Source organism: Benincasa hispida, chromosome 10, assembly GCF_027475165.1.
Source record: "Benincasa hispida cultivar pf3 chromosome 10, pf3_genome.v1.1, whole genome shotgun sequence".
Lineage (NCBI taxonomy): Eukaryota > Viridiplantae > Streptophyta > Magnoliopsida > Cucurbitales > Cucurbitaceae > Benincasa > Benincasa hispida.
In genome coordinates, this window is record NC_143487.1 from 22232851 (window position 1) to 22299021 (window position 66171).

Below are 66171 nucleotides of genomic sequence, written 5' to 3' on the forward strand. Positions count from 1 at the left end.
CATTCTAAAATAGAATTTAAAGGCTTGTAATGAATTACAAGACGAGACACTTCTTGTTCAATTTCTACTTGATTATTAACACAAAAAGTTGCACAGTTCCAGGGTGATTTACTAGGTCATATGAGTCCTTTTTCTAAAAGTTCTTCAATTTATTTAAATAGTTCAACATTCATCTATATAGGTCTTGCTTTGGTAGGATTTTTTATGCATGAAAACTTCTAATACATGGTAGACTAACAATGTGTTGCTTTCTTTCCAGAAGGCATTAGGAATAGAAGCACATATTTCCTTCTCAAATAATTCATTGAGTTGATTAATTTGTTTTTTAATAAGGATCATCTAGTTGTTTTTCATTTTTTTATTATTTATGTCTTCTTTTAAAAATTGTATTTATTGTGTCTTTCTTTTAATAGAATTAACTGTTTTAAATATTGAAGAATTTTGAATAGAATGTATTTGTTCGCACGAGATTTCAAGAGAAATTTATTTCGTGGAACTTGAACTTTGTATTTGTACTAATTTTGTGGAAAGTGAGTACAATCTCTAATACATAATATTTTGATGCTTTCAAAATAAACTATAGTCTTTAAGCTGGTTGATCTTCTTGAATGAACGGCCTTTGGACTTGTCGATCTTCTTGGATGATCGACCTTTGGGTTTGATGATCTTCTTGGACGATCGGCCTTTGGGCTTGATGATCTTCTTGGATGATTGGCCTTTGGGCTTGAACGATCGACCTTTGGGTTTGTTGATCTTCTTGGAGGATTGGTCTTTGGGCTTGTTGATCTTCTTGGAGGATCAGCCTTTGAGCTTGTTGATCTTCTTGGATGATTGGCCTATGGGCTTGATGATCTTCTTGGATGATCAACCTTTGGGCTTGTTGATCTTTTTGAATGATCGACCTTTGGGCTTGTCGATCTTCTTGGAGGATTAGTGTTCGCACGAGGCTTCCAGAGAAACATGTTTTGTGGAGTTGAACTTGAGTTTGTGTTGATGTTGATGTTGATTTGATGCGATGTGGTTCAATCTCTAGTACTTGATTCTTTGATTCTCTCTCAATCGAATGCGTACGCTTAATTTGAGGAAGTGAAACGCGTGATGATTTTGGAGTTGAAGTCTTGGAAGAATGCTTGTATCTCCAAAGGATTTTGATCTTCAGAATGCTTGTATCTCCAAAGGACTCTAGTCTTCAGAACTTAAAATATGTCATCTGATCTTCAGAGCTTCAGTGTCTTCTGATCTTCAGAGCTTTGATATGTCTTCTGATCTTCGGAGCTTTAGTGTCTTCTGATCTTCAAAGTTTTGGAGGAGTTATGTTCTTCAGATCCTTGGAGCTTCAGACTTCAGATCTTTAGAGAGATTTTGCCTTCAATTCCCTCAACCTCCCTCTTTCCAAATGAAGAGATAAGTGAAGGAAATCAAACACGGGGATTTCCATGAGCAGCAGAATAAATCATTCCAAATTACAATAATGTATGAACATTACAATTACGGTCGTGAATAGAAACATACGATTATGCAATTTAATACAGAAATTACAATATGAAACTACAAATGAACAAGGAAAATGCTACGGACATTTGTAGACTAGTCTCCATGCTTCTTCCTCACGAACGCTCGAACTTAGCAACCTCGAACGCTCAAACAACACGACCGCTCCGCAGCACGAACACCGCGCACTGGCACTCCGTGATTGCCTCAGTCACGAACACTTCAGCAAGAACACGAACGGCCTCCACAGAACCTCAACAATGTCGAGTTGTGTATGACACCACCAAGAAGGCTACCTTGGTATTCTCGGTGTGAGAATCCAGAGGGTGGGCTCTATTTGGACTTGGTTTGAGGCAGAAGAAGGAGGAAATAACAATCGTGTACACGATTGGGCAAGTGGGAGATGGCTGAAATCTATCGTATAGGTCGATGCCCAATCGCTTAGCAAAAGCTAAGCGATCGTTTAGCTCATCGTTTAGCTGCATGTCTGTCACTTACAAACACTACATGATCGTTTACTAAAACAAGTTGTCGCTTAGTAAATCTGTATTTACTTGACAACTTTCGTGAGTTTTCTTTTTCCGAGAGAGAAAATCTCAAAACAATTTTAACAAAAAACTTACTAAAATTAGGAAAAACAATTTTTCTTTTAACTCACGGTTACCATGAACCACCAATAACCTCCCACTTAATTGGTTATTAGAGAAAAAGATTTAATTATCCAATAATTAATATTATTATTAATATAAATGATAACCAACTTATCATACTATATTTATAACCTATAGTTTTAATATTTCATCTCATGAAACATATAAACCATAGCTCTTTTTCTATTACATGGTACTTAATGTAAATCTCATTTACATTAATCCTCCACTAGATGTATCTCAGACATCATACCGATTATATCGCATATAATCAAAATACCTCTTGTCAATTTGAACATTTCAAATAAACACCAAGAACCGATCCTCAACAGAATCCATTGAGCTACCAAGGAGACCTTATAGACCTGTAGCTCGAAGCCCCAACGGTACGTGAATAACTCACTAAACTCTTTAGTCATGGGATCCACCATCCGTTAACTACCAGGCACTCCACTAAAGACCGACAACTGAACTCTTCTTACCATAAATATATTGTATGTCCATCTTAACCAATCAGAAGTGTGACAACCCTTCACAGATCGCTCATAAGTACAGGTGGGCCAATAAATGTTATGCTCCTGTAGTTACATCTAACTCCTTAAGTACCACTGATCCCTCTAATGAACATAAGTCATAGTCTTACTATAACTGAGTTCTCTCTTTCAAAGAGAAGTTGTGGCCATTATGTTTAAGCCCTGGAATCAGTCCTTAAGGGAGCAATCTCTCTACTTATCATTGCTTCGGGAAAGGAATGGATTCTATCTTGTGGATTGAGTTTCCAGCTCCCAGGTCAGACAAGTCCCCAAAAAGGTAGGCATGTTGAGTTGGCAATCTGGCCACTCTCACCCATACTAATCAAAGGATCGCCCTCAAAGGCAGGAGTTCTCAAAACACTCAAGATTAAGGTCGTGTCACCTATGGTCGTTTAGGTGAGATGTAAATCTCTAGAATCAAAGACGTTATATACAGAGTCTAGTCATCTCGTGGTCTGAGTCTTATACAAACTCTTTATATAGGACACCTCCGCTCTCACATCTCCACATGAATGGTTAGGATCTACCATCTGTAGTAGTTTACAATACTTGCAAACCTCTACAAAGAGGACCGTATCCGAGTGTCACCAGGATTAGGTATCCCACCTTAATCCTTATACTACAGACCTATTTAGTTTATCACTTAAGGCATGATCCACTTGTATATCACATATACATGCTTAAGTTCACATAAGATAACCAAGGAGCTTTGTTTATTGGATATGAGTAAATGCCAAAATTAAATAACAATTATTTTATTCATCAAACAATATGTATCTTTACAAAACAACGAGACTCCGAGAGAATTAAGACACCAATCCCAACAAAAAGACCTCTATTTACAGAGGTTTCTCATGGGCCTTACATGGGCTTGGGCCTAATTACTTTATCGGGCCCAAATTGGGTTTGGGCTAAAGTTGGCTTGGGCCCATTTGTTGTTGGGCCGAAATACTGGGCTTGAGCTTAATCTTTAATTCTAACCCAAAATTTCACCATGTGTTTGAATTGGGTTGGGCTCGAACGACTTTAATTATTCGGCCCAATCCAACTTATAATTTTTCTGATAGGCTCGAGCTTTCATTGATGATGTGGCAACTCGTGATCCGCCGAAATTTCTCATTCAACAAATACCCCCTTTTTGAGATTTATGCACATCTATACAATGGATGAATCTCGAAAAAGATAATTTGAAATCAAAGTATGATTTTGACTTATTTAATTTGATGCATCATATTGATCAAGATATGAGAATTTAGCTCAAAATTTTGATTTGACGTTTGCTTGACACATTTTAGACCATGTAAATAAAAAGATGAACTTTAGTTTCTAGCTTTCTTGTTTAAGAATAAGCTTTTATTTGAACTTGAGTATAAAATTTATGTTTCACCTTAATTGTAATTGAATTTTGAGTAATATCCCAAATACTACCATTTTCTTTAGATTTCAGAATATACTTTATTCTTGATGTAAATTTGAAGTAGAATTTTGACTTCGTCTTTCTCTTTCCTTCAACTTTGATTTGGTGAAGCTTGAAGTACAACATATTTTGATTTGAGGCATGTAACACCCCCGGAGTTTTTGTTTTTCAAGAATGAACTTTCGAGGACGAAAGTTCTTTGAGGAGGGAAGAATGTAACACCCCGCACATTTTTTTAGTAATAATGTAATTTCAGTAACTTTATTATTTGGAATTTCAGTAATTGGTATTAGTTGGAGGGATTTTTTGGAATTTTGGACTTCAAATGTAAGTGCGGGAATTTAATTGTTGGCGTGAAATTATTCAATTTGAAATTCAAATTGAAAATTAATGGCAGGAATTAATTTTCTTTTGAAACGGAAAGGAATTTAATAATATAAAACTGAAAGGAATTAAATGTAATTATATTTACTTCCTTTTTTGTTTTATTATTATTATTAATATTGTTGTTGTTTTTTTTATAAAAAGTCAAACCCCACCCCCCTTTTCTTCCTCACATTCGTAAGCCCGTCCAACGCCGCCCAAAGTTGTCGCATCAGTTTCTTCTTCATGACCTCCGTCCACCACTGCTCAAGCATCGTTCGCTTTTGCCGTCACTGGATTTATCGATTTGGGTAAGATTTCTGTCGTTTTCGGTTGATTCTTGAATACTCATTTACTTTTGGCATCAATTGGTTAATACCCATTGTGTTTCAACTTTGGATTCAAGTTTGTGAAGATATTGAGGTGTAGCTCAGTGAAGTTGGAGTTTATTTTAGCAAGTTTTGGTAAGTTTTATGCTTTGATTACCCTCTTGTGGATTAATTTTGATTGTTGAGAAATTTTGGTAAAGTCATTTGGAAGTGATTTTTTTTACGAAGCTACATATGGATAATTTATTTGAGACATTGGTAGTGAAGTATGTATTTGATTCAAGCTTTATTCATGTAAGCCTAATTTCAAATTATGATTAGGGGGTTGATTCAAGAATTTCATTCAAGATGAAGAAGAGTTTGGTTTGATAATTATTTGGGTTTAAAATTGGAGGTTTGGAAGGTGAATTCGAATTGGACCACACCTTAGGCTTGATTAAGGATTCAAGAATTTCACAAAGATTCAAGTGCTTTTTGGTTCGACCTAATATCAAAGTAAGTAATCTTACTACTGGAACTGCCCACAGGTCAGGCATTAGATGTATGCTAGCATGTTAAATGAAGGTTATGGCAGAATGACAACATGAAAGATTGATAGTATAACATGATTTAAGTATGTTCTGTTACGAAATCCGAATTATTTATTTATGCACATAGACACTTGAATGCTAGTATGAGATGGTATGTGCTTCCATGGTTGTATTTGATCTGATGATGTTGAGGTATACATGTATGTTGTAGAACCATGATGTTGAGGTATATGTGTACATTGTAGAGCCATGATGTTGAGGTTTATATGTATGTCGTAGATTCGTACAGTGATGATTATGATGTTGAGACTGTTCAAATGTCCTTACTGATTAGTTAGATGCCTATTAGATTTTGTGTTTCCTTTGGGATTCACCAGTTTGTGTCTTATTCGGGATTCACCAGTTTGTGTCTCCTTCGGAATTCACCAGTTTGTGCCTCCTTCGGGATTCACAATGGTGATGGGCATACTTAACTACAGTAGAATAGGACTCAACCTTCTTCTTGTTTCATGTGCATATGTGTCCCATGAGGACTAGAGCAATTTATATGTTTCACCAGAGGTGGGTATCTAAAGGACATAGATGCCCAACCTGACTCCAGTAGTAGGGTTACTTACTGAGTATTTTATACTCATTCTTTCTCATGTTTTTGTTTCAGGTAAGGGTAGAGATGCACCGGCGATGGACAAGCGGAATTCATGATCGAGCCACTGGGACTAGTTTTTACGCTTCCGCTCATGAGATTTAAAGTTCTTTTCATGTTTCTCTCAACTTTTAGTTTTGATGTTTAAAACTTATTTTTAAGAATCGTTTTTTAGACTTATTTATTATCCTTTATGATTTATGGGTACCCTACTGTTGTTTTAATATTTGAATTTAATGAAAGTCTTTTGAACTTACCTTATTTAATTAGCATTTATTTCGCCATAATAGAGTGTCGTTTTGAGTTCCATGCATGCATGTATTTAGTAACGACCTAACTTAAGTCCTACGGGGTCGGATCGTTACAAGGCAACACTTAAGTTATACCAAAGTTTTGACATTGGGGTAAAATTTGGTTAGTACGCCAAATCTTGGTTTGAATTTGAAACATGATTTTAATTTTATTCCAATTTTGATTTGGCATCAAATTTGGAGTGATTTTGAATATAATTTGAATTCACTCCAAAAATATGGTTTAGACTGGAATCCAACCGTCCACTTATACAAAAATTGGAATATACCAAACTTTGAGGGAAGAATTCTACGCCCAATTTCGATCTTTAATTTAATGTGATTTTTACTCAAATTTTGATAACTTGGAGGGAATTTCTGGCCTACCAAAATCTGAGTGAGCTAAAATGAAGTCTTAAAAAAGAAATCTAACCAAGTAAATCTTTGAATTTTAGGTTGCACTTAACTTATGATGGAATCACAACTTCCAACAATTTCTCAAAATTTTCAAGTGGTTGAGAAAAATGGGTTTTTTTCTATTTGAATTTGAGATCTTTGGTGGTTGTGATTTGATTCCTTTTTTTATATAAATAGGGAAGAAGTGTGGGAAAATTCATAACCTTCCATTCTATTGCCTCATTCTTCTATTTTTTTTTTTTTTTAATCAAAATCAAGCCTACTTCTTTTTCTATTTTTTATTTTTTTTATTCTTCCTTCTTTTTAAGATTTTTTTTCTGCATCTTTTTCAAATACTTTTTTTTTCAAGTTATCATTCCTTGGCTGTAGGTAGTAGGATGTCACCGTCGTTGCTTTGGTGCTTGATACATTATCGCCATGTTGTTGGATGGCCGATGGTTGCCTTCTTCTACATCTTCTGCCTCTTTTTTCCCTTTCTTCTTCTTTTTTTTTTCTTCTCTTCTTTTGTGTTTTTCTAGCGTCGTTGATGGAGGCTATGTTGGCTGTCACCACCTGGCCGAAACTTCAGTCGACGAAGATGATGCATTAATGCGCAATGGCGCGACCTACAAATTGATTGGCCGATAAGAGTTGGACAGAGCACAACACAAACTCCAAGCGACAATGATGATTTTAAGAAAGAGATTTTAGCCAAAAGATAAAAGATGGGGGAATTAGGGGTTTTCCTGTAAATTTTTTAACTTCTTTTTCTTTTTCTTTTTTTGTTTTCTTTTTTATTTTATTTTCTTCTTTTTGTTTTCTTTTTTTGTTTTCCTTTTTTTCCTTTTTTTTTACTCTTTTTTTATTTACATTTTTTTAATTCTTTTTAAGGGTATTTTTTCATTTTTTTTATGTTTCTTTTATATTTTCCCTTTCTTTTTCTTTCTTTCTTTCTTTATTATTGTTTTTTTTAACTTTTCGTTTCTTTACTTTTTTTTCAAACTCTTCTCCTTTTTTTTTTTGTAAATTTTATTTTCACCATTTTTTCTTTCAATTTATTTTTTTCTTTAAATTTTCTACCATATTTCAACCATTTTTTAGTATTTTTCAGTCTTTCTTTTTTATTTGTTATTCTTTCAAAAAAAATTTTAATTTCTCTTTTTCTTTTTCTTTTTTCTTCTCTTTTTACGCTTTTTTTAGGATTTTTTTGGTGCACTTTTTTTTTTTACATTTTTTTAATAACTTTCTCCCTATAATTTTTAACAATAATTTTTTTCAAATTCCTTTTTTTACAGGAGTTCATAACTTGTGTTCCAATTTCATTATCAACTTCTCAAGTGTTGACAAAGACTTCTTCCTTATTCACAGCAAAGTAAAGCCATCAACTTTGGAGGTGAAGAAGTGCAGTCGCACGCAGCCGCACGATCATTTTGGAGATGAAGCGCAGCCGCACAATCATTTTGGAGATGAAGCAAAGTCGCACCATCATTCGACTTTGGAGGTGAAGCGAACCATGCCAGACTTTGGAGGTGAAGCGAACCACGCCAGACTTTGGAGGTGAAGCGAGCCACGCCAGACTTTGGAGGTGAAGCGAGCCACGCCAGACTTTGGAGGTGAAGCGAGCCACACCAGACTTTGGAGGTGAAGCCTCTAAGCGAGCCACGCAAGACTTTAGAGATGAAGCGAGCCACGCAAGACTTTGGAGATGAAGCGAGCCACGCCAGACTTTGGAGATGAAGCGAGCCACGCCAGACTTTGGAGATGAAGCGAGTCACGCCAGACTTTGAAGATGAAGCGAGTCACGCCAAACTTTGGAGATGAAGCCATGCACACCAATCTTAAACTTGAAGATGGAAGCAGAGCCATGCACATCAATCTTAAACTTGAAGATGGAAGCAAAGCCATGCACACCGATCTTGAACTTAAAGATGGAAGTGGGGTCATTCATGCCGATTTTGAACTTGAAGATGGAGCAGCATTGATGGAGCCTTTGAACTTGAAGATGAAGAAGCAACGACGAGACCTTCGCGTTTGAGTTTGACAAAGCATCGGCGTATCCTCTACACTTGAGCTTGAAGAATCGGCGAATCCTCTACATTTGAGCTTGAAGCATTGGCGAATCCTCCGCACTTGAGTTTGATGAAGCACCGATGAATCTTCACATTGAGCTTGACTTCACGACTTTGAGCATGAAGTTAGAATTGCAAAGCCTCCAGACTTGATCATGAAGATCAAGTATCGATGAAACCTCTGAACTTGAAGATGGAGGAGCATCGATGAAGCCTCTGAACTTGAAGATTGAAGAGCATCGCGAAGCCTCTGAACTTGAAGATGGAGAAGCATTCAAGTTTGATTTTAAAGATGAAAGGAAGCACATTCCAAGTGTGTTTTATTTACTGTGCTAGCTCCTTACGAGGGTTGAACATCTTCAATCCATTATGTTGTCCCTAATAGAGATGAACATCTTCAATCTAGAGTGTCATTCTTTAATAGGGATGATCAACATCAATCTTGTAGTATCATACTTAGGTGGTTGTGGTACCCTTTCTAATGGACTAAACTTAAATTTCTTTAAGTTTTCTTCGTACCCTTAAAAAAAGGGATCAAATCATGACATAGTTCAAGTTTTTTTTTTTAACTGGACTGAACTTGAAGTTTCTTTCAAGCTGCCTATGTACCCTTCATAATGATAGGGATCAAATCATAACATAGTTCAAATTTTTTTAACTAGACTAAACTTGGAGTTTCTTTCAAGTTGCCTATGTACCCTTCATAATGATAGGGATCAAGTCATAACGTAGTTCAAAAAGAATATTTTTTTTATGCGCGATTGGACTTAAATTTCTCTAAGTTTCCTACGTACCCTTTATAATGACAGGGATCAAGTCGTAACGTAGTTCGTACAAAAAAAAAATTTGGGGAGGGGGGAGGGGGGCGTTCACATTTTAAGCCCATGCGGGCCAAGAGCATCATGCAGTTTAGGCTCTTGCAATGAGAAGCTTCTTCCTTTAAACTTTAGAAGCTCTTATTTCATCATGGTTTTGATCATCTTCTTCATTTTTAGGATTCGTCAATATAATGAGTTTTGGCTTCACTATCAAGGAACCTTTGTACTTATGTCAACAGAAAATTTCCTCTTCATGTGTGAAGGGACACGACTGTGAATCTTTTCATTGTTATTTTCTTCATGGAATGAAGTTGCCTTCAAGATTTTCATCCTTCCTTTATGTTGATCTCTTGTTGTCTTGAGACGATCAAAAGCAGATGTTGAAGGTCGATCTTTCTTTGATGTGGATATACTTATCATTTTGAAGGATGAAGTTCGAATAGAAGTAGTCGTCGGACATTGCTCTTCTTCTCCTATCTTGGCCATACTCAATCTTTGAAAGACTGAAGATTGGGCACTTGAAGGCTTAATACGATCGAATACATAAGTTCTTTGCTTCATTTCTTCTGAGTCGTTAACTTCTTCGGTAGTTATATGATTGTTGTCGACTTCCACTATGCCGATAATGTGACATGAGAAATTCTGAAACTTTCTCTAGATGATTATTGAGAAAGCTTCTTATGAGAAATTCTACCAAAGTTTCTGGCTGTCGGAATTGAGGGAAGTCCTTGTCTTCTTTCTTTGTAGGCTTAGGCTTCCATGTTATCTTTTTGCCTTTCTTTTTATGAATCTTGTTTCTTCCTTTATAGCTTCGATAGGAATACAACTCTTTTTGGGTGGAGTTTGGTTTTCTTCTTTTTCGACGAATCACAACTATCCACTCTTCGTTGTCATCTTTAACTGGCTCATCTTTCTTTTTGGAATTTGTTGTTTGAATCTCTTGCTGGAACCGAACAACTATAGGCTCGAAGGTTCCGAACTAGATCAGGCTTTATCTTTAAGCATGGGACACAGATAGTGTTGGAACATTTGAAGTCGCCGCTACTGTAGCGTGATTTGTCTGAGCTACTTCATCCAAATCTAGCTCAATCTTTTTTTCACGAGCCAACTTTAGAATTCGTTCCTTCAGCATGAAGCACCTTTCAACTAGCTGACTAACGACTCGATGATATTTGCAATAGTTAGGATCATCTAATTTTCCTGTTTGTTCCAGCCGCTTGCATTCCGGCAGCTGAATAAGTTGCTTCTCTAGAAGTTGCTCCAACATATCTGCCACATCAGAGTCAAGGAATGGATAAACCTCCTCTTGTCTTTCTTTAAGAGTTGGACGATGCTTTTCGCCCTCATTGTGCCATCTTTCAAAAATTATTTGTTTTCCTTTGGAGGAAAATTTCAGCAGGGTCACATGAACGACCATAGATTCTTTTATGGCACTATCCACGATATTTTTAGTACCATTGGCTTCATTCTTGTATTTTTCTCCCTTTAAGGACTAGAAAATCTTTAGTTCCCTTATTGGTGGTGCTCAGCTCTATATCATGAACGCGTGTTGCCAACTCCTTAAACGTACGAGGTTTTATCACTTGTAGAATATAGAGAAGCTCCCAGTGCATGCCTTGAGTGCACTTCTCCACTGCAGATAATTCAGTGAGTCTATCTTTGCAATCCAAACTCAATGCTCTCCATCGGTTGAAGTAACGGATGACTATCTCTTCCTTCTACTGTTTGGTGTCCGTTAGCTTCATCATGCTAACAATGCACCTTGTACTGTAGAAGCGGTTCAAGAACTCCATTTCTAGTTGTTTTCAACTGTCAATCACTTCTGGCTCCAAATTAGTATACCAATCGAAAGCATTTCTTTTCAAGGTACAGACGAACTGCTTGATTAGCTAGTCTCCTCTGGTTCCTGCATTTTCGCAGGATTTAATGAAGTTAATGAAGTGTTGTACATGTTGTTTTGGATCGCCCTTTCCATCAAACTTCTGGAACTTTTAAGGTTGATACCCAACTGGCATTCTTAGGTTGTGGATTCTCTTGGTTTGGATCATATAAAGGAGAACTGTGATGGTCCTCCATACTGAGCCCTTATGGAGTTTGTAATCATATCCTGCAGCTGTTGAATTGACAGGGTGGCAACAGAGGTAGATTGTTGCGGCTAGTCTTCCTATAAGACAGTCTTTCCTTTGTCATTGGCTTTTGTAGCTGGAGATTGACTCGACTCAACAGTTTTTCGAGCCTGTATTTCATCTCTTAAAGCAGCGATTTCATGATCTCACTCTTCTACAGCTTTCATTAGGAGATTTATCTTTATCTCCATCTCTTCCATGGTCGACTCAGTTGTTACGTCAGTCATTATGACAGACATTACATCAAAATGTGATTCTTTCTCAGATAGATCAATAGCAGAAGCATAGTTGTTGAACAAGGGATTTTTTCTAATAATGATCCCGCCTTTAGAAGATTCCATCAGCTAGTCCCAGACTTCCTCCGTGATGACAGAGCTTATGTAAGTGTTGCTTGCGACCGTAGCTTTGGATGTAGCTTTCTTTGGTGCAATTTGTAGATTTGTTGACTCGGATGACGAGAAAGATGAGAGGTAGAGATGTCCCACCGGGCATGCCAATTTGTTCGCACGAGATTTCAAGAGAAATTTACTTCATGGAACTTAAACTTTGTATTTGTATTAATTTTGTGGAAAGTGAGTACAATCTCTAATACATAATATTTTGATGCTTTCAAAATAAACTATAGTATTTAAGTTGGTTGATATTCTTGAATGATCGACCTTTGGGCTTATCGATCTTCTTGGATGATCGGCCTTTGGGCTTGATGATCTTCTTGGACGATCGACCTTTGGGCTTGATAATCTTCTTAGACGATCGACTTTTGGGCTTGTTAATCTTCTTGGATGATCAACCTTTGGACTTGAACGATAGACCTTTGGGCTTGTTGATCTTCTTGGAGGATTGGCCTTTGGGCTTTTTGATCTTCTTGGATGATTGGCCTTTGGGCTTGTTGATCTTCTTGGATGATCGGTTTTTGGGCTTGATAATCTTCTTGGACGATTGGCCTTTGGGCTTGTTGATCTTCTTGGATGATCGACCTTTGGGCTTGTTGTTCTTCTTGAAGGATTAGTGTTCGCACGAGGCTTCCAGAGAAACTTGTTTCGTTGTTTCTCTCTCAGTCGAATGCATATGCTTGATTTGAGGAAGTTGAAATATTGGAAGAATGCTTGTATCTCCAAAGGACTTCGATCTTCAGAATGCTTGTATTTCCAAAGGACTTCAGTCTTCAAAACTTTAATATGTCTTCTGATCTTCAGAGCTTTGATATATTTTCTGATCTTCAGAGTTTTAGTGTCTTCTGATCTTCAAAGCTTTGGAGGAGTTATGTTCTTCAAATCCTTAGAGTTTCAGATTTTAGATCTTCAGAGAGATTTTGCCTTCAATTCCTCCAACCTCCCCCTTTCCAAATGAAGAGATAAGACCTCTATTTATAGAGGGCCTTACATGGGTTTTGGCCTAATTACTTTATTGGGCCCAAATTGGGTTTGGGCTAAAGTTGGGCTTGGGCCCATTTGTTGTTGGGCCAAAATATTGGGCTTGATTTTAATCTTTAATTTTAACCCAAAATTTCACCATGGGTTTGAATTGGGTTGGGCTCGAGCGACTTTAATTATTCAGCCCGATCCAACTTATAATTTTTCTCATAGGTTCGAGCTTTCATTGATGATGTGGCAACTTGTGATTCGCCGAAATTTCTGATTCAACATTATTGTCTTAGTAGATATGAGATTTACAAATTTAAAGGTAATATTTTGATCTAAAATCTTAGATATGAGATTTACAAATTTAAAGGTAATATTTTGATCTAAAATCTTTGAGATTATTCCTTGCTCATTTACCGAGAATGGATAAAGTTGGGATAGGAATGAAGTTCCTAATATTATTTCTTCATCTAAGTCCTTAACTAATATAAAGGTATTTTTAAAATAATATCATTAATTGCAAATATGTGCATTTGAGAGTTTGTAGCAAATTTTTAATCTTTGATCATTGACACTATGTAATTTTTCTGAGGTTTTTTTTAAAAGTATTTGGTAAGTATTAAACCTTCTTGTATAAAGTTTTGATCAGCTCCTGAGTCAATTAAAACTTTTAAAGCTAAATGATATTCTATATTTATGACAAGACTAATAATAGACTATCATTTTTGTAATTGAATTTTATTGATAAGATTGATAAAATATTCATGAGAAATTTTGTTGGCTTTGTTATTAATTTCAATGTTTTTAGGATTTTCATAAATGGATGGTCGATCAATTATTTGTTGAGTTGGAAGTGATAAGAGTTCAAATTTAATTTGAGAATTTTCTTTTCTAATGTTAGATATTTCTTCTTTTATTGTATTTATTTCTCTTTGAAGGTCGAGAATAGGTACTGGTTTTGTTTTAGGTTCAAAGCGAGAAAATATGTCTTTAAGATTGTAACGTTGGAAACTTTATTGTTTAGGTTCTTCTATAATAAGATCTTTTAAGTTTTTCAATTTTTGGATTTTCAATTTGACTAATAGCTTCAAAAAGATTTTTTTGGTCTCTTGAAATGACATTGTAGTTTTATTGCATATACATGTTTCTATTTGATTATCACTAGAAGATAACGATGTTTTAGAATCAGAATTATCAGTATTTTCTTAGATTTCAAAAATTTGGTCATAAAAGGATTCTTCATTGTTGTCTGACAAAGAGGAAGAATCTGAAGATGTTAATAAATTTAATAATTAAATTTTAAGTCTTCTTCTATTTCTAATTTATTAATTTTCCCTTTCATATGACAATTGGGAGCTATGTGTTCTTTTCGCCTACATTTATAACAAGTAATTTCTTTTCTTTTCTTAGTAGTCTAATAATTTTTAAATCTTCTTTTTTGTTTTGATTTATAATTTTGCTTGTTTTGGTTATTTTGAAAATATCTTTAGTTCTATAAAAAAAAATTCTAAATTTCTTGGGTCATTTTTCTCATAACCATATTGAGCACAACAAAATCCAAGTTCTTGCTTTTGCTTATGAAATTCAATTTTCATTTTTGCCTTTAATTTAAGGTCTATGCATAAGGCTAATCCTTAATTGTTGATAGAGTTAATTAGTTCGCCATAGGTTAGATTATCAAAAGGAACTGTATCTTGGTAAGTCTGTCTTGTTGTTTGGCTGTACCTTTTTAGCAAATAATTTCGATAATCCTAAGAGGATTTTTTCTTTCCAATATTGATTATTGCAGTCTGTTCGGGTGTAAACTTTACTCAATAAAACATCTTTATACCATCTGAAATCTTGAAGTTTTGGACAAGTAAGGTTGAAAAGTATTTCAGAACTTCGTTCTTGGAATTGGACGGGTTCTCCAATAAAGTTTTTGGTAAGGATGTAAATCAAAGTTGCAACAACATCTTGTGTTTGATTTATTCCTAAGCCACTTTGATCAACTTTAATAACAATTAATATTCTTGTTTTATCACTTGAGGAAACACAATTATCCCACCATCTTTTTAAATTTCCAATGAATCCGGAAATTAGCATTTGAGCAATTTGGTGGTTTGTATTTTGGAGTATCTTATAAGTAGTGGTGCCTCTCATACATTAAATTTAGAATTTGATATTCAGTCATGTCATCTATATTTCATTCATAGATGTCATTTCCTGTATATTGAGCTTGGGTTAATTGATGTCTTTCTTTATATTACATGTCAGCAACAAATAGTCTGGAATAATAATTTCTTAATTTTGGATATCTAGGATTTGTTATCTTTTGAAGAGTAAGGTTTTGAAATTGTTCTTCCAGGTTATTATCAAAATTCTCTTCTAGTTCATGTAAGTCATAATGATTTTTATCCGGAGTTTCATTATGGTATTAACTTTGGATGTTGATATATTTAATATTTTTGATGAATTTAGGTTTAAGTTTTGTAATTGAAGGTTAATTTTGTCTAAAATATTATTAGATTCTTTACTTGAAAAATTAATTAATTTTAAATCATTATCCGAAATTTCAAAAGGTCTAAATAAAAGTTTTGTCTTATCAATTAGTTGAGGTTGTGATTTTATAGGATAATGTTGGGGTTCAAGTTTAGATTTTATTCTTTCTACTTGGTTGGATATTGTATGTAAAATTTTATTGGAATAATTATAATGTAATTGTATATTTTTAATATCTTTTAATATTAGTATTTTTGTTTCGTTTTCAGGTACATAAATCATTTTGAAAGGAGAAGTTATCACTTCTTGATCATTGTTATTTTGAAACTTATTTCTTCTAAACGAGGATATTTAGAGGTAATGTATCTTTTAGGATTTGTAATCTCTCATGTTGGATTTTTGCATTAATATTTTGATATGAAGGAGATGTAATGTTTTGTAGTAAGTCCTATATTTCATCTAATTGAAGAAATATCTATTTATTTTGAGTTTTTCCATTGTTTGTAATATTCGTCATGCTCACTTTGTTTAGTTTTGTTAAAGGTTTAAAAAATATATTTCTTAAGAGTTTATTTTTGTCAAACCAAAATTCTATGTCTTGATCTATTTTGTTAATTATATAGGGTTTAGAAATAATATTTAATTGATTAATATTTTGCATATCGGAATGGGTTAGAGACAGTCGGGTTTGATAATACTATACTACAACCTTTTTTTCAAACTCGTTCTGGTATGTAAAATATTAATCAATTAAATGTTATTTCCAAACTCTTTACAATTAACAAAATAGAACTAAATACAGAATTTTGGTTGGGCAAAATAAACTCCTAAGAAATATATTTTTTTAATCCTTTAACAAAATTGAACAATGTGAGATAGATGAGAGAGAGGACTCCCTAGAGAGAACAAAGGTTCTATATTCAAAATAAATAATCAAAAGCTTCCCATTATAGACCCTAAAGGGGGCGTTTGGTGCGCAAGTTTGGAATGTAAAGCCTAAGAATGTTAAGCCTGGCTGGAGGTTTAGGTAGTCAGGGTTTAAGAAAACTGTATTTGGAATGCATGAATATTACAAAAGAATGGAAAAACTCAAAATAAATACATATTTCTTCCACGGGATGAAATATAGGGCTTATTATCAAAACGTTACATTTCCTTCATATCAAACTATTAACACAAATACCTCTTCTTCAACATGGGAGACTACAAATCTTAAAAGATACATAATCTCTACATATCTTTCTTTAGAAGAAATTAAGTTTCAAAATAACAATGATCAAGAAGTGGTAGCTTTTTCTTTCTATTATAGTAATAGACAAATCCTACACACTTGTAATATCGAAAGTAATAGAAAGTAATAGACAAATCTTTATCCATTATAGTTTTACGGCGGATGAATGATAGGAGATTTGAAATCATCACAAAGCAATTATAAAAGAGAAACGATGAAGTGGGCCATTATTTGCCAAATCCTACATACTTGTCTTCCTCTTTGTCTTTGTCGTATCAATTTTTTGTTCTCCTCTTCTTTTGGTTTGATTTATTGTTCGCTAGAAAATGGGTAAAAAAATGAGTGGAAATATTCTGAATTGCACATCAAAGTATGAATTATTTTAGAATTTAATCAGTATCTAGATGTACCCTAAATGAGGAATTACTGATTTGCCCTTGCATTTTAGAGAACATTGGATTCTTCCGCAAGATTTAGAGTGCGAAATGCTACAAGATGTCAGAAATACAAGATGAACTCATGGATAGTGATTGTTGGATTAGAAATTACTACAAAATTCTAACCCCAAGATTCTAGACAGAAATACCATTTAATCGATCTAACTTTTCATTTAATTCTTAAATTTTAAAATATTACATTTTTAATCCTAAATTTTGAATTTAATTTTTTTTATTTGGTTCCCTAGTTTCTAAATATTACATTTTTACTATTGAGTTTTAGGTTTAATTTTCATTTGGCCCTCAAGTTTCAAATTAACTTTTAACCCTGAGTTTACACCGATGTCCATTTTGGCCTCCGACAATAACTTTTAATTAATTAATTTAAAATAATTATAATGTGAAATTCTAAAACTAACTTTAATAGTGATGAAAAATTAGTAAAAGCTTTTATAATAATTAATAAACAGTGACACCAATAACGAAAAGTGAGTATTCACTAAAAGCCAAGGTTGAAAGTGAATCTTAAAACCACGTAGAACAAACGAAATCAAACTCAAAACTCAAAGGTAAAAGTGTAATATATTGTAACCGAAAATCCAAATAGATAGTCGCTAAAGACTAAAAAGTCACAAAAATTCTATCACTTTAAAAGGCTTGAGATTTGTGGCTTGTTTGTAATGTTACTTTTTAAATATAAAATAAAAATATTTTTAATCACTTCAAAAATCATTCTAGTCTTACATTCTACAAGAGTGTTTGAGGCAAAGAGTTGATTATTATAGTCAAATTATTATAATTGAATTGTAATAGTTTGTATTTTGGTGTAGATTATTTTAATTTGGATTATAGAAATATATATTCGAGGTGTAAACTATTTTAGTTTAAGAAAATAATAAACATTATAGTAAAGAATAAAAAAATGATAAATGTAAAATAATAAATACTGTAACAAATGAGAGTTTTAAAATAGTGTTAACTGTAACTAATAGAAAATACAAAAGAATATTTACTTAAAGAATACAAAATAATATTTACTATAACAAGATGTGATTATTACAGTCTTAAGATAGTACTGACTCCAAATATACCATAAATATCTACCAGATTTGGAGTAAACTAAGAAAACAGTTGAAACATAATTGTCAGACTACTTGTTTTAGTTCCATTTCAGAAGTGAAGCCATTACATGAATCTGAGTCCCTTACAACCCTACCATGAGATAGTGAATGAGGGTTCCAAAATGACCCTGAGAATGCAAGATGGTAATCAGTATCTTGGTTATAAGTTTTCCCAAGGGAGTGTCCAGTGCAGTGCAAGTTAAGAGTTAATATTACTTTATTATTTTAAACAGAATACAAAGATTCAAACTAAGAAGAGATTCACTCACATCTACTACCCTACTGAACTACAGATATTGTATCAATGTACAGAAAAGATATACATTATACAAACAATAAAGATCAGCTACTGGATGTGTTTGTTGAAGCCCAACATTTTGTAACTCTCTATATAACATCTTAAAGCTGCTTCAAAGCTGCCCTTGTTTTCCCAACCTGAGAAAGAAATGGTAGAAATATGAAGATGAAGCCACTTGCTGCCCTTGTAAAATAAGGTGCAACTCTCGAATTATTACAAAGATGTTAGATGCATGCCTGGAAACAATGTTTTCTTAAAAGATTGTACATACCAAAATTTGGGGGCAAGAAAATGTCAGTTGATTGTAAATAAATGTAGATACAACTAGATACGATCAGGCAGGCGGCAGCAAACGGCGGCAAGTCGGGCATTCCATCTTTATATCCATCCATCTTTGTAAGCAAACGGAATGGAAGAAATGGTCACATGGAGTAATCTATAGGAAATGAGGCACCAAGTTAGAATTGATCATGATATGGTGAGTACTGAGAGGCTAATAGGTTACTGAAAACCAGGGCAACAAATCGTGCCGGCATACCATGCAATCATTAGGGCGTGAAACGTCTATGGTGGTCATGCAAATGACGCAATCTGTAGCGTGATTCCCATTTTGATCTATCCTCCGGTAGTAGCTGTATTTCTCGGGTAGAATCTGGGACAAATTATGCCAAATCAATGACAATAATATGCCGTATACATGCCATGGCAGAGAGCGAGTATATTGGATTAAAGCCGGGGGAGGGGCACGACAAGATGTACTTATTTATGTAGCAACCACAGAGCGAGATAATATTCCTCGGTCCTAACCTGACGAGGGATGAACCACCGGGATCCAAAGTAGTGCTGAAGAAGAAGAATGGCCACTTGGAGAAAAGTAAAGACGCCCAAACAAATGCACCAAGTTTTATCAGTCTGAATACGCATGAAATTGTGGGGGCAGCCGAACACATATAATGGAATTGCAAGCCGAGTTATAGTTATTCCTAAGATGTAATGTATATGCAAAGGTTTTCTCGAGTCACGAATAACGTTGGTGACTATCTGAGGTATCCAAAAGGAGTACATGAGAAGGAGAATCGGTCTCAGGAAACGATGCAACTCGTACATAAGGAAAATGCCTCCCAAGAGAATTCCATCTGCAGATAGTCATGAACGTTTGATTAAAATTTGAACAGAACTAGGAATCAGGTAAGCTAGCATATGAGAAGAGATAAATGGTGATCATAATTTGATACCTAAATGGCACTAGTCACAACTCGCAATGATATACACTCTTTGTAGAAAGGAATAAAATGAACTTTCCAGTCGAATTCCATATGCAGAATAAAGAAATTTCGGTTGAGATATGATACTCACAGAAACGGCTGTATAGAACTGAAAGTTCGCGTCTCATGGTTTCCCAACCTTCTCCATTGTTCATAGGCCTACTGGCTTTCCATATTGCAAGAAGATATCTCATCTCAAAAATTGAGAACACAACGAACTTGAAAAATGCAGCAGTTGCAAAAGCATTAAATAAGGATTCTGAAGAAAAGACAGCAGCATGGTTAAAGTAAAAAGATTTACTGGAAAAAATCGACAATAATTATAAAATGTTAACTTACACATTAAAAAAGGAGACCAAATTAAAAATAAATTATTCAAAGCACGGGTTGCCACACACAAAATTATGAACTCTACACTTGAAGAATTTCCATCTAATAGAGACAAATTAGAAATCTTCAAAATGTCATGAACGGCTTCAACCTCTATGTGACTGATAGAGGCTACAAACTTCACAACTAGATGGCAATATAAACCAAATGGAGGCTACACACTTTATCCTTTTTCTGGATAGGGTGGGACACATTACTGATGAACATCTTCAGACAAAACTGAAGTCCTTATAAATACAGAAAATAACGTGGCCAAAATCACAGAGAATATCAAATATTAAGAGTTAGTTTGGTTTAACTTTTCAAGCATTTAATTTTGAAAATAAGTCATTTTGGAAAAAAAATTGAAGTGTTTGGCAAACACTCAAAATAGCTTTGAAAACATTTTCAAGATGTATTTTAGACCATTTTTATCAAAAGAGTTTAAATAAAAATGATTTTTTTGAAAAATATTTTTTTCTCCCATCAATCCAAACAGCTCTACTAGTAGTGATTAGTTGATGGAAATCTCATACTGTAGCTTTAGAATAGGGGCTCAATGTTAAGGCTGCTTTAAACTCCAAAACTTCATTCCTTTTCTGCATAAGGTGGGACACATTACGAAATCTTCAGACAAGACCAAAGACCTTATAAATGCTCGACAGAAAAGTACATGACCTTATAAATGCTCTACTAGTAATGATTAGTTGATGGAGATCTCATACTATAACCTTAAAATAGGGGCTCAATGTTAAGGCTGCTTTAAACAACAAGCATTGCGGACTGTCTCCAAAGGGAAGTCATGGAAACTTGAGAGGCCAATCAGAAACAACGGTGATATCATCTCAAGGCTAATTTTTATTTTATTTTATTTTATTATTATTATTATTTTTTTTTTTATAAAACTCAAGGACACAAATGTCAAAGCAGTAGACCTGTTCCTATTCAAGGCAGGATTTGTTCAAGTAAGTTCGTACCTCATAGCTCATATATAAAAAATACCCGTAAAAAATGATTTCAATTTTGCACTTAGCACTTTAAAAAGTTTTCATTCTACCCCCAATTTTTTAAGTTTAGTGTATTCTTCTGGTAGCAATCTCCATTAAAATGCCTAATGATCAATGCTGTCAACAACTCATCAACCTGAAGAAATGGGATGAAAATCATCTCCTTTCTATACCATATGTCTAAAAGTCCACTAAGGCTCCCTAAAATCTTCTTTGAAAAATGATAATTGCTTTCATAGGGTTCAGCATCTTACCAAAGATCTTCTTCACTACCTAAACTCAAGAAGGCCCTCTAGCACATGTTCTGTCTTGGCAAGAAAAATCTTGGTTATCACTATAGCAAATATCCTGACCACTCCTTGCCTCAATTGCAAAACTTTTTCCCCTAGTATCTGCGCTAATAACATTGGATAACCCTTCTATCATTCTTAGGAAGCTTTCTTGGTAACTTTCCAGTTATCCTTTTAGTTCAAAGTCTTATCAATCGACAAAACATAATCATCACAGAGTAACTCCCTGGAGAATCAGTTTCCCCTCAATATCCTAACGATGCTTCTAAAACTTTCACAGAGCCAGGTAATGGAAAGATTGAGACACCCTCTCCCCTCCTCTCCTTGCTACCAATCACCACACTGAAGCTATTCTTCTTAATCACTCAAAGTTACTAGGCTAACCTTCTCACAATTAAAAGTTGAAACTACATTCCAAAATATGGTCTTTACCATGAATTCTAGAGGATAGAAGATAATTTTACAAGTTTGAAATATATGAAACACAAGTAACAACAAAATGGAAGCTGGAAATCACAATATAGTTTTAACTTACCGACTAATATTCCTGCAGTCAAATGCAGAAGACATAGATAAGCATCCATAATAGCCTGCTGCCCGATCATCAGTATTGAAACTTTGGCAGCGCCCTGTGAGATACAAATGGATGAGTTAAAGGTATAGATGAGTTGAGTTGCCCAGCAACTATAGCTTAAAAGAAAGTGAAATAGGTAGAGTATCAATATCTGACACGTCACCAATATCAGAATGCATGGGAGAACCTCAAAATAAATGTTTGCAAGTAAAAGTCCTTACAGATTGAGTGTTGCTATGTTCCATCTGCCGAATTAAGAGAAGTACTTGAAGGAAAGAGATCTAATGAAATTTTGATAAGAAAACCAACCAAGTTTTCAAATATATATAAGGAAATCGTTTTTCCCCTTTAAAAAAAATACTCGATACATAAATGTAAGAAAAAGTCCAACAAACATAAAAAGGATACAAAAGTGACCATCAAGGTATAATTCACTGCTTTGTTGTAGTAGATCTCAATGTTCACAGAAGTGGCATTTAATGCTAAGGGTGAAAAGCAATCTCCATCATCGTCTACTGCAGGAGACTCCATTAATCCTTCAATATGGTAATGATCATGTTCTCCATTTACTGCAATGTATATAAGTCACAAGGAGAAATGCCAAATTGCAAGGGCAGTTGAATTGAGAAAAGGATAAGGAAATCTACTACAAAAATCCCCGTTAATTTCATGCACTTCTTAACCTATTGAACATCCATTCAAGTGCTAATTATTTTGATTAAATTTTTTACAAGGTTGGGCATCAAGAGAACTACGCCCTGTAATCATCTTTAGGTGCTTTGGGGTCTCCCCTTTATTTCATTTATTCAATGAAATGTTTCTTCTCTAAAAAAATCAAGAGATCTACGCCCATGAGCCTAGGGTTCACACTTCACAGAGACACGATTGAATGTACTTCATTGCACTAGAAATAAGGTCAAGCAGGATTGAATTCTCTATCATTGTGACATTGATCATCAGATGAGAAATGACAAGAAAACTTTTCCTATTGAAGTTATACTGGGGATTCTGAAGAAATATATAGCAAAGTTCTGAACATGATATTTAACTTCACGTGGTCATGTTAAAATCCTGTAATGTTAGGAAGCTGAAGTTTTGTTTAAGATTTTGAAGACAACTCAAACTGGATGCAAACACATAATAAATTGTTTTTGGTTGAAGTTAAGAAAGGAAGAGGCATCAGGTCAGTGAAGGAGATGGTCCCACTCAACTATGACCGTGACAATTTCACTTATAAAACTGCTAATGATACCTTCTGCAAAGCACGGTAGCTGAGAGAAGAAGCAGGCATTACTCTTTGGCTTCATTAGAATTTAAGGTTCTACTTTATCTACCTTAACATACAAAATTGTGGCAAAAGCCTTAGCCGAGCGACTAAAAAAGGATTATGCATGATATCATAGCACCCACCCAAAGTGCCTTCATCGAAGGAAGGCAAATCTTAGATCCGATTCTCATAGCCAATGAAGTAGTCGAAGATTATAGGACTAAAAGGAAAAGTGGGTGGATTCTCAAATTAGACATGGGGAAAGCATTTGATCGGGTAGATTGGATTTTTCTTGAAAAGGTCCTAATTGGAAAAAAATTTGATGCAAAATGGATAACATGGATGATGGGCTGTATCACAAATCCAAGATTCTCTATATTCATTAATTGAAGACCAAGAGGCCGAATTATAGCTTCAAGTGGTGTTTGTCAAGGGGATCCTCTATCACCCTTCCTTTTCCTTTTGATAAGTGAAGTATTGAGCTCCTTGATAGCAAGGCTTCATGAAAAAGGCTTATATGACGGTTTTCTGGTTGGGAAGGAAAAAGCTCATGTGTCTATCTTACAATTCGCGGATGATACCTTGATTTTTTGCAAATATGATGTACAAATGCTTGATAATCTGAGGAAAATCATAGAATTGCTTGAATGGTACTCGGGGCAAAAAGTGAATTGGGAAAAATCAGCAGTAATTGGAGTTAATTTAGACGATCAAACAATTATCACAGCAGCTGCAAGACTGAATTGCAAAGTAGGCAAATTGCCTTCCACATACCTTGGATTACCCTTGGGGGGCTATCCAAAGCAAGTCTCCTTTTAGCAACTGGTCATTGACAAAATACAAACCAAGCTGGACAAATGGAAAAAGTACAATATATCAAGAGGGGGAAGAGTAACACTCTGTAAGTCTATTCTTTCTAATTTACCCACTAACTAATGTCCTTATTCCGTATGCCGAAAAGGTAGCTTTCAATAGATCAATTGATGAGAAATTTCTTTTGGGAAGGGCACAAAAGGGGTAAAATTAATCATTTGATAAAATGGGAGATAGTCTCTCGAAATCAAAAGGATGATGGATTGGGCCTTGGTGGGCTAAAAAAGAAAAACTTGGCATTACTTGCCAAATGGGGTTGGAGATACTTTAATGAAGACGATTCCTTTTGGCACCAAGTTATTGGAAGCATTCATGGAAAGGACTTTTTTAATTGGCACACAGCAGGAAAATTTAATTTAAGCCTTAGAAGTCCTTGGATGCATTTCAAGAGCATGGATTAAAGTTGAAGCCTTAGCACTTCACAAACTCGGAAATGGCAACAGAATCAGATTTTGGTTGGATTCTTGGGCAGACAAACTGCCTCTAAATGTACTCTACCCAAAAATATTTAAGATTGCTCTCAGTCCTCAAGGATCAGTAGCAGAACATTGGGATTTCACTCATTCTTCATAGTCAGTGGTCCTTAGAAGACTCTTGAAAGGGATGAACTAGAGGAATTTCAGAGTCCTATTGGGCAGATCTCAAGGAAAAAGGTGATAGACAGCCCCGATTCTCGATTCTGGTCGCTAGAATCAGGGGGTACTTTTTGGGTCAAATCATTGGTTGATCATCTCCAAAATCTCATCCCCACTGGAAAAAGACTTAGAAAAGGCAATTTGGAAGATCAAGAGTCCGCGCCAGGTCAATATCACAATTTGGATTATGATTTTTGGATCCTTAAATTGTCCAGAAACACTTCAAAGAAAACTCCCCACACACTGTTTGTATCCTTCAATTTGCCCCCTTTGTATGGCAAATAATGAAACCCAGCAGCATCTGTCGTTCCAATGCTCTTACACTATTAAATGCTGGCAGAATCTTTTTAATATTTTTGGCATCAAATGGGTATTTGACAGGTCCTCCCGTGAGAATACATGGCAGATTCTAATTGGACCTAAGCTGAAAGCAGCCCCAAGAGTGCTATGGAGTAATGCAATCAAAGCACTATTATCGGAAGTGTGGTTCGAGAGAAATCAAAGAATATTCCATAATAAAGCAACCCATTGGCTTCGTTTTGAAGCTGCAAAGCTTAATGCCTCCCCGTGGTGTTCCCTTTCCAAATTCTTCCAAGATTATTCAGTACAAGACAAGTCTAAATTGGAGCTCTTTTCTCAAGCAAGAGTTTTAACTTCGTTTATTTGTTTACCATCCATATCTTGTAAGGGCGTAGGTGTTGTTTCCCCTAGCCCGTGTTATTCTTTTGGCTATATTGCTGTGTTTTTATTCTACCATATTGAGATAGATTGTAAGGAAATGATGAGGACGCTAAGGGGGTATTAACCTAGTTAAGATGTCCAAGTGCGTCCCCTGATCCATAGACCTTTTTGCTCATTGTATAATCCTCTTGTACCTTGAGCATTAGTCTCAGATCAATAAAGAGACTCGTTTTTCCTTTTCACAAAAAAAAAAAAACCAAAGAAAAACAAAAACTTTGTCTTCTCCTACTGCAAAGACAACCATGATTGTCACTCTTGTTAAGAATGGTAGAAAGGAAGAATGCTCTAAGTTTTTGGAAGACATCACAAATAGTAGTTGCCTTCCAGATGGGTCTAAGGACAAGGAAATAATTGAAGGGATTTATTTGGCCACAAAGAATCTGCGGCTTATATGTTTCTCGAATAATGTAAAAGAAACTTCTTTCTCCAGAAATAGTTGCTTATAATGTTTTTTCAAGTTTCTCAATGGTAATAAAATGAGTAATCAAGCACTTAAGCTTTATGAAAAATTGAAAATTTGCCAAATCTCTGATGCAATTCTCTATTAATTGTAATATCCAAGCAATCCACTGGCTTTCTGAATACATGAGGAAATGCTACAATGTTGTGTACTCTGTCCGTAAGTTCTTAACTACTGGGAAAAACGAGTATAGCTACGTCCACACAACATTGCCTTTTGGGAAGAACATGATTGGGAGAAGAAAACATAAAAGAAAGCACGAAATATAGGCTGAGACATCAAGTACCATTTTGTGCAGAAGAGAAATATGATATTTGAGCTGCTATTTCAATATTGCAATGCTTCTCCATTTCATAAATTGGTGCTGCAATAAGAAAGGAAAAAATCAGTACTGACATAAGTGAAAGTGGTTTGAAGTCCAAGTGAGGGAAAATTACAGTGGCTTCTTCTCCACATCTTATCTTGTGGAGATTCTTGGAACACCTGGGAGGAGAAAACTCCAAGCTGTTCAGAAGTTATTTAGAAGCTTCATCAGTAAGGATAATTCACATGATGAAATCAACTGTATTATTTCAAGAATAACAACATTTATCCTCGAAGGAGGAAGCCTTGCCAGATGATAGGGATTGGATAAGATACTGTCCACTTCTTGTTTATATTCTCCTCCCTTTCCACTGTAAATAGAAAATGAGACTAAGTTTTCGATAGAAATTCAAAGGACACAAGTAGAATAGTTTTAATAGTTCAATCGACATAACCCAAAAACAAAAACCACCACTATAATAAACTAATAAAGACAATAGAAAGAGGACGAACTGAGAGAAATTGGAAATGGCAATAGCACATCTCCCTCAGACCCTCACAATATGGCAATTATAAACACAAAGTTAAGGAATGACAATTTTTTAGTCAAAAGAGAAGCAACTCGAATTTTACCTGTTAGCTACCATCCGGAGCTGTCTAAAAGGCCAAATATATACACCCTCAACCTTAATTTGAACTCCACCAACATCATGTTCGTTACCAATTACATCATGAAAAATAACAACACCCTGTCATCAGCATATTAAAAGACATAAAACAAGCTCCAGATTAGAAAGATGTGCAATAAGATAAAGGTTAAAAAAATAAAGAAATTGGCATACATTAGTATCATCCAAACTCTAAAGGCACGAGCACAAATGTGAGATGTATACAGAAAATAAATATCATGGCAAGTGAATGCCATCAATGATACTAACGTTATGGAACGGAATGCAAGTGTCCATTGAGTTGTAAACAGCACCTTTGATTGAATGCAAAGTAGATGCCATTAAATTCGTAGAGTAGGCATACAAAAGGAACGCCCTGAAGTAAGCTAGCATATTTAAATATAGATATAATAAACTTCAACATTGAAATTACTCACAGGAAGTTGTAGAATAAAAGGGTCACTTAGCTCAGGTTAAAAATCCCAGATATGTTTGTGAGATAACTTTCTTAGGGCCAACCTAGTCTAAAGTCTATATTTAGTAAGTTCGATACCAAAACGAAGAAACAGATCTATCTAGCGTGGAAGAGATTTTTAAGGAGAAATGAGGGAAAACAAGAGCACGGAAATTCTTATGTTCCAAAGCCAAAATTTGTGCAATAATTTACCGATCTTAATGACTACCAAAAAGCAAAAACAAAGTTCCATTTGAGTACATAAATACACAATCACGTCTATCTCTAGTGCCTCTACACTGGACACAGTTGAATGGTTTAGTCTTTTCATTGACACTGAATGTCCTCACCTGAACATAATGTACACCAGATATTTTGGTTGGCGTACTAATTAATTCGATAATTGAATTGCCATTGGAATTTCTGAAATCCGGAAACCTGGAAGAGTTATTTGTGGAATCTAGAAAACTCCAGCTGCCTGCAATTTACATTTCCATTCAAGAAATTAGTTCTTATTATAGTTGCCACTTAGTGTGAGAAACACATTCCTCTTTAACATTATTTTGTTTCCACTTTTTGCAAGTTTGAAGAGCTTTTCATTACTTCCCCAATAAGAACTTCCTTTAATTGTAAATTTCAATCACTGAAATTGTCAAAATAAATACGCACATTGACAGAGATCAAATTAATCCACAACCGCAGAGGAAATAAAGCACTATAGCAGGTCTATTGGGTGTTCAACTCATAAGACAAGATATTAATAAGGAATTGCAGACATCTTTAAGCAATAAAAGAAATCAAGCATAAAAAAATTTCAGCAAGACATGTTCTTAACAGTTTATACTGACTAGGGGCAAGCCAAACATATTATTTCAAACATTTACCAAACACGAAAAAATCGTGTAAAAGAAATGCTAAGTGGCTAAAGTTGGGCTCCATTTTGTTGTAACTTGTAAATTTCAATCACTGAAATTGTCAAAATAATTAAGGACATTGACAAAGATCAAATTATTCCACAGCCACAGAACAAATAAAGAAATATTAGCAGGTCTACTGGATTTTCAACTTGTAAAACAAGCTATTAAAAAGGAATTGCAGACTTATTTAAGCAATAAAAGATAATCGAGCACAACAAATTTTCCGCAAGAAATATTCCGAATAATTTATAGTGAAATGATATTATAATTGACACAAGTATCTTCAAATATATTATAATGACACGAGTATCTTCAAACATTCACCATACATGACAAAATCGTGTAAAATAAATGCTAAGTGGCCGAAGTTTAAAACTATGATGGATAAGTGCAAACCTCTATAAGTTCCTGTAATATTCCACTCAGAAAATGGACCCAAATCACTTTTATCTTTTCTTACAAACAACCACTGCAAACAAAAAAGATATGTCACCATAACATATTAACAAAGGACCAGTATTTTTAATAGTTACAGATTCAAAGTTGGATCACTAAAAGGATGCAATTATCAGTAAGCAGTAACAAATGGTAAATAATTTTGACTGACATGTCAACTTGGGGAATTGGAAGAAATTATTTATTAAAAAAAAAAAAGTGACAATTCACGCCATTATATATCCATAAACATTATCTATGACATGAAAGGAACCAGGTCTCTTGAAAAGGAAAAGTTCAGACTTAATTAAATGGAGGAGCTACATACGAAAATAAAAAGAAATGAAATCCTAGCGATAGAAGATAAAGAAGAGAATAAAAAACTCATCAGAACTAGTGGAATGGCATCGGCTAAGTAAGCCTGAGGCTGAGAACTGCTGTTTATAACAGTTAAGCTAAGTCTCTAAAATAGACAATGTGTTTCCACATTGCGTACAAGAAAGTTTAGCACAACAGAAACAAGTAAGCGGTCCCTTGATTTTGATACGACGTTACCAATTCCCCATTGCGACGTTCAAATATTGTTCGAGCAGTGAATCTCACACACTTTTCTAAATTATGGATTTCAGAAACGGACTTCATAACTGGGGATATGGTATTTGTAGCAAGTCATTCAAAAGTTATATTCAGAAAACAATCTCTTTCATAACTCATGCTTGTACAGCTTATTGAGACATTGCAAAGAAAGCAGGTATCATCTAAAGCTCTCAAAATCAAGTCAAACTTGTAACGTATATGGGTACTCAAATTCTTTCTACTATATTGAATATTGCAACAAACTTAATCAAGAACATTAATCAGCATCAAAGCCCACAAAAAAAACGAAAAATAGTCTACAAACCTCGTCGCCCCATGATCGAGCCCTCTCCCGCAATGGTCTTAGACCATCCACAGGCTGGGAAACCAAAAATTGAACAACCCACAAAGCAAAAACAGTTCTGGAAAAATATCCAAATCTTCTCTGGAACTCCGAACACCCAAAACCTTCTCTGCTCACCATATCAGGAAAAGATGCCTAATTATCAACCATAAACCTCAATGATTCCAATCGGCGAGAAATACCCAAGAGAAATAAAGCCAAACCCATTTGAACACAGAGCTTAAAAGACGATTGGGTTGCTTCAATTGGAGTCAAAACACAAGAACTACCAAGAAGCACGACACCCACAGTCGGATATAGATGGTGAAAGCTGAGCGACTAATTAACCTTGTGAAGCAAGAGCAAAATCGAAAGCCCTCGATTCAACGGATGCTGCTGATCTAGTTTTACTCATAAACAAATGCAAATAGTACAATTGAGACCTGTTCTGTACAAAGGTTAGAAGAAGCCTCGAATTTTGTATAAAGAAAAAGAAAATACAATAATTTAGTCCTTTCATTATTTTGTATATTGGGACAAAGGAGCTCGCGTGCGTGTTTCTTTTAAATCTCTTGATGCAAAGCTGGATGGATAATTAGAGGCTGCTAATGGTTGACTCACCAAATAATGTTCTCTTCTTCTTCGGTTGTCAAGTACTTTTCCTTTCTTAATCTAAGTGTTACAATAATTGAGGAAAGTTCCAATTTTTATATATAAATTCAAAACTGAGTTGCAAATAGTCATATTAGTACTGTGGATTTAATCATTCAACGTAGATATGAGGTCGTCATTTCTATTATATGGTAATAAAATCGACAAACATTTAAAAAAATAAAAATAAAATATCATTAATGTGAGACTTCCTTTGGAGTTACAATAGATTTTAAAATAATTGTTGTGTAAACCCCTAAATTCGATTTACTAGTTAATTATGCTTAAGTTCTCTTAATTTTGTGTTCAGTGTCATTATAAGTCTATGTTTATGATAATTGTAATGTTTGTAATAGTATGAAGTGCAAGAGCATGTATGAGATGTTAAGGGAGAAGAAAATTTCAAGTGTTAAAGGATGGCCCTTGGGCCTTTTTTAAGGTAGAAAATATTCTAAGTATGAAGTGTGTGCTTTCGGGTGAATTGAAGAGGGGTTCACACTTAGAAGGAAAATGGAAGGTCCATGCGACAAAATCCTGTCAATGTATACGACCAACTCTTCCAAAATGCTACGCGGCCAAGTATTTAAGGAAGGGAAACTATGCCCAACCCATGAAGTATGTGGAAGGTCGTGAAGGAAGTTAAGTTAGTTGTCGAGTTTGATGTTTAGCCGAGGCGTATGAGAGAAGTATGCAACCGACTTCACCTAAGGTGGAGAAGGCTAGTATAGACAGCATGCAAATAGCTAAATTGCCTAGACAAACACTCCAGAGGGGATGCTAAGGCAAAATGCTAGAATGGTATCAAGAGAATCAGCGGCTGTGAAGTTTAGAAGTTGGCAGTCAAGACTGCCATGGACAGATGCAATGATGGGCCACTCAGTTGATATGAAGAGGTGATTTAAGGAAGTAAAGATTAACTACGTAAGGTGTGCTCAGAACACCTAAGACAAGGCAATGCGATTATGACTAGAAGTATTTGATAATCAGTAATGGGGCCTTAGTGATCGCAAGTTCTGTGCGATGAAGCATTCGGCTCAATCATATTGGGAATGTCCTAAACTCACAGTTCATAAATAGTGTTAACATATTTTATTTATCAATAAAAATATTATTGAGTATTTTATTCAATAAAATTATTGATATTGCATTCTATTGTGAAAATCCAATAAACAAATCCATGGCTATAGTATAAATACTTTAACTTTATGTGGTGACATAAAATAGGATCAAGTTATAGTATATAGCCAAAATGGTTTATAAGTATATGGATGAAATTGGGTATTTCATCCTACTGACACTATTAAATGTGGTCTATTTTGTATACTGATACAAAGGATGTGATCCAAATATAATTCATGTAGAGACATGTAAGTGAGGCATCCTATGCAATGAGTATGTATAAGACCGGACCTCAAAATAGTCACTTTTCTTTATAACAACGGTTTATTGTTAAAACTGACTATTTCATACTTAATGACCTAGGGTAACTCGATCTTAATCCTAAGCTTACTATGAACTCTTATTTATTTGGGATTATCCTTTGATTTGCATAAGTGAGAGCTGTCCAATAGCATTGCTCAATAAGCCTCCCATTTTGGAGATAAAACCGGATAGATAGTTGGGGACATAGCTATGCAAGATGAAATTCACTCCTACCTAACTTAGGGTTAGAAGATAGGTTGTTCCCTTAAGTTTTGATGTCTAGTCTTGAACAACGGGGCTCCGCCCTCTCTTGGTAGAGAGAGTCATGATTTATAAGTTGTACTATAAATCAATTGTTCAATAGAGGATCAGTGGAAGCTTAAGGAGCAAGATGTATTTATAGGGGTAAAACGGTAATTTTGACCTAGCTATAAATATGAACGACCTATGAATGATCGACTTACCGATTATGGTTAAAATAGACAAAAATACATCTATAGTGAGGAGAGTGTTGTTGGGGTTGATGTCCTAAAGTCTCGTGTCCTGTAGTTTGTAAACAGTTTATACGAACGCTTGTGTTGTATAATATATGATATTTTACTTCACATCTTATATTTTGCTCGATTGCATGTTTTATTTGCTTTACCACAAACCAAGAAATATAAAATCTCTGGTTATCTGTATGTAACTTAAACATGTATGTAGTGACATACAAGTGGATCATGTCTTGAGTGATAACCAAAATGGTCTGTAGTATATGAATATAGGAAGGAAACCTTATCCTGAAAATGCTACGGAAGCGGCCTGCTTTGTGGAATGGTCACAAGTGTCGTGACTTGTCACAGATGATTTGGTCCTGATCATTCGTGTTGGGGACATGCGAGCGAGGGTGTCCTATACAAAGAGTTTGTATAAGACCTGATCACAAAGTGTTAATGTCTCGTTATATAACACCGTTCATGATAGAGACTTCATTTCACTAGGATGACCATGGTAACATGACCTCAATCCTGAGTGAATTGGGAACTCCTGCCATTGAAGACGGTCCTTTGATTTGTATGAGTGCGAGTGGCCAGGTCGCCGATTTAAACCTACCATTTTGGGGATTCGTCTGATTTGGGAGCTGGGAACTTAGCTACACAAGATGGAATTTACTCCTTCCTCGAAGCATGGATAAGTAGATAGATAGCTCCCTTAAGGGTTGATTCCAAGGCTTGAACGATGTGGCGCCACACATCTTCTCTTGCCCCGAGAGGTGTTCACACATAGTTAGACTATGTTGTATTGTTCGTTAGAGGAATCAGTGGTACTTAAGGAGTGAGATGCAACTACAGGGGCAAAACGGTAATTTGGTCCAGTTGTACTTACGAGCATCTGTGAAGGGTCATCGTATTCATGATTGGTTATATCTGATGGACATAGAAATATATCTGCGGTAGGAAGAGTTCAGTTGTTGGTCTTTAGTGGAATGTCTGACAGTTAACAGATGGTGGATCTCGTGGTTAAAGAATTTAGTCAGCTATTCACGTACTGTTGGAGCTTCGAGCCACAAGTCCATTAGGTCTCCTGGGTAACTTGGATAAAGTCGAGAATCAGTATTTGGATTAATTTAAAATGTTAAAATTGACAAGAGGAAGTTCGATTATGTATGATATAATTGAACTGGTCAATTATATATGATATGATTAACTAAATGTATGAGATACATTATTTTGGAGAAAATTAGATATAAATATAATTTATATCAAGTAGAGGAGAAATTACTATAGTGGATATGTAATATCAAATTATAGGGTAAGAATGTAATATGATTATATTTATTAATTATTTAATTGGTTAATTATATGATAATTGACCTAAAATTTCTCTCGGACGTGCGTTAGTGGGAGCAGCCGCTTCGGTTATGGTAACCGAAGAATAAAATGAAAATTAGTTTCATTTTACAAGGGTTCGGAAAAAATTGGCATCAGTGTGGAAACGTAAACGATCACATAAGTCGAGAACCTATACGATAGTTGCTCAGCACCTAAACGATCGCACACCTCACGCCTAAACGATCACACACTAGTCCTTAAACGATCGCTTAGCTTTTCTAAACGATCGCATAATGTGCCGTGTTTTCTAAACGATCGTCTACCTTCTTCTAAACGATCGCTTAGTAAAACCTACACGATCGTGTAGCTTCTTCTAAACGATAAGCATTTAGCTATACGATAGCTTCCTTTTCTCTCCCACTTGCTTATCGTCTATACGATTAGTTATTCCTTCTTCATCTACCAAACTCACTAAAGACCATACTTTGGATTCTCACTCCGAGAATACCAAGGGCTCCATTTTAGTGGTGTCGTCCCCGCTGCATTCACTTGTTCGTGATAGTTCGTGTTGCTGTTGTTCGTGTAGACGATCGTGCTGCTGCAGACGACTTGCTTGTTGGGCGATCGAGATCACGTAGAGGTCTTCCACTGCATCAGAGTTCATCGCTTGAAGAGCATCTTCAACTTGTATGTGAACTCTTTCCCTTCATATCTTTAGTGTTCAAAGCATGCCGTTAATTATTTGTTTATTTGCATAACTGTATGTTAGAATGTATATGTTGTATTTCGGTCATAGTGAAATCGGAAAGATACGAATGCGCTCACGGATGCTCTTCGTTAAGAGATCCTTCAATTGGTATTAGAGTCAGGTTCTGATATTCCAATTTCATTGTTGCAACGAATTACATATACATTCTTGGTGGGTGCATGTCTACTCTGTTTAATCGTTAAATTGTTGTGGATGTGCGGATTAATGGATGTTTTCGTGGATGTTAGCCTCAATTTGATTTAATTCTTTTATATTTTGCGATTGTTTGTAAAGGCCCCTGCGTTCTTGGGCATTAATAATCATTATTGAGTCTGTAATTCAAAGTCTGTTTGAGTCTTGAGTCGTTCGTGAAGAAGTTCGGAGCAAGTGTTGCAGTTCTTCGAGGAAGGAGACAATCAAGGGTTGATCGTATCGTGTAGACGATCGAGTACGCGATCGCTGAGTATCGAGTCATATAGACGATGGGATGCTTGCGTATCGTTTAACGTGCGCATACTAGACGATCGCTTAGGTCAGCAAGCTTTATTGCTTAGTAACTGACTAAACAATCACTTAGTAACGCAAGGTAAATCGTTTACCTGTAGCGCATTAAGCGATCACATAGACGATCAGGCTTCGCAGCCTCGTAGTCGTCTACGCGATCGTTTAGTTTTTGCATTTATCATCTAGTGCGCGCTGGACGATCGTTTACCTTCGGCGTTACTACACGATGAAATCCTCCCGGCGGTTCAAGACCCGGTTCACCTGTGAAACGGTTCACTCGACAATAAATGTAATAGATAGGGTTATTTCATTCTGTTTTTCTGTAAAGGCTCATCTCGGTCCATTAATCCTTTATTAATTACATGCGATGTATGTTTATTATATGTCATATGGTATGCACATATAGTAAATCCCACCTTAGATTATGCATTGGTCATGCATCATCTCTTTATTGTAATTGTTATAATTTAGAGAAGCATGATTTAATTATGTAAATGTATGCTCATGCATCATATAATATAAGAGTTATATTTATGCATGTATAAAAAGCATTGACATGCATCATCTTTATATTATAATTGTTATAGTATAAGGGTGAATGATAGCATGTTTGCTTGGTTATTACGTTTTATATAAAAGTTATGTATAGTAATGACCGGACATTACATGAAGCATGACACATATGTTACTTTATAAATATTATATACACCTTGTTGTGTGCAATGGTTTTTTAGTTATTTCTTTTTAAAAGTTAAAGAGAAATTAGAACTAAAAAAAATAAGAAAGACATGCATGTTCACTTATGTTTAATTCATGGTTTTAAAATGTTTAAAACTTGGATCACATAGACCTAAGATCACGGTTCTAATATGATTAGCAACTCTAAGGCTTTAATCTTTTAATCAGTTTAATAGGATTAAATTGGCTAATAAAAGTTGAAGTGTAGCAAATCTATCTATAAAGAACCTTTTGTCTAAGGCGGGTTCTATCTAGGCTAGGGTATTTAAGTTGACGGAAACATAACACCCCTACCTAGGAACTTACCTGGAAGGGTGAATTAGATAGATTTGATGCATGCATGTAAGTTAAGGACAGTCCATTAAAATGTTTAAATGTGACTACTTGAACTTATTCATATTTCATAGACAAACGTTGTTTATTAGCAGCGTTTAAAAAGATGACTTAGACTAAAATTAGTAGTCAGATTGTCTAGGTTAATGAACCTCTAGGTAGAATATTTAGTGGGAGCTACTTAGGGCATAAGATGCTTCACTTAAATCTTTCACGTTTCCTCTAAATAGTCCACACCGTGGAGACCTACCCTCGGCCTTGAGGCACCTTTGGTGTGTCCCTCTAACGGATGGTGTTTGGGTAGGTCAATATCAAGGTAGATGGAAAGAGTGTTTAAGTAAGTGGGAGCGGGAAGTGCGACAACATATCCCTCGGTCTCCCTCGTTAGGTTGAATAAAGTTATTGTACATCGTCTTGAGGCACTTTGGGAATGTCCCCCTAAAGGATGACAATTTTGCGCGTTTCTTTATTTGATCTCCTGTAAGAGGATAAGGTAACAATCTCTTGTCCTAATCTGCTTCTTTCCTATAGTGGGCTCATTAGGGGGACTCTGGCACCGAAAGTGAGGGGTCACACTTACATGAAATTGTTAAAGGTTAATAGTTCTGGACCAAAAAATGGTGGTTGTTAGGTTCAGTTCCAAGAGTTGGTTCTGCCTAATGGTTGAGAATGTCTCATCCCAGCGAAGGGGCAACTGATCACCCCATCGATGACGTTTGTCATGCCTCACTAGGCATCATTGCAAAATAAAAGTCTATAACTTAGGGTACTTGAAACTGTTTTACAAAACTTATTGGTTTAAAAGATGTTTAACACAATCGAATAAAGTTTTGTTCGTATTTTCAGCAATAACTCTTTTTCAAAATGGCAACAGCCACGTTGGTTTTATTAAGCGCCGAAAAATTAACTGGCGATAATTTCGCAACATGGAAACACATGATCACAGCGATCCTAATCATCGAGGATCTCATGTTCGCTCTCACGGAGGCCTGTCCTCCTATTCCAGCTCCAAATGTCGTTCGAAATGTTCGGGAGGCATACGAGTGATGGACAAGGGCAAATGAGAAGGCCCGTCTTGGCAAGTCTTTCTGAAGTCTTGGCCAAGAAACATGAGCCTATGGTCTTAGCGCGTGAGATCAAGGAGTTCCTGCGGGGGATGTTTAGACAACCGTCTGAACAGCTTATGCATGAGGCTCTTAAATATATATTAAACTCCAAAATGGAAGAAGGCACCTTTGTTCGTGAACATGTGCTTAACATAATGGTCCACTTTAATGTGATGGAGTTGGTCTACCATCGATGAGGGTAGCCAGGTTAGCATAATCTTGCATTCATTGCCGGAGAGCTTCCTATATTTTGTTAGTAATGTGATTCTTAACAAAGTGAAATATAACCTTACGACTTTCCTCAACGAGTTGCATACCTATCAATCTTTACTGAAAAGTAAGGAGAGGAAGAGCGATGAAGCAAATGTTGCTTCATCCTCCAAGATGTGAAGGAAATCAGAATCGAGATTTCCATAAGCAGCGGAAACAGACTATTCCAAATTACAATCATGAATCAACATATATTTACAAACGACTTCCATACAAGCGGTTATGCAAATAATACAGAGAAATTACAGTATGAACATAAAATGTACAGAGGGAAAAATTGTACTAACAGCGGCAGAAGCGTCTCCACGCTCCGATGTGCACTCTGATCGAACAACAACAACCACGAGCGCTCTATCTACAGGACCACAACACCGCACGAGCACAGCACGAACACTTCGCGCTCGTCCTTAACGATATCCTCGGTCACGAACTCCTCTGCAATAGCGAACGGCCTCCGCAGCATCATGAACCGCCTTCGAAAAACCTCGACGGTGTCGAGTTGAGTCTGACACCACCAACAAGGCGACCTTGGTATTCTCGGTGTGAGAATCCAAAGGGTGGGCTCTATTCAGACTTGTTGTCAGGCAGACAAACGAAGTAAAGAACGATTGCATACACGACTGGGCAAGTGGGAGAAGTTGGAGACCTATCGTATAGGTCGATGCCTAATCGATTAGATAAAACTATACGATCGTTTAGCAAAATCTATGCGATCGTTTAGCTCGATCTGTCGTGTACAGTCTCTACACGATCGTTTACCTTAGGCCAGTGATCGTCTAGCAAAGCTATGCGATCGTTTAGTAAACATTGCACGCTCGTTTAGTTCAGACCTACATGATCGTTTAGCTCGCCCAACCGTCGTTTAGTAAATCTGTATTTACTTGACGACTTCTGTGAGTTTCTTTTCGCCAGAGAGAAAACTCAAATTCTTTTCAAACTTTTGTGAAAAGCTTCTTTTTTTTTTTTTTTTTATTAGAAAAATAGGAAACCACTTTTCTTTATACTCACGGTTACCATGATCCAATAACCACCCACTACATTTGGTTATTTAAAAGAAAAAGTATTAATTATTTAATAATTAATATTATTATAAATATAAATGATAACCAATTTATCATACTATATTTATAACCTATAGTTTTAATATTTCATCTCATGAAACATATAAACCATAGTTCTTTTTCTATTTCATGGTACTTAATGTAAATCTCATTTACATCAATCCTCCACTAGATGTATCTTATACATCATACCGATTATATCATATATAATCAAAATACCTCTTGTCAATTTGAACATTTCAAATCAACATCAAGAAGTTGATCCTTCAACATGAATTCAAGCTACCAAGGGGACCTCATGGACCTGTAGATCCGAAGCTCCAACGGTACGTGAATAATTGACTAAACTCTTTAGTCACAGGATCCACCATCCGTTAACTGCCAGGCACTCCATTAAAGACCGACAGCTGAACTCTTCTCACTACAGATATATTATGTGTCCATCTAAACCAATGAGCAGTGCGACAACCCTTCACAGATCGCTCGTAAGTATAGCTGGGCTAATAACCGTTATGCCTCTGTAGTTACATCTCTCTTCTTAAATACCACTGATCCCTCTAATGAACATAAATCATAGTCCTACTATGACTGAGTCTTCTCTTCCAAAGAAAAGTTGTGGCCACTATGTTCAAGCCCTGGAATCAACCCTTAAGGGAGCAATCTCTCTACTTACCCCTGCTTCGGGAAAGAAGTGAATTCCATATTGTGGATTGAGTTCTCAACTCCCAGATCAGACAAGTCCCCAAAAAGGTAGGCATGTTGAGTTGGCAATCTGGCCACTCTCACCCATACTAATCAAAGGACCACCCTCAAAGACAGGAGTTCACAAAACACTCAGGATTGAGGTCGTGTCACCTATGGCCGTTTAGGTGAGATGCAAGTCTCTAGTATCAACGACGTTATATACAGAGTCTAGTCATCTCGTGGTCCAGGTCTTATACAAACTCTTTGTATAGGACACCCCCGCTCCACGTCTCCACACGAATGGTCATGATCTACTATCTGTAGTAGTTTACAACACTTGCAAACCTCTACAAAGCAGGCCGTATCCGTAGTGTCACCAGGATCAGGTATCCCACTTTAATCCTTATACTACAGACCGATTTAAGTTATCACTTAAGGCATGATCCATTTGTATATCACATATACATGCTTAAGTTCACATAAGATAATCAAGGAGCTTTGTTTATTGGATATGAGTAAATGCCAAAATTAAATAACACTTATTTTATTCAATGAATAATGTGTATCTTTACAAAACAACGAGACTTCGGGAGAATTAGGACAACAATCCCAACAAGATGTTCCACACAGGTTTGACCTTAGGAACGAAGTCTGCACCTTCTACTTCTAACTCTGCAAGGGAAGAAGAAGAAGGGTGGTAAGGGAAGAGGGAAGACGTCTGCTAACCCACCGCCTGTCGCCCCAAGAAGGCGTCCACCGGTTGAGAAAAGAAAGTGTTTCCACTGTAACGAAGATGGACACTGGAAGAGGATTTGTCCTCGATATCTGAAAGAGAATAAAGCAGCCAAGGCCGATAAAGGTAAATATGATTTACTAGTTCTTGAAACTTGTCTAATGGAGAATGATGATTCAGCCTGGATAATTGATTCGGGCGCCACTAACCACATTTGTTCTTCTTTTCAGGGGGTTAGATCTTGGCGACAACTGGAGGTTGGTGAAATGACGATGCGAGTAGGCATTGGGCACGTCGTCTCAGCTGTGGCAGTAGGAGGGCTTCAGTTAGCTTTATATAATAGGTTTCTTATTTTGAATGATGTATATATTGTTCTCGAACTAAAGAGGAACCTTATTTCTGTAAAGTGTTTATTGCAATGTAAATATACTATCTCTTTTAATGTGGATAAAGTGTTTATTCATAAAGATGGTGTTTTTATTTGTACAGCAAATCTGGAATCTAATTTATATGTGCTAGCCATTAATTCCCTCAGAATACTGAATTGTTTAGAACTGTCCTCAATCAAAACGTCGACGAATTTCTCCAAAAGAAAATGCCCAACTTTGGCATCTACATTTAGGGCACATCAATCTCAATAAGATTGAGGGATTGGTGAAGAATGGACTTCTAAGTGAGTTAGAAGAAAATTCTTTACCAGTGTGCGAGTCTTGCCTTGAGGGTAAGATGACTAAACGAACTTTTACTGGAAAAAGTTATAAAGCCAAAGAGCCTCTTGAGTTAGTACATTCTAACCTTTATGGTCCTATGAATGTACGAGCTCGAGGTGGCTATGAGTATTTTATCAGTTTTACTGATGATTACTTTAGGTACGAGTATGTTTATCTTATGCAATGGAAGTCTGAATCCTTTGAAAAGTTCAAAGAGTTCAAGGCTGAAGTTGAAAATGCATTGGATAGATAGATTAAAACACTTTGATCGGATCGAGGTGGGGAGTTTTTAGCCTCGACATTCCAGGACTATTTGATAGAACATGGAATTGTTTCCTGACTCTCAGCGTCGAGTACACCTCAGCAAAATGGTGTAGTGGAGAGGAGAAATAGGACCTTGTTAGACATGGTTCGTTCAATGATGAGTTACGCTTTCTTACCAAACTCGTTTTGGGGTTTCGCACTGGAGACTGCGGTATATATACTCAACTGTGTTCCCTTCAAGAGTGTTACGAGAACATCTTTGGAGTTGTGGAGCGGACGTAAAGCAAGTTTACGTCACTTCCGCATTGGAGGTTACCCTGCACATATGCTTGAGGCTAATCCCAAGAAGTTGGAACCACGGTCGAGGTTATGCCTCTTTGTAGGCTACCCCAAAGGTATACGAGGGGGTTATTTTTATGATCCAATGGAAAATAGGGTGTTTGTTTCAACGAACGCTACTTTTCTAGAGGAGAATCATATAAGGGAGCACAGCCCACGAAGTAAAGTCGTGTTGCGTGAGCTTTCCAATGAAACTACTGAAACTTCAACAAGAGTAGTTGAAGAGCCTACTACATCAACAAGAGTTTTTGGTGGGAGTTCATCTAGTAGGTCGCTTCCACCTCAAGAGTTGAGGGAACCTCGACGTAGTGGGAGGGTTGCGAACCCATCCGTTCGCTATCTGGGTTTCATAGAAATCCTTCCTATGGTAGCAGATGGCGACATTGAGGATCCATTGTCTTATCAAAAGGCAATGAAGGATGTTGACCGAGATGAATAGGTCAATGCCATGGATCTCAAGATGGAGTTGATGTACTTCAATTCAGTATGGTATCTTGTAGATCAGCTTGACGAGGTAAGACCTATAGATTGTAAATGGATCTACAAGCACAAACAAGGAGCTGTTGGGAAGGTACAGACCTTCAAGACTCGACTTGTGGCAAATGGTTATACCCAAGTAGAGGGAGTCGACTATGAGGAGGCTTTCTCGCCTGTTGCCATGTTAAAGTCGATCCGCATCCTCCTGTCCATTGCAGCTAATTATAATTATGAGATATGAAAAATGGACGTCAAGACGGACTTTCTGAATGGCAATCATGAGGAGACCTTTTACATGGTGCAACCCGAGGGATTCATAGATCAAGGTCAAGAGCAAAATGTTTGCAAATTGAATCGGTTCATTTATGTGCTGAAACAGGCGTCTTGATCTTGGAACATACGATTTGATACTACGATCAAGTCGTATGGCTTTGACCAAAATGTTGATGAACCTTGTGTATACAAGAAGATCATCAACGCTTCAGTAGTCTTCTTAGTATTGTACGTAGACGATACCCTACTCATTGGGAATGATGTAGGTCTATTGACTGCAGTTAAGAACTGGCTAGCGACTCAATTCCAAATGAAAGATTTGGGAGAGGCTCAGTTTTTTCTTGGTATACAGATCTTTTGGGGTTGTAAGAACAAAGTGCAACTATCGAGCTATAGTGGTATGTCTTGATAATTAACGAATAGTGATTAATTCGATTTAAAGAGTTTAACCAATTAATTACAAATCGTTGAAGCTCATGATTTGTAGGTCCATAAGATCCCTCTACTAACTCGTAATTTGGATTAGTAAATTGAGTTTTTTTATGAGATTTGAAATTAGGGTTAAGAATGTGAAATGTTCAAATTCATTCAGGGTTTCAATCAATGGTATTCGATACAATTGAAATGTTTAATTTTATCAAAATTAAACAAAATTTGGAGAATTGATTAATGTTTAAATTATTATTTAAATGTTAATTACGTGAAATTGAATTCATTGTAGTAAAATTGGTGTTTTATTAATTTAATATTAAGATATTAAATTAACAAAATTAATTAAAATGTTTAATTAATTAGTATTTATTAGTTTTATCTAAAATTGATTAATTGAATTAATTTTATAAAACTAATAAACAAAAAAATTAGTTTATTTGTTAAATTAAATAGATTTTAGAAATCAAATTTTCTTAATTTAAATAAAAAAAAAATGGAAAGTGGAAATTTCCAAAATGTTGGAAAGACCCACAATAGGTGCAAAGCACCTTACTCACCAAGTTCCACTAACTCTCCATTAATTACATGAAGTAGGTGCTAGCCTGTTGGGATTGGTGTCCTAATACTCTTGGACTCTCGTTGTTTGTAATGATACACATTGTTTGAAGAATAAAATAAATGTTGTTTCATTCTGCATTTACTCATATCTAATAAACAAAGCTCATTGGTTATCTTATGTAAACTTATGCATGTATATGTGATATACAATTTTTTGTTCGATTTTTTGTTCTTCATTCACAACAGAAGGACCATGCCCTAAAAAAAACTTGGGTTGGCTATTCTTCATTCACACCTGAAGGATTACTCCTTAAAACAGTCGGGGTTGTCTGTTCTTCATTCCTAACCTCTTCCTCTTCTATCATCACATTCTCATTTACACATGTCCCAACATTTTCTATTGTTAAATTCAGATGCAATACGTTCGCTATATTAACATCGATGTTGCCGTTTTCCAGTGAGACACCCGATGGACAAACATCATGCTTATTGACATCACCCCCATACATAGGTTGGTTTGATCTCTTTGGGTAATAAAATGTTGCCCAGCGATGAATTTCTTCGATTTCCTCAAGACTTACAAATACCTGCGGTCTAGTACGGTTGTACTCTGAGAGGATAAATTTAACATCAGCATCATCCATTAAGCATACTAGAGGAGAATCAATATTTATCTTATATGTCACCCTCATTATAATCTTGAAATTTGTCGAACTAACTTGTATGATCTCATATACTAGATTTACTAGCTTATTATATGTCAATGTACTTGGAACTAGCAAATCCTTTAAACGGCCTCCAGTATAACGTTCTTCTATGTCATCTCATGTAACACCATTAAATAAGAATATATACTTCTCCATCCTTCAAGAAAAACAATATAGAAAGTGAGCAGATAGGAAAATAGGTAACTATTAAATACTTGCTATACTCGATGCTCGTCACTTGATACTCAGTATTCTCAACTCGATACTTACTATTTCATAGCTATCTCCTCTCATCCTCGCTCTATTGGGAGCTACTTGCATGTATCAGTGCACACTCACAAACTCACAGTCACTCGTTCTCTTTGCTACACTCGTATGTCTCGCACATCATCAGAAAAGTAAAAAAAAAAAAAAAACTGAGCAAGAAAAAGCACATTTACTTACTTGAGGTGTGAGACAATATAGTGAAATGATCTCAATGCCTTTATAACTTGATCTTCGTCAAGAAAAACAAGTTTTGTGAAGTGAGTTTTTTGAAGGGAAAGTGATCTTGATTTTCTCTTTTGTGTTTCAATTCTATTTGTTCTCAGTTAATAAAAAAAATTATTTCACATTTCAAGAAATTGATTTGAAAGAATCGTGGACATTGTTAGAAAATTCCCCAATTTGTGTATGTTCATACATGAACATTAACTACAAAGCAGGTTCCAACAATACAGAGAATTCAAAAGAATCGAGTTTTGAGTATGACGTGCATATAATCGAGTATAGACATGTCGATTGCAGTCGTATTGAGTGTCCATGCACTAGATATCGAGTGACCATGCATCGAGGAACGAGTGATGAGCCATCGAAGATCGAGTAACTTTGTATTGACAAGCGTGCAGGGTGCATCTCAGGGATAAATCGGTAAACATAAGGACCACTTTCTTTTATTTTCTATACAAATGACCATTTGTCATTTGAGCCTTCAAGCCCAAATTTTTTTAAAGGGAATTATTTTGTATGGCAAAATCATTTAATTTTTTTTTTAATATAACAAACTCTGTGACATGTCTCAATGATAGTGACAATTTAGTATATTTTTTTCAAAATTGCGAGACCTTCAGTTCCTGTCGTCTGAGTTTGCGCGAGCAAGACGTCGAATTCGCGGCGCCGTCTGGGTTCTATCGTCGCCGTCGAGCTCGCTGCTTACCGTCTGAGGTTGATTGGCTGATTGTTGAAGGTTCTCGTGAGGTGATTCGCCCTTACGGCCTCACCATCTGAGGTTGCCTTCTGAGGTCGTGAGGTTTACGCCCTACCCAATTCGCCAGGTTGAAGTTGAAGGCGTGAGTTGATAAAGTAATGCTTATTAGGGCTGAGTTTTTAAATGGACAGATATCCCTTTTCACCCTTCAAAGTCCTAAAACTCAACAAATTAAAAAATTTTGTCTTATTGTTTTTGACAATTTCCCAGACTTGAGTCACAGAGCAGTGTGATCATGGAAGTAGGAGGAGCAAAGGGAACGGTGACGCCGTTGGCCTCTTTATTTCCGGCTCAGGAAGCCCACAAGGCAGCGATGCGTGTCCAAGATGCGATTTCTGAGAAGCAGAGGGAGCTTGAGCGTCTCCGAGGTTTCATTACTGATAATGCTAACCTGATCAACCTCGTCCAGAAATTACCTGAAGAGCTTCACCATGAAGTCATGGTACTTTTGCTTCTTTCTTTATAGTTGGGCGTCGAGCGTTTTCTGTGTTGTTTGTGATAGAGAAAGGAAATTATGTTTGATTGAGATAGTGTTGATTGTTTGATTAACTTATTTGGGGGTTGGTTGTGATTGTTATTTTGAAGGTTCCATTTGGGAAGGCGGCGTTTTTCCCAGGGCGTTTGATTCATACTAACGAGTTTCTGGTAATGTATTGTACTATCTAATAACAAACTTCTTGGAAACTTATTCTCTGTTTGGTTGATAAGAAGGGACAAGGATTAATACGCCCATGGTTTCATTAAGTAGATGTTTCTATTGGCTTTCAAGTAGTAAAAGCTTATTTTAGCGGAGCACATGGGACTTGGTCCTATCGTCCTTCTTCTGTTCTGTTCAGTAGCCTAATGACGTACATTACTCTCTACATACATCGTTAAAGCGCCTTGTACAACTTTTAACTCTGGTGTAAAATTAAGGGAAAAATAGCACACTACTGGGTTTACGTTAAACAAGATCACTGTTTATGTTTTGATCACCGAATTGGAAATGTTTGTGGCCGAGTGCTGGACAGAATATGTGGGAAGGTTTTTTTTTTTTTTTTTTTTTTTTTTTTCACGAAATCAAGTTGAGAACCAAACTTAAATCCAAGTGCAGGTTCTTCTTGGAGAAGGTTATTATGCTGAGAGAACGTCCAAACAAACAGTGGAGATCTTGAAAAGGAGAGGTAAAGCTTTGGATTCTCAAGTTGATTCTCTGAAGGCCATGATGGATAATCTTAAAGCTGAGGCCTCATTTTTTGGTGCTACAGCTGCTGAATCTGAAGTAAGTTTAGCAATCAATTGGTGCTATACCATAACGTGATGTTAATAAATTTTTTATTATTTTTCTCTCTAGCTTTGAAATTTTGTTGTCTTGTTCAAAGCCTTAGATTCTATTTGTTAGGTAGATGGATTTTCTCCCATATAGAGAGAGGGAAAAGTTGAGTAGTTTAGAGCGGATAAGCATTATGAGGTAGACTTGGGAATTACATTTACGGTTAAGTTTCTTGTTTGATAGGAATGAATTTCGTCTCTCTTTTAAAATGACTAGGATATAGTCTAAGTTGATGTTCTGAGAGAAATGAAGAAAAGGAGAAAGGACCAATCTTGGACATTAAAAATGGATGAACATCGTGAAACTAGTATCTAAGGATCTCTGCTCGACAATTTTGTTAATCGTCATGGAAATAATTGAATGGAAATTACTACTATTATGGTTGCTCTTCCCTATTTAACAAATACTGGTTTCTGAAGTCCTGCATGATGACATTATTGACATGTGAAAAAAACTTATAATAATGTAACTCTAGTTGGCTGGAATTAAAAGGAGAAAAAAAAGGAGTAATTGCAAAGGTGTCTAGGCAATGAGCTTTAACTAGAAGCTAGAACATGTACTTTTGCCATATTGACCAGATTATCATACAATACTCATGTTGCTGTTCTTTTTATATTTCTATCAGGAGGGTCTAGTCGAGATAAAGGAGGAATATGTGGAAGAAAACTTTAGTGAGCAGGACTCTGGATCAGGTTGGCTCTTATACCTTTCCCTCCTTTTGTTGCTATGTTATGTTTTGGTTGAGACTTCATTGGTAAAGAGCTTAAGACTTCCTGGTGGTATGAGTTTTCCTTCAAGTTAATCTTGGGTTGAATGACTGAGTTAAGCTGAAATTTGACTTTTTCCCAATTTGACTCCTCATCTCCATCGTATTGTTGATGAAATATCTCAGGATTGATCAATTGGCATTGTAAGACACGTGAGGGCTTGTCTACCGTATTACACATATGAATAAATGTACTTAGCTTTTGGAGTTGTCATCTCCTTTGTATGCATCATAATTGGGTTTGGATATTTATAAGAACTACTTGTAAGCACAGGTTAAACAGATGAATTACGATGATGTTAATGTTTCTTTTCAGGAGTAAACAAGCAAGATGTTCCTAGCGTTTCTGGAGTTGACAAGGCAAAGATTGCAGAAGAGGATGCAGAATATGCCCGTATAATGGCCAGATTGGATGAACTTGAGAAGGAGGAAGAACTTGCTGCCGCAAATGGTGACCAAAGTGATGAAGAAGATGAGGAAGAGAAAGAAACTTCAGATCAATCTTTAGAGAAGTTTTATGATGATAAGCAGAGCTATTCAAAGGTAGTGTCAGGATTAAATGCCTTGACTAGATTTAAAGCTCATTGAAAGATATGATCATCAACAAACTTACTAGATGGATTGGTGATGTATTATTAACCATCTCTGATGATTGCTTTCTTTGAAACTTTTTCAGGGAAGTACTTCTGCGTGGCTGATGGATGAAAATGTAGGTAGTAAAGAACTACTGGATAAGTATCAACAACAACGAGAGGCTTCTACCAATTCATCAAATGTGACCAAGCTCTCATTTGCTCATTTTTTATTTTACTGTCTTGCTATGTATTTTTGTTATTTAGTGAATATAATTGTTTTATAACAGCATTCATCTTAAATATGTACATTTTATTATGCAGTATTCAGGGTTGTCGGAACAATCTTCATCCAAAGGTTAGTCTTCACCTCTTTTCTTCCCTTCACTTGTCCAGTATCAAAAGTTATTTGCCATGTACGTGTGGCAGCATTATTTCATGTTTTATATAAATTATAGGATGATAAACTATTTTTACCGCCACATCTTATCCATTCCAACTATAGTTGTTAGAATGATTTCCCTGGTTTCCAAAAATAAAATAAAATAAATGCTAAAATAGTAAAATGGTTTCTCTGTCAACTTTCCAGAAGACGTGTCAAGTGGCAAAAATTCTTTGAGTCAGACTCAGCGAGTGAGAAATCCTAATCCTGCTGCAAAGTCTGTAACGTTTGCTGAAGTAAAAGAAAAGAACCAAACATTGCCTCCATCTACCACTGAGGTACTTCAAAGCTTTTTTTTTTTTATATATATATATTTTATCATATTAATATAGAACTTATAGGTGCCCTGTTGGTCTTAAAATATGGATTTCCCCTTAATTTTGTGGTTGTTAATAGTTATCAGATAACTTCGAGTCCAGTTAGAAATTTTTGGCCTCATTAATCCATATTGTGTCCTTTCTTTCGGGTGTAGGCTTTCACAGGATCCATAATTGAGCGCCCTCCCATTATACCAAAAACCTCTAAACAAGAAACAGAAACTCCATTGCAGGTGGGTTTGCTTAGTTTACTCCATTCTTATTGCCATCATTTTACTAGTTAAATCATTGATGCAAAGGCCAATTATTTTTTGATTTGGCAGCCTTCTGGTTCTCAACCTTCAAAACCAGTATCCAGATTCAAGATGCAAAGAAGATAACCGGCTGCACACCACAATAACATACTTGGAAAAATCTGAAAATTTTGCCAGCAATTGATTTTGTTTGCTAGTTTAGATAAAATTTTGTTCCAGTTCTTCATGCCTAGGTCTGGTTCTCCAACAGTATTAACTAAAAGAGATCAGTATTGCCTTAGATTGCAACAGGTAGAAAGACGTCTCTGATTAACATACTAAATTTATGGTATGAAACAATTGTGAAGATTCGCTTAACAACAAAAACCTTAGTGCTTTATCAGCTACCTTTTAAAATCACTACCACTTCACATCTAACTACATTTTTACAATGAACCTGAGCTGAAACCTACAATGAGTGGGCGACTCAGCCATTTGTTATCTTCTCCTTTCTCTTCTTGTAGTCTATAAGTACCTTCTCCCTTTGCATTGGGGTTGCAGATAGTAACCATTTGCTGAATTCCAACTCGCCCAATCCCACAAATCTAGCAAGCATACGATATTGAATCTTCTTCCGGTCCATGGATGAAGAGAAATCATCTCTCTCACTAATATTGTCTAGTTTCCTTTTCTTTTTCTCAGGAACGTGCGGCTGCCTGAGTGCACAATCTTGAGCTATTGGCACAGCCATTTTTGCTTGTGTTCCAAGTCCAGAATTGACTATGTCTTCATTTCTATGTGCATATACAATACCTACAAAACGATGATCTTCAATATAAAGATTTGCATTTTACTAAATGTTAGAGATCTTTAAACAAGCCCATATTTCAAGCTTTTTGTTTCTAAACATACTGACAAAGTACGCAAGGATATGTGCTCCAACCTAGGATACTGTCATATTATTAACGCATGCTCATAACTGGAGATGCAGGGGAAATGGACTGACAAGAAGAGGAATTTACCCAAGTCTTCAAGCATAGGCTTATTTGTGGCAGTATTCCCTGGATGAGTAGGCTTTTGGGGTTCAAATACTACAGAACCGACAGCATTGGTTTTCTCAGAAGGAACAGAAGATCCAGCCTTGGACATGTTCTGGTCTGTGTTTGGGGCAAACCCTTCATTTGTTTTTTTTTCCTCATGCATCTCAATGATCTCACTAGTGAAGAGCTTATCCGACAGGTCTGAGAACAAATTGCAGATGCCAAAAAGCTCACCTTGGAATTTTTTACAATCCTGAAATTTCCCCCCTCAAGTGTTAAATGGGTAGGCAGAAGTTTTAACCCTAAAATTGACTAGAAAATGAAGAATATACACCTGAACACCTTCAAAATACCGCTTCTCCATTTTCCCAGAGACAGCAATATTTGATAACTGCTGCTTGTATACTTGGCGAGAGTATACAAGTTCTTCGAGTGAACCAGCAGCAAGAAGGCGGAAAACAACGACATGTCGCTTCTGTCCAAAGCGAAAAGACCTATCCTGTGCCTGCAAATCTTGTGCAGGATTCCAGTTTGGATCGAAGATCACAACTCTGTTTGCACTTACAAGGTTCAAACCAAGACCACCGGCTCGAGTAGATATTAGGAACACCTATAAGAAGAACATGTTAGAATCTCACCAATATTGAATTACTATTTCAATTTCTAATTTTAAGAACTAACCTGCTTGCTTGGACTCGAGTTGAAGTCATCAACAAGAGTTTGACGCAAGCTGGTTGGAGTGGACCCATCAAGTCTTGAGAAGGAATAACCTTTACGTACAATAAACTTTTCTAGTATGTCCAGCATCCTGAACAACAAAAAAGAATGTTTTTGATAATGCTTTTCATAGTTCATAAAAGAAGTTCAAAGTAATAAGCTTTTCTAACTTTTCTACAGATGATAATGAAAGTATGTTATTGTAAGCAACATGACCTGACAGAGTAACTGAATAAAAGAATTTTGTCCCCCTGTGAAGTCCAAGAGGTAAATAATTTTTCCAAAGCTCGCATTTTACCACAATGTCTAACATCACTAAGGGCCGTGAAGCTCTCGTTCTGAGCACTGCCTCCAACAAGATCAATATCAGAGCCAAAGACTGTGGAAGCAAATTCTGCATCTCTCCTTTGTTTATCAGGATCATCCTTTGGATTTGGTTTAATCAGTTCCAGATGATTGCTTATCTGAATATTATTTCGAAAGTTTTTAACATGTACGGCCATTAGCAATAAAAAATTATACAGAATACAAAGCACTTCAAAATTTTGGAATGAAAAGATAATTTATAGCTGTACTCAAGGGGAGTAGGACCACACATTCATCAAAATGTTCTCAACATGATATCTAAGATTTTATTTAGTAATCATTTGATTCTGTTAATTAGTCATTCTCTTTGGTAGATCCTTTGGTTGGCTTTCACACGGCTTTCTTCTAAACTTTGTGGGACTAATGAAACAAACGTCTTTTCAGAGATCTTTCTTCCAGTTTTAATCAATTTTTTTATTTGGTTCTTTCTATTGTTTTGTATTGGTACAAATCTAAGCAACCTTTTAACCGTTTCAGTCTTTGTTATTTAGTTTCTAATTGAAAATCTTTTTTGTAATCACCTTTAGATGCTGGGGATCTCCCCTTGATTTTATTTATTCAACGAAATGTTTCTTCTCAAAAAGGGAAAAAAAAAAACCTTCTATCCCTAAATTTTTTGCTTTATTATTTACTTTTTATCAATATTTTCAAAAACCAGCTCAGAATTTTGGGAACTAAAAAAATAGTTTTAAAGAACATATTTTTGTTTTTGAATTTAATTAAGAATTCATCTTTTGTAACTTAAGAAAGATGTTAACATTGAAAAAAGATCGAGAAGAAATAAGCTTAATTTTCGAAACAAAAAACAAAATGATTGCCAAACGGGACTTAAGATTTCACCTCGTTTGTTCCTATTCCAAGAAGAAAACTCACGTTCTCCTATTGATAATTTTTGAAGTAAAAGCAGTTCAAAGGATGTTGTTTAACAGAGCACATGGCTAAAGCTGCAGGGTGTAAGTTGGGAGTAATCTTGCATCGACTTCTCATCCTACTACTTTCCATATCCTCATAATATAATTTCTCATTTCTCATAATAGAAAAGAAAACATAAAAATCAAATCAAGCAAGCAACCAATATAAGCAAAACAGATATTTACCTGTTGAAGCTTTACAAGGCAAGGAAGAACAATACAGAAGGGGCATGAATCACAACCCTCTGGGTTGTCTCTATGAAGGTAAGGCCAGATAATTCCATCCGGTACAGTCCTTTTGCAACACTCTGCTTGGGTGAGAGGGCTCCCACAACCACAAGGAAGGTCTTTATTGATAAGGCATTTAATATCTGGTAGTTGTAACATTCTTCTATAAACTCTTTTTTGCAATTCGCTCATAGCACAGAATACAACATTATCTTCCTTTCCCAACATAAGATGCCCGATAGTCTCTTGCTTTGTTCTTCTTAGCATATATTTATGAAGAACTGCAGCTAAATGCTGTTTTCTCTCATCAGCAATTCGTATAAATCTTTCAGGAGCAGTGGACCTTTGGCCATGCTTAAGGGGTTCATCATAGAACTCGCGGAAATGTTCTCGAGTACCTAAGGATCCAGGTGCAACCAAATCAAAGAGATTAAATAGTTCCATAATTTTATTCTGCATTATAGTTCCGGTAAGACCAAAGCGCTTCAAGGTTTTTAATCCTGCACATGCGCTGTAGAGTTTTGATTTCTCATTCTTAAGCCGGTGAGCCTCATCGATGATCAAAATCTCCCATCTGACCTCCGACAGAATGCCACCATGGATTCGGTACGTATCGAAGCTAGTGATAAGTATCTCTATAGCACCTGCTTCTAGTTTATCATAAATCAAGTCACGGTTTGCCCCATGGTAAACTGCAACACTGAAGTTTGCCCATTTTGAGAATTCATCCTCCCAATTATGGATTACCGAAGTGGGGCATACAATTAGTACAGGACCCTTTTTCTTCCTACAAGTTTCCTTCTGGATCCCATCTCCATCTTTGGCGTATACAGCGGCCAGGAAAGCAATAGTTTGAATGGTCTTTCCAAGCCCCCTAATACCATTTTAGAATATGAGGAAAAATTACATCGTAGCACCAAAATTACAAACGTTTTCAGACAAGAAAGTAAAATTGCAAAGTTCGATCCACAAAAGTATCGTAGACCAAAGCGTAGTAAGTACATGTGTATTTAATTGTTAGCATCTAACGTAACTAAAGAAATCTAACAGTGCTCATGCTTACTTCGAAATTCTAACCCCAAATTAAAGTGTTGTTAATAGAACTTAAGAGTCAGGTACTTCTAATCTAAATTTCTTGAGGCACTTGTCTCATTCCAATTTTATCAGATGCCCCCGAAGGGATGAGGCACTCATCTCATTCATCAACATGTTTCTACATGTGTCACTTGAGACGTCTTCATTTCAATTCCTTTTCCCATGAGAATTTTTGCAAAAAAACAACAATCATCAACTGAAAACGTGGAACATATCAGATCACAGAGTCATTGTTGGTATCGTGAAGTACATGTGAAACAAATGGAACCAGGATTAAAAAACTCAGATAGGATATATTAATACGTACATGTCATCTCCAAGAATGCCTCCATGGCCGTTCTTGTATAAACCATACAAGAATTTGACTCCTTCTCTTTGATGTTCAAGTAACCTACAGTTGATAGATGGAGGCACCTGCAACCAATTAAAGCACAGAAGAGAGACGAGAGAGAGATTCACTCAGTCATTGGAGTTTCACCTAGTAGATTCAAAACAGAAACTAGACAAAACCAATCTGGTTATATTCAAACATGATCATATGGAAAAGCTAACATTCAAAGTGAAACATAGCCCCACGTTATTGCTTTATCTAGACAAGGAAGTCTTCCCGAATCAGGATTTTTCATATTCATGCTAAATCAGCCAACGATTTAAGCCCATTCGATAACAATTGGCTTTGAGCTTCTTATCTCAAAGAATTACGCTAGCTTACTGAATGTTTCTTCCTTTTCTCTTCTAATATATAATCTATTTTCCTAAAAAAATGGTGAAAGGAAAACAAAACAAAACAAAACAATTACTTCCTAGTTCTTTTAAAACGGAATATAGTTAACAAAAACTTCATCAATTACGGCGATAAAGTTAACAGTTCTGGAAATCCCCGCACCCATTGATATTAATGAATATGTTTGAAATTCATAATCTCAACTTAAGAAGTAGCTTATACGCTCCTCATACCATCTCAGCCTTCTCCCCTCTGCTCAAAACTGTACGATTGGTTTCCTCAATCTATGTAATTTAAATTCAAGACGAAGAACTAAGGAAAAAAACCTGTACGAGCGGAAAATCATCCTTCGACGACAAAATCAAAGGTTCGAATGGGCCTGTATGATCGAATTGGAACTGACCCAATTCGCATCTCTTTTTCAACACGTCTGGTTCTGGTTCTGGCACCTTCACGCCATTCTCCTCCTCTTCCCCTTCCCCCGTCTTAACCCTAATCTGGGTCTGCTGGTTTTGACACTGCGTTCGATTTTCAGGCGGGGGAAATGGATCCTGTAGACGCAGAAGCTGCAAAGAGAGAGAGGATTTGGGGGGTTTTCGAAGGAAATTAAGGTCAGATCCTTGGAAGAGTGAGGATTTTGAAGAAATGGGAGAAGTGGGTGCAGAGGCGGATGTGGAGAGGGTTTTGCAGGGTTTAAGGGTCTCTTTCAAACTCTGAAATGACATCGAAGTAGTTGAAATTGCAATGAATTGGGAGAGACGGTCACTTGATTCTTGAGACCGGCCAGGTATGGGGCCAAGCGACTTGGGAAACGGGGCAGGACCGAGCGAGAAGAGGAGGGGACTTTCCTTTTTGGCCTAGTCCTGGGACCAACCGGGTATGGGGCCAGACGACTTGGGAAATGGGGTAGGATCGGGTGAGAAGGGGGTGAAGAGGCGAGCAGGACAACTACTGGTTTTTGGCCCGGGCCCCGGCCCGGCCGGTATGGGGTCAGGCCAAAAACCAGTAGTTTACTTCTTTTTTTTTTTTTTTTTTTTTTTTTAAATATTGTAATGCATTGTTGTGTTGTGTTGACTTCTAATTTATCTATTTGATTGAAAATGTAGGTTATAATGAAACTACAAATGAAGGTTCATTCTATTGATCATTTTCCTGCAGCCCTTTCATGTTGTTCCCATATAGGAAATGCCAAACATGTTTGATCATCTCCTTGACACAAACATCATTTCCAATGGACTACTGATTCATTATATTTTTCTTCGAGAGATAGATGAACCTAAGAGAGATGTTATTGGTTTTAATCTTATAGGGAATAAGGTATCATTTAGCCAAATAGAGTTTGACCTTATTTGTAACGACCCAGATTTGTACGTATACAGGAAATTAAATGTCAAATATTAAGCAGGACGAAATTTTATTTAAAGGGGTGGAAATTTAAAAGAAGAAGAAAAAAAAAATGAATAATTGGAAATTGAAAATTTATTGGATTAATTGGAAATTTATTCATTATCCAAAAATAAGGGAGCAGAATCAGGGAGGATTAATTGGAAGATTGGACACTAGCCAATTCAGGAGACAACGAGCAGTAGATAACTTTTGTTTGGACACTACTCATTGGAAGAATTGGAGGTGAATGCCCATATACTCTTAAAATTTGAAAGAGTTAAAAAGAGGAAGTGGAATCCACAAGCAGTGAAGGCAACCACGCGTAAAAACCAGCGAGATTAGAGAGAACATTGGAGAGAGCGAGAGTAAAAAGAGTGAGATTCTTAGGAGACAGTAGGAAAGAGCGAGAGCAGGAGCGGGAGCGAGAGCGTGAGCGAGACCAGCGACAGCGAGAGCGAGAGCGGAAGTCGCGAGAGCCAAACCAGCGAGAAAGCTGGAGAGAGCAAGATTCTGAGAACAAAAAGAGCGAGATTTGGATAGAAGCGTGGATTATGCATTGTGACCACGATTTTATAGATTATACATAGAAAAACCCTAAAATTGAATACAAACAAAGAATTATGACGTAAGGGCAAACGTTAGCCAAGATTAGGTGTCTTATTGAGAGGAATCCTTAAACCTTAAGTAATTCTAAAGAAGCCACCTGTAGGATGATTTGTCACACTGAGAAGAGCTGAAAACTACTATAAATAGGACCCTTTGCCGAAGATTTAACCCATTCTCAAACAAATCTCAGTAACAAAGAATCGTGTGAAAAAGTAAGTGTGAGTGAGGAAGTTCTGTGAGATTAAAAGAGAACAGCTCGGGTAAGGTGCTGCCCAAATTTCTTCTTTTGATTTAAAAAGGAAAAGCTCTACTGATCAAATCATAAAGAATAATAAGGAATAACTAGATCACGGTAAGTAGTTTATCTCACCCTCTTTTTAAGTGTTCTATGGTAGTGTACCTTTATTATGTTGCATGATTATGTTAATTGTTATATTGCATTACATGTTTAGAACACGTTTCTCTACAAGGGACCCCACGCATTATGTTTGTTCACGATTATGTTAAAATCAAGTTTTAATTAGGTGTAAGTTATGCTTCTAATCTAATCTTACGTTTATGTTAATGGTTGATGTTGGATGCGACTCTGGCCCTACTGACTGCATGACCCGCTAATCATCAGATGGGTTAGTTCCGCTTAAGTCCTCATATTCCTATTAGGGTGGAGAAATTTATGCTTCCAGGGCTGGCAGGGCATGTATGGTTACACCCCTCCAGGCCTAATCTTACGTTATGTTTACGTTAGGGACTAGCAGGGTATGTATGGTTGCACCCCTCTAGTCCAATATTACGTTTATGCTAATGGTTGATGTTGGATGTGACTCTGGCTCTACTGACTGCATGACCCGCTAATCATCAGATGGGTTAGTTTTCGCTTAGGTCCTCATCTTCCTATCAGGGCGGAGAGATTTATGTTGGAAGCATAACCGACCACCACATGTTATTATACGTTTTCGGTCCCGATCATATGTTTTCATGACATGTTGCTTGTGATTGTGTATTTGGTCACTACCCTACGTGAGAACTACTTACTGGGTATATTATATACTCATCCTATATTTTTACAGACTTTGTAGGTAAGGACACAACGTAGATGGCAGAATTGGACGTCGTTCAAATGGCCAACCATAAAACTCACTATTATAAGCATATGCATTTTGTACCACCACGCTATTGTTTTATGGATCCTAGTGTTTTGATAAATAAACGTTTTTTTATATAGTTTTCTATCTAATTAATAAAATTTAGATATGTTCTTTGAAATTTTCACCAAACTCATCTCATGATAGAAAAGTCTAAGTATGCATGTCGTAGCGGTCGGATCATAATGTGTAAGGATCCTGGCGCTACAGTTTGGTATCAGAGTGTTTGGGCCAAATAGGCTCTATTGCATTAGAAGAGTCGTGGTGTTTGATGGTTCGGCCTGTTAAGTGATGCCCATAGCCATGCCAAATACGCTGGTAAGTGGAATTTTCAAACAAGTAATATAGTAAATAATTTAGTAAACATAGGTATGAGTTAAAAAAAATGATTTGAGAATATAGGACGTTCCATCCTTCAATATTTGACGAATCATCCGTGCATCCAACTATAACATTGAATTGGATAGAAATAAAACTATTTTCCGCCATATGAACATCCCAGAAGAACAAAAAGTAAATTGTGCCACCTTCATGTTAAGAGGTGATGTAAAGTTCTGGTGGGAATCCACACAAAGGACAATCAAAGGTACAGTCTCATGGCAGCAATTCAATCAGGCTTTTTACAATAAGTATTTCCCTTTGACAGTGAGATGTCAAAAGGAAGTGGAATTTCTTAATCTTCGTCAAGAAAATATGTCAGTGGCAGAGTATGAACGGAAATTTGATCGCTTGTCTCACTTTGTTCCTCGACTAGTGGACACAGAAGAGAAGAAGGTGGAAAGGTTTATTTGGGGATTAAAAGAAGGCATTCGAGGCATTATTACTACTTTTTGACACAAAGAGTATGCCCTTGCCCTCGAGTCGGCCTTACTCATGGAAGTAGATCTTGCTACCAAAACCTCAACTTCGGAACGAGGATTCATGCCAAATCAAAAGAGGAAATTCACCCAACAAGGCTTCCAACGTTCACAATGGCAAGAAAAAATTTCCCAAAACACTCAGAGCATACAGTCACAACAGAAGAGCCGAACATTCACATATTCTAAGTGTAGAAATTGTGGAAAACACCATCAGGGGCAATGTTTTCGGAACATAAGGGTGTGTTTCAACTGCGGCCAGACGGGTCACTATGCAAGGGCTTACCCAAAGTTCATCAACCAAGTATCAACTGCCCAGACCACCCAGCCTACTAGTAACAAGGTTACCCAACAACAAAAAAGACGGGTGTTTGCTATTACACGTCAAGAGGCAGAGGATCAAGATGCAGTGGTTACAGGTACATTACCCATCCTCGGGTATTATGCCTTCACTTTATTTGATTCGGGCTCTAGTCATTCATTCATCTCTACAACATTTGCACAACATGCTCAATTAACATCAAAGCCCTTAGGCTACATTCTATCCGTAGCTACTCCGGCAACTCCTGCCGGAGTATCTATGTTGGCCCACTCAGTAGTAGAAAAATGTGAATTGTCAGTATCAGGACATAAACTAGGGGTGACCCTTATCATCCTTGACATAAGTGATTTTGACATAATACTAGGTATGGACTAGTTAGCAGCAAACTATGCAAGCATAGATTTCCATAATAAAGAGGTCATATTCACCTTTCCAACAAGAACCAAGTTTAAGTTTAGGAGTTCTAACACACAATTAGTCCCAAGAATAATTTCAGTCTTAAAAACTAAACATTTGCTCAATCATGGAGCTTGGCCATATTTAGCAAGCGTAGTAGATTTACGAAACCAAAAGGATGAAATTAAGGCCATCCCTGTAATAAGAGAATTTGAAGATGTATTCCCAAAAGAGTTACTGGGTTTACCACCGAATCGAGGAATAGAATTTTGTATAGATCTAATTCCCGGAGCTGAACCAATATCTAAAGCACCATATAGAATGGCACCTGTGGAATTAAAAGAACTCAAAATACAATTACAAGAATTGTTAGATAAGGGATTTATACGCCCTAGCGTGTCTCCATGGGGAGCACCTGTTTTATTTGTTAAGAAAAAGGATGGATCAATGCGTTTATGTATAGATTATCGGGAGTTGAATAAGTTGACAATAAAGAATAAGTATCCACTCCCACGCATTGATGACCTATTTGACCAATTACAAGGAGCCTCAGTATTTTCCAAAATAGACTTACGATCTGGATATCATCAACTACGAATCAAAGAGTCGGATATACCCAAGACTGCTTTTCGAGCAAGATATGGGCATTATGAATTTGTTGTGATGCCCTTTGGATTAATGAATGCCCTCGCAGCCTTCATGGACTTGATGAATAGAATTTTTAAGGACCATCTTGATAACTTCGTGATCGTATTTATAGATGATATTTTGGTCTATTCCAAGTCTGAGGCAGAACATGAAAAACATCTTAGGGACGTCCTTTCCATATTAAGAAATGAAAAGTTGTATGCCAAATTCTCCAAGTGTGAGTTTTGGACGCGACAAGTTGCCTACCTAGGGCATATTGTAAAGCAAGAAGGAATCTCAGTGGATCCTGCTAAGACTGAAACAGTTAGCAAGTGGCCTCGCCCAACAACAGTCAGCGAAGTGCGCAGCTTCCTTGGATTAGCAGGATATTATAGACGATTTGTGAAGAATTTCTCAAGTATAGCATTACCCTTAACCAACCTTACTAAGAAGAATAATCCTTTTGTTTGGAACCAAGCATGTGAGCAAAGCTTCCAGGAACTAAAAGAAAAGTTGACCACAACCCCTATTCTCACCATACCTGACGGATCAGGGGGTTTAACTGTGTACAGTGACGCATCGAAGAAGGGGCTTGGTTGATGCAACATGGAGAGGTAATAGCATATGCTTCAAGACCACTAAAACCTTATGAACAAAATTATCCCGTTCATGACTTGGAGTTAGCTGTCGTAGTCTTTGCCTTAAAGATATGGAGACATTACTTATATGGGGAAAAGATCCAAATTTATACAGATCATAAAAGCCTTAAGTACTTCTTTACCCAAAAAGAGTTAAATATGAGGCAACGAAGATGGTTAGAATTAGTCAAAGACTATGACTGTGAGATCCTCTATCATCCAGGAAAAGCTAACATTGTTGTTGATGCTCTTAAGCAGAAAGTCAGCTCATACAGCAACTCTAAGTACTATTTCCAAACACATAATGGATGACCTGGAAAGAGCTGAGATCTCACTAATACCAGACACCTTCACAACTCGAATATCACAGTTAATTATAAGACCTGCATTAAGGCAAAGGATAATTGATGCACAACAAATAGACAAATACCTAAACAAACAATGACAATCAGGGAATGAAGAAACCAGTCAATACTCTACAGCCCCAGACTCTGCACTCTTTTACCGTGGGCATCTATGTGTACCAGATGATGAAGAAATCAAGAAAGAACTACTGAAGGAAGCTTATGAATCATGCTTTTCAATACTGGGAGTACCAAAATGTATCGAGACTTGAAAGCACATTACTGGTGGTGTAACATGAAAAAGGATATAGCTGACTATGTAAGTAAATGTTTGGTTTGTCAATAGGTGAAAGCTCTATGGCAACGACCACAAGGACCCCTTCAGCCTCTAAGTATTCCAGAATGGAAATGGGAACATATTTCTATGGACTTCATCTCAGGACTCCCAAGAACTGTTAAAGGCCACAACATGATTTGGGTGATTGTAGATCGACTCACCAAATCGGCCCACTTCCTACCATGCAAAACTATTCACACTACGGAAGCACTAGCTCAAATGTACTTAAAAGAGGTCATCCGGTTACATGGAATCCCAGTATCAATTGTTTCAGATCGAGACCCTCGTTTCGTCTCCAAGTTCTGGAAAAGTTTACAGAAAGCAATGGGCACACAGCTAAATTTCAGCACAGCCTTCCACCCACAAACTAATGGCCAAACAGAACGAGTTAATCAAATCCTAGAAGACATGTTGAGGATACTTTGGATTTTACTGGAGCATGGGATTCGCAGATACATCTTATAGAATTTGCTTATAATAATAGTTATCAGGCAACAATTGGTATGGCTCCCTTCGAAGCCTTGTACGGAAAGAAATGCAGATCCCCTATACACTAGAATGAAATCGGGGAGTGAATACTACTAGGACCTGAATTGGTGCAGCAAACATCAGAGTCAATTAAGCTAATTCGGGAAAGAATGCGAACAACTCAAAGCAGACAGAAGAATTATGCTGATAACCGTCAAAAAGAGCTGGAATTCAAAGTAAGGGATCACGTATTTCTAAAGGTAGCACCAATGAAGGGCATTATGCGTTTCGGACGAAAAGGCAAGCTTAGCCCTCGCTTCATTGGATTCCTTGAAATATTAGAACATATTGGCCAAGTAGCTTACCGATTGGCATTACCACCCACACTTTCTACAATACATAATGTCTTCCATGTATCGATGCCTCGAAAATACGTGTTTGACCCATCACACGTAGTAAATTATGAACCTCTACAAATAAGTGAAAACTTGGAATAGGAGGGGACTCTGGTTTGCATCCTAGCAAGAGGGAAGAAGTCGCTTCGTAATCGAGAAATAAGTTTAGTGAAGGTTCTCTGGAGAAATCAGCAAGTGGAAGAAGCTACATGGGAACGAAAAGAAGAAGACAAATACCCTTATCTTTTTAAGAACCAAGAAACTTTCGAGGACGAAAGTTCTTAAGGGGGGAAGAATTTAACGACCCAGATTTGTATGTATACAGGAAATTAAATGTCAAATATTAAGCAGGACGAAATTTTATTTAAAGGGGTGGAAATTTAGAAGAAGAAGAAAATAAAAATGAATAATTGGAAATTGGAAATTGGAAATTTATTCATTATCCAAAAATAAGGGAGCAGAATCAGGGAGGATTAATTGGAAGATTGAACGCTAGCCAATTCAGAAGACAACGGGCAGTAGATAACTTTTGTTTGGACACTACTCATTGGAAGAATTAGAGGTGAATGCCCATATACTCTTAAAATTTGAAAGAGTTAAAAAGAGGAAGTGAAGGCAACCACGCGTGAAAACTAGCGAGATTAGAGAGAACATTGGAGAGAGCGAGAGTAAAAAGAGCGAGATTCTTAGCGAGACAGTAGGAAAGAGTGGGAGCAGGAGCGGAAACGAGAGCAGGAGCGAGAGCGAGAGTGCGACCAGCAACAGCGACAGCGAGAGCGGAAGTCGCGAGAGCCAAACCAGTGAGAAAGCTGGAGAGAGCGAGATTCTGAGAACAAAAAGAGCGAGATTTGGACAGAAGCGTGGATTATGCGTTGAATTTGACCACGATTTTATAGATTATACATAGAAAAGCCCTAAAATTGAATACAAACAAAGAATGATGACGTAAGGGCAAACGTTAGCTAAGATTAGGCGTCTTATTGAGAGGAATCCTTAAACCTTAAGTAATTCTAAACAAGCCACCTGTAGGATGATTTGTCACACTGAGAAGAGCTGAAAACTACTATAAATAGGACCCTTTGCCGAAGATTTAACTCATTCTCAAACAAATCTCAGTAACAAAGAATCGTGTGAAAAAGTAAGTGTGAGTGAGGAAGTTCTGTGAGATTAAAAGAGAACAGCTCGGGTAAGGTGCTGCCCAAATTTCTTCTTTTGATTTAAAAAGGGAAAGCTCTACTGATCAAATCATAAAGAATAATAAGAATAACTAGATCACGGTAAGTAGTTTATCTCATCCTCTCTTTAAGTGTTCTATGGTAGTGTACCTTTATTATGTTGCATGATTTTGTTAATTATTATATTGCATTACATGTTTAGAACACGTTTCTCTACAAGGGACCCCACGCAATATGTTTGTTCATGATTACGTTAAAATCAAGTTTTAATTAGGTGTAAGTTATGCTTCCAATCTAATCTTACGTTTATGTTAATGGTTAATGTTGGATGCGACTCTGGCCCTACTGACTGCATGACCTGCTAATCATCAGATGGGTTAGTTCCGCTTAAGTCCTCATCTTTCTATCAGGGCGGAGAAATTTAGGCTTCTAGGGCTGGCAGGGCATGTATGGTTGCACCCCTCCAGGCCTAATCTTATGTTATGTTTACGTTAGGGACTAGCAGAGTATGTATGGTTGCACCCCTTTAGTCCAATATTACGTTTATGCTAATGGTTGATGTTGGATGTGACTCTGGCTCTACTGACTGCATGATTCGCTAATCATCAGATGGGTTAGTTTTTGCTTAGGTCCTCATCTTTCTATCAGGGCGGAGAGATTTATGTTGGAAGCATAACCGACCACCACATGTTATTATACGTTTTCGGTCCCGATCATATGTTTTCATGACATGTTGCTTGTGATTGTGCATTTGGTCACTACCCTACGTGAGAACTACTTACTGGGTATATTATATACTCATCCTATATTTTTACAGACTTTGTAGGTAAGGACACAGCGTAGATGGCAGAATTGGACGTCGCTCAAATGGCCAACCATCAAACTCATTATTATAGGCATATGCATTTTGTATCACCACGCTATTGTTTTATGGATCCTGGTGTTTTGATAAATAAACTTTTTTATATAGTTTTCTATCTAATTAATAAAATTTAGATATGTTCTTTGAAATTTTCACCAAACTCATCTCATGATAGAAAAGTCTAAGTATGCATGTCGTAGCGGTTAGATCATAATGTGTAAGGATCCGGGCGTTACATTATTACAGGACTAAAACATCAAACTAGAATTGTGAGGGGAGAAAATTCTTTTGTTAGACTCAAAGCTAAGAATCTAAAATGATAATGAGGGTATGAAGGCATATGAGTTGGACTCTATTTTTCCAACACTCGAGTTTGAAAACGATGTTATTACAGTTCGCATTGTTTTATTTTATTGGGTTTGATATGATGGATAGAGAGAGGAAAAAACAAATGGATTTTGAAAATTTAGCGATCATAGATGAGTGGAATATATTTCATAATGAGTACTAGAGCTAGAAAATTTTTGGACATACAATCAAACAATTTAAACAATGATTGAAAGATAAAACACTGACGTATAAGGGCAATGTAGATAAAAAACAACAAACGTAGAGTCTTTACGGGTTTCCCCACGCTTTTCAGGTAATTTAGTTAATTTTATTTAATGAATATTCATTAAATTACACCATTAATATACACTTACATTTCATATAGGTATGGGCATACGAAACGATTTTATCAATCTGGTCGCGTTGCAAACAGATTGAATGACAATGCGATACCACGCATTTTGAGATAGCCGTGCTCACATTCCCCTCCATATAGAGTGATTAGAGACGAAGTCTTCATGTCAAATGCAGTATGTTCCTTTTTAAGTTTTTTTAGTTAGAATTTTTTACATGATTATAGCTTCTTAGTTTATTTATTCATGATTATAACCTTTTGTAGGAAAGGATCACATTGCAACTCGTTCCATCTGAGGAAGAGATTTAGTTTACTTCCAGTTGCACCACCCACACCACCCACACCACCTCTACCTACAAATGATGGCGATGTTGCTTGGATGTCTATCTGATACGATTACCAAATCACGAACTTCCCCAATTGCACATCTTAGTTGCTGAAAAAACCACACCCATGATTCATCAATTTCTCCATCAGATATACCGAACACGGCTGGGTCTATTTGATTATTTCTAACGACCCCAGTCGCAAGCAAGAGTTTACCACTGTACTTACCCCTTAAATGCATTCAATCTACAATCAAAATAGGGCGAATGCAGTTTAAAAACCCCTTAATGGAAGCACCAAGAGCCATGAAAACGTGCTTGAAATATTTATCTTCCTGTAGATCATATTTAAATATTGAACTAGGATTTTCAATTTGTAAGACTTCACCAAATTTACGTAACTTCTTATAGGATTCTTCTGGTGACTCCCAAACAAGCCCTAACGCTCCTTCCCTTGCCCTCTATGTCTTGTCGTAACTTAAACTCACACCATACTCTTGTTTTATATCCTTTACAATATCCTTTGGTCTATATGAATGACTATCGTCTTCAAACTTCGACAAAATTAAATGTTCGAGAACCCAACTAGAAGCTTGTCTATGATCGTTAGTCAATATTTCATTTTTACATGTGTGGACATTGTCATACTTAGAGATCTTAAATATTTCACAATTTTTCAATTTAACGGCTTGAAGTCTCCATTTGTATTCATCAACTAAGCATATAACTTTGTATAATGTTGTTTTCGACTTCTTTTCCCTAAACTGAAAGTTACCTCTAATTGCTAACATAGATAATCGCATCTTTAAATCCTTCTTAGATATAAATATGTTACCAACTTGCACTTCTTCAGAAGAATAAGACTGACTTGGCATGATGATTGTGCTATTAGATGGATGTGACAAGTCACGACCAGTTGCATGTGACGAGCCTCTATAGTCTTCGATTGTTCGTTCTTCTGCATGAAGTGTATGGTGGGAATTAATCTTGGGTTCCTCTCCATCATCCTTCTCCCTCCAAGACCAATCATTGAAATATTGACCTTGATCTACATCATCCTCTAAGTTATGAGTCGCCAAATTACTAGGCAACGATGTAAGTGATGGGTTAAAATATGTGGGAGAAAATGGATTACCCGACTCCATCTTGCAATGTACTGACCTAGATGTTGAAGGGATTTCTTCAGTTCGTCGGATATATGAATTTTTTGGATGAAATCTTTGATTACTTTAATAATTTGGAAGCGTGGATATGAAAAGGGAATTACTGAGACCTCTTCCCATGTGAGGAATGTGTGTAGATCTTCATTATTCCAAATTACAAATATAGAGGCTTTGGATCTCAATTGAAGTATACATCTTATAACAAGATTATACTCATTTGACATTATACCACTTATCCTATAAACTTTGGTCAGAAATTCATTATAGGTTGTGCCGACCTCAATGTCACACCCCCACAACTTTCATCCATTGTAATCCTTTTCCCTTTCATTCCAAACGCCACCGAAACAAATCCAAACACGAGGCATTTTCCTACAATTTATAACAAATGTATTAATGTAATGTAGTTAAAGAAAAAGCAAAATAAAAAAAAGAAACTAAAAAGAAAAAAATTTTGCTCGGTCGTCCACCCAACCGGGTACACCACCGAGCCAAAAAATAAAATCCTTAGTTTTTGTGTGCTCGGCTGGGCTAGGGTTAACTTTACCGGGCCCTGGACCAATCCCAACCTAGTTCCTATCCTGTACCCGGGAAGACCGGGTCAATCAATTTATTTCATACCCAATGAATCCCGACCAGAAATCAAACTTATTCCAACAATTATTTTGTACCCGGTGAAGCCCAAACGGGTAATTTCAACTCATTTGCTTTCTACCCGGTAAAGATCTGGTGAAGCCCAACCAGGAATCAAACTTATTCCAACAATTATTTTGTACCCGATGAAGCTCGACCGGGTAATTTCAACTCATTTGCTTTCTACCCGTTGAAGCCTGGCCGGGTATCTTTAAAAAAAATGCTATTTTTTCATTTTTTTTAAATTTTAAATAT

The 66171-nt window shown here is 36.4% G+C and overlaps 3 protein-coding genes across 5 annotated transcripts; 1 reads left to right on the plus strand and 2 right to left on the minus strand.

The window, feature by feature from the left end:
• Positions 1-18485: 18485 nt before the first annotated feature.
• On the minus strand, positions 18486-30299 carry LOC120088050 (transmembrane E3 ubiquitin-protein ligase FLY2-like). Of its 2 annotated transcripts, none has more exons than XM_039045077.2 (15): positions 29744-30299; positions 28804-28876; positions 27841-27968; positions 27002-27117; positions 26679-26739; positions 26503-26569; positions 26352-26429; positions 22498-22658; positions 22311-22370; positions 22051-22144; positions 19941-20108; positions 19392-19720; positions 19123-19236; positions 18856-19020; positions 18486-18721 (listed from the first exon to the last, which is right to left on the minus strand). In XM_039045077.2, the coding sequence occupies exons 1-14, from the start codon at positions 29900-29902 to the stop codon at positions 18919-18921; spliced, it is 1710 nt and encodes a 569-aa protein (XP_038901005.1). In that variant the 5' UTR covers positions 29903-30299; the 3' UTR covers positions 18486-18721; positions 18856-18918. The 2 variants fall into 2 exon arrangements, with proteins under 2 accessions (XP_038901005.1, XP_038901004.1); XM_039045076.2 differs by having other exon boundaries at positions 26652-26739.
• A 14302-nt stretch (positions 30300-44601) lies between these two features.
• Positions 44602-48860, plus strand: LOC120088157 (Prefoldin chaperone subunit family protein). 2 transcript variants are annotated; one of them, XM_039045265.2, is made up of 11 exons: positions 44602-44913; positions 45042-45273; positions 45417-45476; positions 45925-46092; positions 46769-46835; positions 47226-47452; positions 47586-47684; positions 47806-47839; positions 48071-48201; positions 48396-48473; positions 48564-48860. In XM_039045265.2, exons 2-11 carry the CDS (start codon positions 45067-45069, stop codon positions 48618-48620), a joined length of 1128 nt encoding a protein of 375 aa, XP_038901193.1. In that variant the 5' UTR covers positions 44602-44913; positions 45042-45066; the 3' UTR covers positions 48621-48860. The 2 variants fall into 2 exon arrangements, with proteins under 2 accessions (XP_038901193.1, XP_038901192.1); XM_039045264.2 differs by having other exon boundaries at positions 44604-44926.
• Positions 48785-54374, minus strand: SWI2 (switch 2). The gene is made up of 8 exons (XM_039045263.2): positions 53881-54374; positions 53138-53244; positions 51694-52609; positions 50447-50694; positions 50195-50321; positions 49848-50123; positions 49496-49766; positions 48785-49286 (listed from the first exon to the last, which is right to left on the minus strand). Exons 1-8 carry the CDS (start codon positions 54277-54279, stop codon positions 48961-48963), a joined length of 2670 nt encoding a protein of 889 aa, XP_038901191.1. The 5' UTR covers positions 54280-54374; the 3' UTR covers positions 48785-48960.
• Between the last annotated feature and the right edge of the window lie 11797 nt (positions 54375-66171).

Bases quoted from the DNA above. Each gene is read 5' to 3' on its own strand.
- SWI2 (XM_039045263.2), bottom strand. From the start codon at position 54,279: ATGTCATTTCAGAGTTTGAAAGAGACCCTTAAACCCTGCAAAACCCTC. The intron at 53,245-53,880 runs GTTTTTTTCCTT...AATTGGTTGCAG, and splicing joins ATGATTTTCCGCTCGTACAG to GTGCCTCCATCTATCAACTG. The intron at 50,695-51,693 runs GTAAATATCTGT...AATAATATTCAG, and splicing joins GCCTTGTAAAGCTTCAACAG to ATAAGCAATCATCTGGAACT.
- LOC120088050 (XM_039045076.2), bottom strand. From the start codon at position 29,902: ATGGTGAGCAGAGAAGGTTTTGGGTGTTCGGAGTTCCAGAGAAGATTT. The intron at 26,740-27,001 runs GTAAAATTCGAG...TTCTATTTACAG, and splicing joins CTCCGGATGGTAGCTAACAG to TGGAAAGGGAGGAGAATATA. The intron at 22,659-26,351 runs GTACTTGATGTC...TATACATTGCAG, and splicing joins TTTCTCTTCTGCACAAAATG to TAAATGGAGAACATGATCAT.
- LOC120088157 (XM_039045265.2), top strand. From the start codon at position 45,067: ATGGAAGTAGGAGGAGCAAAGGGAACGGTGACGCCGTTGGCCTCTTTA. The intron at 47,685-47,805 runs GTGACCAAGCTC...TTTATTATGCAG, and splicing joins CTTCTACCAATTCATCAAAT to TATTCAGGGTTGTCGGAACA. The intron at 48,202-48,395 runs GTACTTCAAAGC...TTTCGGGTGTAG, and splicing joins TGCCTCCATCTACCACTGAG to GCTTTCACAGGATCCATAAT.